The sequence below is a fragment of the Archocentrus centrarchus genome, chromosome 21, assembly GCF_007364275.1.
Source record: "Archocentrus centrarchus isolate MPI-CPG fArcCen1 chromosome 21, fArcCen1, whole genome shotgun sequence".
NCBI classification, from domain to species: Eukaryota; Metazoa; Chordata; class Actinopteri; order Cichliformes; family Cichlidae; genus Archocentrus; species Archocentrus centrarchus.
In genome coordinates this window covers 34872932-34933879 of record NC_044366.1, presented here as the reverse complement: position 1 = coordinate 34933879, position 60948 = coordinate 34872932, and the positions used below count along the sequence as shown (strand labels likewise).

Genomic DNA, 60948 nt, shown 5'->3' with positions numbered 1-60948 from the left:
TTTTTACACACTACAGGCAAACAGTGTCAGACTCTGCACACACCCTACAGTGAGGTTAGCTTCCTGCTGATCTCCGAGTCAATTAGGCAGCATCATAAAAATGTCCTGTTTAAGGTAAACCTTAGGGAGGGAAACCTGAGGGAAACCTTACATACGTTTCACAAATTTACAAACAAATCTGTTTTACTCTGCACAACAACTGAAGTTACACAATCTGTCTCTGCATACTTCAGTTTCCTGCAAATGAAATTGGGAAGATTCTGTGAACAGTTCAGCCAATCTCAAAGGCTCAAGCAACAACAAATTTGCATGGCTGAAGAGAACAACATGTGCACCACAGGCTGGAAACAACACAGGAACACCCCTGGAGATTTAAACTGTAGGTCTGAGCCAGATGAGGCTTTGGCAAGCTGATCCAAAAATAAAGAGTGCAGCTTCACCACATTCGACCCAGAAACCAACTGAATGGAAGTGATGAATGCTGTTTTAGAGTGATAATATATCTGAGTAATGAAAGAATAAAAGCGCACAGATGGCCCATCTAAAAACCTGAACTTCAGTTTAATTCTGCTCCGTAAGTTAGAAAATCAAAATCTGATTTGAAATTTCCATCTCATATGTAGATACCCTCTGACACCATATTCCAGACATTTAGTAAAAGTAAGTAAAATGTGATGTAGAAAGTGTGAGTACCTATATACATACATACCTATACCTATATGCACATGTAATTACATAAACCTTCAAGAATAGGCAAGCAGATAATGACAACAACAAGCAGAGGATAGCAGCAGACAAACAGTTACAGATGTAACAACAAATGGGAGATAAGAGGGCTGCTGGAAAGGCCGAAGAATAACAGTAGGTTTTTGAGACATCTCAAGGTCTTTGCCAGTGAGACCTGGGAGCTGAGTGCAAACAAAGGAGATTGTTAATATACTGTAAGTTGGGGCCTGGCCATTAAGAGCATGAAAAACAGTCAGTAAGATATTAAACTGAATTCTAAAATGGACATGAAGCCAATGCAGTGACGCCAGGACTGCAGTGATGAGCTCATATGTTTTAGTTTGCAGTGTTGCTGCTGAATTTTGTTCCCTCAGCAAAAGCGTTTAACAAGACACAAGGAGACCAAGATATCCAAACATGAAGTAATAAAGGCATGGGTGACTTTTTTTCAGATTATAAAAAGAAAAGATTTGAGTTTCTTGATGGTTCTTAAATAGTAGTTAATTTGTTGCTATTACACTCTACATATGAGATACTGTGCTTTTTTTTTTTAAATCCAGTACTAACTGATCTATAACTTGCTTTTTTACACAATTCATGTCACATTTCACATCATTTTAAACTCCACAAACACACACTTCAACATGCCCAAACTTGACAAGCCTTGGTGAACATAACAGAGTTTATCTAGTGTCCAGTTCCAGCTGAAGCTTATGCCTGATAATAATTATTCAGTTCAATTCAATTCAGTTTTATTTATATAATCACCTCAAGGCGCTTTATGTTCCTTCCTCACGTGGTGTGTGTTCCTTGGATGTTCTTATGCTAACAAAGCCAAACAATAACAGGGCGTGTTCCTCCTGCAAAGTTATTGCATTGTTCAGCACTACAGAGACGTCTCACATAGATCATTTTTCCAACTCTAGCTAGCTAATGAGTCTAATGACTATTCATCATGTGCCACCTAAGTAGCCAATATCGGTAATGATTAGTAGGTGCTCACAGTAAATCACCAGCACAAGTAACAACGTTGGACATCATACAACCCATTAGATGATTGTGATGAATTTCACTGATGGGTGTCTCTTTAACATCTGCATTGGTTTGCAAGACCACCAGTACAAATTCCTGCCTTCAAACCAGATTTAATGGTTATTGTGGTAATCACTGGTGTGGGAAAACACATTATACAGTACACCAAACCATTGTTAAAAAGGTTTACGAGGCCTTGAAGTTCATGAGGTCGTTTGTCTATATATAAACCTAAAGGGTTGGTTGCACTTTCAATGGGCAATAAAAAGCGAGTCAGTAGGAGCCTGTCATTAAAGATAAAGATGAAATCTTCAACAGAGCCATGGTCCAATAACATTTTAAAATCTCTCCTGTCCACTCATCCTTTCTGCATCCATGTGGTTTCCTAAAAGGATAGCCCTGCTGTCCACAAAGATGCATTTCTTTTGTGCGTGCCTGTGCAATAATACAGCCTTCATGTTCTCAGATTCAGGATAGATCAGAGATCATAGAGAAACTGAGGGAGATAGGTTTCCATGGCAATACTGTTTCTTTTTCCTTCTCCCCAACTTGACGTCACATCAGGCTCCCTGGTAAACCTTTAACACAAAGGTGTGTGTGTGTGTGTGTGCACAGATGGGAGCAAAATAGGTTACACAAGGCTGCGGAGATTCATATTCACACCCCTGTGAATGTGGCAGAAGCATGAGTGAATCATCTTTTGATTGACCTGCTTAATAGTACTACATGTCTTACATGGATTTCATCGCTCATGTTTTACATACAGCTGCTACAGTACAACGAAAGAGGTATTCCTCTTATTTTATACCTCATCCTGGTGATGGAATTCATTCAAATTAAAGACCAAAATCTTGCTTTTTTTGTCATCTTTTACAAGATGATCTGCAGGGGATGGAGGACTAAAAGCAGCTGTTTTTTTTTTTTTTAAATGCTGCTGCTGCTGCTGCTGCTGCTTTAATGGTGCACATCAATCACCTTGTACAGGCTCTTTGGTTGTTTAAACTCAGCCTTACGCTAGTGGAACACTCTGTGTGCAATTCTGCCATCTTGTGGTTCCTCGTGGATTGATTAAGCAGAAAAACATCAATCAAGTTATAATAAAGATGTAATCTTGCTGCAGTTTATCTATTTTCATTGAGTTAATGAGTAAACAAAAAGCTATATTCATTATAAGCAGGGTTCTGTCATGACACACCCTTTTATCATCACTCTCATGCTCATTAAGTAAAACCAAATAACTATTCAGTTAGGCCCATAATTTGCTGGAGAAAGTCACAATATTTGTAGCTCTACCACTGTAAAAGAGCAGATTTTCAGCTTTTATTTAATTTAATTTTACCTTTTTTTTTTTTAACAGCAATTTTTATACATAGTCCCCATTTTCATAGGCTCAACCTTAATTAGACAAACTAATATCATTTTAAATATTAGGATACTGGGATGAAAATGCGTTGCAGTCAATGTCAGCCTGACGTCTAGAACCCACGAACATCACCAAATGCTGTGTTTCCTCCCTTAAGGTCGCTTCAGTTGCTGCTTGTTTGTGGGTGTCTCTTCCTTCAGTTTTGCCTTCAGTAACTGAAAAGCATGCTTTGCTGGGTTCAGATCATGTGACTAACTTCAGCGTTAAAGAGCATCCCATTTCTTCACCTTGAGAAACTCTCAGGTTGCTTTTGCAATTTGTTTTGGGTTGTTATCCACTCGCACTGTGACGTGCAGTCTGATCAGTTTTGCAGCATCTGTCTGAATCTGAGCAGACAGTATAGCCCCACACACACCAGTATTCCTCCTGCTTCTCTGGTCAGCAGTCACATCATACAGTAGAGACCCAGTTAAACTGGAAGCCATACATGCCCATATTGCTGCATAGTTTGTTCATTTTTCTTAACGATGTAACACATTGTTGATTTTGTTGCCTCTTACTTTGTTTTTAATGGCCTTTCTCACTTGTTCAAATGGACCTCATATTTAAAATTAGAGTGAAAAGTAAAATATAAGTAAAGTAAATCAACTCCAGATCTTTCATCTTCTCAATTTGTTTTGGAATAACAAGGGAAATTACCTCACGTGGCCATGAAACTTCTGCTGTAAGTCATAAACAGTTAATGAAATAGTTTTGTTAAATGCTTGAATCAAAGCTGTCTGCAATTCACTTACATGAAGACTGTTTGATTTAAAATCCACTGTGGTGGTGTACACAAATTAAAATCCATCCATCCATAAAAATTATTTTTGTTAAGTGTGTTAATTATTTTTATAAATCCCAGAGATGTTGTTTCTATGTTTTGCTTTGTTTTTTTTTAATTTTTTGTCACTATTTCAGTATTCTTGTATGGTCTAGGGTACTATAAATTTTTATTTCACAATGAAATCATTTAAATGGCATCTCTTGCTTCCACCTCCCCCTTGATCTGTTCTTAGAACTGCCTTGCCCTTCGTGCCGTCGGCCCTGTCCCCTCCCTGTGGTTTCTACCTCTCTGGGGATCCTTGGGCAGGTCCTCTGGGCCTGCCCCTGCCACTGCCGATCTGCGGGGGCCTGGGCCTTCCCCTGGTGCAGGGTCTGGTGGTGGGATTTCAAGGGTCGGGTTGGGGGCATTGTTGGCTCTGCCTTTGCTCTCTGTTGCCCCCCACCCCCGGGTCAGATTAGCTTCACTTGTCACTCTTCTTTTAATGCACAGCACTAGTTTAGCACACACACACACATAAGATTTATAATAATTGTACTTATGTAGAGCACTATATATATATATCTCACTACAGGTGTTGTGAGCAGGCTGGATTGGTAGGGGGAAGTCACATAGCAGTTCGGGCCATCTACAGGACCTACCTTCTACCTGCCTTCCATTTTAATGCATCTTACTAGTCACTTTGCACGGGTAGGTGGGGCTTGCAATTAAAAATAAATAAATTCCTGTCAGGCAATTGGAAAATGTAAAAATTATAATAATTTGTGGGCCTGGTGCTCTGCCCCTTTGCCTGGCTCTCTGGGGCGTGGTGGGCACCCTTTGCTCTGTCAGGGGTTGGCGGGTGCGGTGGGTGTGGGGGGCTCAGGTGGGTGTCCTGTTGTGCTGGCTGGTGTCCCTCCTGGGCTTTGGGTCTGTTCACTGCCCCTTGGCTCATGTGGTGCTCTGGGCTCCTTTGCTGGGTGCCTGGGTGGGACCAGATTGTGCTCTTGGACTCTGTTAATTCTGGCGAGGGCCTCAGGCACTGATGTAGACCTTCCTGCATGTTTCTCCCTTGGCACGGGGATTTCTACTGCTTCTTGGCCTTTGATGCAGGTTGCAGATGCTTGGGTTCTTGTTGCCATCCTGTGCTGTGATGTTTGGACTCGCCACGCTGCTTGGTTTGGTTTCTGCTACTCTCTTTGTCCTTGTTCAGGGGTCTGGATACTGGCTTTCACTGAGGTGCTTTTATTCTTAGTTACTTTTTTGTAAAAGAAAAAAAAAATCTTGTGTGACGAGTTGGGCTCACCATGTTGGATTTGGGAGGGATCACATGCATGTCCTCACAGGTGCATGAATACGGGCATATATGCACACACAGACACATACGTACATATGCACACACACACACACACACACACACACACACACACACACACACACACACACACACACACACACACACACACAAACACACTCACTCACTCCAAAAAAAAAGAAAAAAGAGGGGTGAATGATGTATTAAAAGAATACCAGCCATCAGATACCTCAGCCTGTAGCAGATAGCACAAATGGTATTTCAGTTTCTTGCCTGTTCCAGCTGCAGGGCCAGGGTACCTGTCAAGATTTTTATTTCTGAGGCCCTTATTTAAAAAAAAGACAAAAAGAAGAAGAAGAAAGAGTTCACATATTCCAGCAGCAGTAAAAGGTAAACCAACAATGTAATAAAACAATGTGTACATTATATAATATTTAAAAACTGCATCTCCTGCAAAGCACCATTCTTGTTCGAGATGAGGAAATTATACTGAATACGATTTCGGAAGAAGAAACTGGATCAATTTTGGTCAGATTTGGCTGATCCTGCATAGAGCAAAGTCCATATTAAGGTCCCAGCAGGTCTGCATGAGCGCACCCTGGAAAGGTGCTAACGAAGGTGCATGTGTTTGTTTCAGTGGCAGGTGTGTGATGGAAGCTGTGAGGATATTGGCTGGCCGAGGGTGTCGTGGGCCATGAGCCACATCACAGAGACACGACCTCTCAGCAGTGGGCATCTCAGAGGACATGAAGATGACAGGAGACTGAAAGCAAATATATCTTGTTCGTCTACAGCACAACGGGGAGAGATTTTAACATTAACTTTATGTTACCCTGCTGTTTCTTTTGCCGTATGCAGCACATGAGTTTGTTTTCATTTCTTATGCAGCTTTTTCAAAGCATGTATATCAAAGTAGGGAAAGCAGAGGATTATGTAAAATATTAAACACAGCTGCTTTATTTTCAGACTCCTGGTAGTGTTGTCGGTATGTTACTTAGTGTGTCACGTTCACACAAGGACCTGCATGGACTCCTAAAGCTGTGCTTCAGGATTTTAGAATTTTAAAACACAATTAAAACCAAATTCTGCAACTGCAGACCTCATCCTCAGCTGCACTGTGAAGGGCTTGGATAATGTGAAACCTTACAGGCTGAGGCAAATTTATACCATAGATCTCTGTATTTTTAAAACAATGTAATCTATCTATCTATCTATCTATCTATCTATCTATCTATCTATCTATCTATCTATCTATCTATCTATCTATCTATCTATCTATCTATCTATCTATCTATCTATCTATCTATCTATCTATCTGTGATTCCAGTTTTGTCCCTGGTCGCGTACACCCTGGAATCCCCCCTGGATCCATCACCTGTCTATTGCACAGAGACAGACAATCACCTGACCATTTTAAAATAATTCAGCTGATTTGCCCGGTCTTCACGGGGCTTCACGTGCTGCACTAGGAACCAGATTAGCAAAGAGCTGAAGGGAACTTCCGCGGAAAGGTCACAGATATCAGTCCTTGGAACTAAAAGTTCCCAGGTCTCATTTATAACTGTGGTATTCACAGAAAATGAGGCCTGAATGAGGCGTATGCCACTTCCTAAACAGAAGGTGGAATTTATAAAAAACAAACTTGATGGGAGAGTGTGACCCTGCACAGAAACTGTAGAAAATACACATGACCATTTAGAGATGGGGGAAGATAAGATAAGATAAAACTTTAATGATCCCACGACGGGGAAATTTGTGCATTACAGCAGCTCAATACAGAGAAAAAAATGAAAAGGATGAGTAAGAACAAATAACTAAACTAAAAACTAAAATAGAATAGAATAAAATAAAATAGCAAAAAACTATACACATATACATAAGCACTATATACATAAATATATATATCAGTGTCAATACCCACATACATTTGTAGCCGGTAAGGTACACAGCATACACGGTATGCATTATATGGGTGAGTGTAATAAATAAAATAAAATGTATCTGACTGTATGGATAAAGTGATGGCAGAGGAGGTAAAGTGTCCAAGTGACTCAAGACATTATGATGTGTTATACAGTCTAACTGCTGTTGGGATGAATGACCTGCGAAAGCGCTCCTTCCTGCAGCGAGGATGTTTCAGTCTCTGACTGAAGGAGCTGCTCAGTTCACCCACGGTCTCATGCAGAGGGTGATGGGGGTTGTCCATGATGGATGTCAGCTTTGCTAACATCCTCCTCTCACCCACCACCATCACAGACTCTAGAGGACATCCCAACACAGAGCTAGACTTCCGCACCAGTTTGTCGATCCTGCTCCTGTCCCTTTCGGTGCATCCACCTGGGGGATGCACTGCGTAGAAAAGGGCAGATGCTACCACTGAGTCATAAAAGGTCTTTAACAGAGTCCTGCAGACACCAAAGGACCTCAGTCTCCTCAGCAGGTGGAGTCGACTCTGGCCCTTCTTATACAGGACGTCTGTGTTTGTACTCCAGTCCAGCTTGTTATTGAGATGAACACCCAGGTACTTGTAGGAGACCACTGTCTCAATGTCCTTTCCCTGGATGTTCACCAGTGCTGTAGGGGGTGGCTTCCTCCTGAAGTCTATGATCATGATCATGATTCGTCTTGCTGGCGTTGATTTGGAGTGCGTTGTTCTCACACCAGCCGACAAAGTCACTGATGACCCCCCTGTATTCCTGGTCGTTCCCATCTGATACGCATCCGATGATGGCCGTATCATCTGAGAACTTCTGTAGGTGGCAATGGTCTGAATTGTACCTGAAATCTGAGGTGTACAGACTGAACAGGAAGGGTGAGAGGACAGTGCCCTGTGGCGCCCCCGTGCTGCAGACTACTACATCAGACATACAGACATGGCACCTCACATACTGTGGTCTGTTGGTGAGGTAGTTGATGATCCATGCCGTCAGCTGCCTGTCCACTCCGGCTCCCTCTATCTTCCCTCTCAACAGTGCAGGCTGGATGGTGTTGAAAGCACTGGAGAAGTCAAAGAACATGACCCTCACAGTGTTCCCTGCCTGCTCTAGGTGAGAGAGGGATCTGTGCAGCAGGTAGATGACGGCATCGTCCACCCCGATGCCAGGCTGGTAGGCGAACTGCAGGGGGTCCAGCGCTGAGCTCACCAGTGGGCGGAGGTGGTGCAGGATGAGCCTCTCCATGGTCTTCATCAGGTGAGAAGTCAGGGCCACAGGTCTGTAGTGGTTGGACTCCCTGGGATGTGCGATCTTTGGCACTGGAACTATGCAGGAAGTCTTCCACAGTTCAGGAACCCTCTCCAGATTCAGGCTCAGGTTGAAGATGTGCAGGACCACCTGACACAATCCCTGAGCAGTCTGGAGCTGATTCCATCTGGACCCGCTGCCTTCCTGATCTTCGTCTTCCTGAGCTGACTTCTCACCTGATCAGATGTGAGGTGGATGTGAGGCTGGGTTGGGGTGGGTGATGGGGCTGGCTCCGCTGTAGGTGAGGGTGAGGAGAGTGCAGGCAATGATAGCACTACACCAGGAGAGAGGGGGGTCAGCATACGGAGGGGGGCAGATGGGAGCTGAGGGGTGGGGGAGGTGGTCAACGACCCAGAGTCAAATCTATTGAAAAACAGATACAAGTTGTTAGCCCACCCCCGGTCAGCAGACACTGTGGCTCCTCCATTGTCCTCAAAGTGGCCAGAGATTTTTTTCATGTTTCTCCAGACTTCTCGGACTTTGTTATGTTGGAGCTGTTCCTCCATCTTCCTCCTGAAGCTCTCTTTGCCTCTCCGGATCTTGTATTTTACATCCTTTTGCACTCTCCTCAGTTCCTCCTTGTCTCCAGATCTGAAGGCCCTCTTCTTCTCGTTCAGCAGGGCCTTCAGCTCTGGGGTCACCCACGGTTTATTGTTGGAGAAGCACCGTACCTTCTTGGTTGGCACAGTGTTCTCCACACAGAAGTTCATGTAGTCTGTGATGCAGTGGGTGAGGGCGTCGATGTCCTCACCGTGAGGCCTGCAGAGTTCCTGCCAGTCTGTACATTCAAAACAGTCTCTCAGGGCCTCACTGCAGTCCTGAGACCACAGTCTTACTGTCTTCTTGGTGGGGGGTTTCCTCTTCACAATGGGGGTGTAGGTGGGGTGAAGAATGACCAGGTTGTGGTCTGAGTGGCCAAGCGGGGTAGAGGTGATGAGCTGTAAGCCTCCTTTGTGTTGGCAAACAGCAGGTCTATAGTTTTATTGTCCCTTGTGTGGCAGTCAACATATTGGGTGAAGTTAGGGAGAGTGGAAGAAGGTGAGGCATGGTTGAAGTCCCCAGAGAGGATAATCAGGGACTGCGGATGTGCTGTCTGTAACTGAGAGACGGTGGTGTGGATGTCCTCACAGGCTGCTGTAGCGTCAGCCGACGGCGGGATGTAAACAATCTGCTCAATCGGATGGTGAGGTGATGAACTGAAGCCAGACTGTAAAAAATTAACTTCACTTTATCTCACAAGTTACGCATCCATCTCACATTCCCCACCTGCAGAGCACTGATCTGTCTAAACTGATCCGAACACTTGATTGAAAAACTGGCATTTTCCCACTGTGAACTGGTCATCAAGGAAACAGCTCAAGTCTAAGCACAGGCTCAACCTCAGTGTAATTTAGCTCATTTCTCTGACCACATACAGTGTTGTTGCATTATTAACTGCATGGCGTGTGCCCGGGGGTGCTACATGAAGCAGTGATGGTACTTATGAGTTCTGAATCAGCGGCAGCCCGTCTCTTCCAGCAGCTGCTCACCAGCTTTTGAAACAGCAGATTAAGAGTGCTGCTGAGGAACATTTTCAGGAAAACCACTGACATCATAGTCAGTGATACTGCAAGGAAAACTGCTGCTGTTTAGCTTCAGCTGTCACTGTAGCTGTGGTCACTTTTAAAATGAGCTATTTTTAACCCTGTTTAATAGGTTTGACTTTGTTTCTGTCTGCTCCGTCTCTTCTCTCCCTCCTTGTCTTCTTTCATTGTTGCCATACAAGGCAACTCTTGCAATCAGAAAGCACATTCTTTCCCCAAGATTTGCACGATTCGTCTCAGCTCCTGAGACAAATCATATCCAGTTGAGTTATAAATGCAAGAGCTGGAGGAAACAGGAGGCTTAGGGTCCTTCAGCCTGAAGCTCCTGCCAGTGCTTTAATTTACAGAAATTAGAGGAGCATGCACACAACCCAGATGGCAATAACCTGCAGTTTAGAAACCTGCATCAGCTGATTCCTGAAAGGTCACAGAAAATCTCCAGCAGAAACTTTAACGAAGGTCTTGTGAAGGGTTTGGATAATGTGAAATTTTACAGGCTGAGGCAAATTTATACCATAGATCTCTGTATTTTTAAAACAATGTAATCTATCTATCTATCTATCTATCTATCTATCTATCATCGAGAGAGAGAGACAGATTTCTGTTTATCCAGTTATAAATTGTATGTACATATTAAACATTCCTTCATCCATCCATCCATTCGCTTCCGCACATCCTGTTAAGGGTCGCGGGGGGGCTGGAGCCTATCCCAGCTGTCATAGGGCGAGAGGCAGGGTACAGCCTGTTGCAGGGCCAACACAGAGGGACAGACGACCTTTCACACTCACATTCATGCTCTCATTCACACCTATGGGCAATTTAGATTAGCCAATTAACCTAACCCCAGTAAGTGCATGTCTTTGGAATGTGGGAGGAAACCGGAGTACCCGGAGGAAACCCACGCAAGCACGGGGAGAACATGCAAACTCCACACAGAGAGAGGGAGAGGCCTGGGCCAAGGTGGAATCGAACCCAGGCCTTCCAGATGGTATTCTAAGTTTTTATCCATATTTTTACTGTCTGTACTGATTTAATCAATTTTTAATTTATAGATATTTTTTAGCCACATATATTAATCTCTTTATTTTTACTTTCATCATGCTACACTTCTCCATTTATACTGATTTATTTATGTATTTCTGATGTCAGCGTGGGGGTGACATTTTTTTATAACTCACCTGTTAAATTCTAGTCATGCTTACAGTTATGTAATATTAGAGTCAAGGGTGCTTTGATTGACAGGTGTGTTAACACAGGCAGCTGTAGCCAATAGCTTTCGATGAATTGGACCTGTTTTTGCTGTTGGTGTCTTTTGAAGCATTTTAATGCAGTTATATGACAGATGAAGCTTTACTGGGTGGATATTTGTACACACTGTTTAGGAAGTCTGGGCTCAATCTTTTCAGTGGAATAAACTTTTAGTGTTATTCATACATTCGTATAATCCATATATTCTAGCCATACCTTGCTAACTTATATTGCTGGTGTGGCTAATAACTAATTAAATTCTAAAATTTAGGCTTCAAAATGTGACTTCACATAAACGTATATAATCTATATCTATGTCTAATGTTCTCTTTGGAGGCCAGGATGGAATCGTGTTTTTTTGTTAAATTAAGAGATGATTTCTTCACATAATAATGAAAGCTATGCTAATCATGATAATTAGTGCTGAAATCGTTCCCTGCTCCATCACATCTGGGTGGGACTGACTGACACACTGTGACTATCGTCTCTTTATGGAGCTGTACAGAGAGCACTGTGATTGAACTGAAACAGGAATGGTGCCTTCACCAATAATTAAACATAATTACTTCCTGAAAGTTTGCTGTAATGATCCTTACCATGAAACAGACAGAACCAGACTGCTGCTCCACACATCAACCACAAGAGGGCGCACTCTCCTCTCTCTCTCTCTCTCTCTCTCTCTGTCTCTCTCATCCAGTCAGAGCATGAGAGGCTGCAATAAACAAAGAGGCTTTAGGGCTGAATGACCCCAGCTAGGAGAACGTGCTGGCTGGACTCCCTTTGTGTTGCTGGGGTCACAGTGTTGTTCCAGCGAGCTGAGCGTCAGCACTAACAGCAGCTGGCATGCTTCAAGCTCTTACTGGCAAATCCTACTGAGTCATCAGCAGGCTGCTCCTCTTTGTCCACAGGTTTAGGTGAGTCCTGTGACCTCCCTGTTGAGGTCCTGTCTGCTCAGTGCCACACTGCAGCGCCACCTGCATTGACACTGGAAGTGCAGAGTGGGATACAGTCACGCTTTAAAACACCTGTTGTTTCAACTCAATCATGTGATCTATTTCATTTATTTTGTTTATTTATTTCATTTGAGTCAATTAAAGTAGGAAGCTTGATATAATGATTAAACAGGGATGTGCACCTACACAACAGAAGAGGCGTACATGTTCTTACTGCAGACTGTTGTTCCTGCCAAGTTGATAACTTCAAATAGTTTACACCATTAGAATCCAGCTCGAATGATCAAAAATGTCTGTCTTTCCCAGGAATTCTGCCAAACATCCCACGAATATTTTTATTGGAAATGTTAGGGCAATCATTTTGGTTACCATAAACATTTCAATAGGCTCCTTCTACTTTCAGCTGCTCCTTTAAGGGTGGATCATCTGCCTCCATCTCACTCTATTCCGAGCATCCTCTGCATGTCCTCCTTCACTACATCCATGAATTGTCTGTGAAGGCTTCCTCTTTTCCTTCTGCCTGGCAGCTCCATCTTCAACATCCTTTGTCCAGTATATTCATTCTCCCTTTTCTGTACATGCTCAAACCATATCAGCCTTGCCTCTCTAACTTTGTCTCTGAACTGCTCAGCCTGAGCTGCTCACGCCTAACGAAAACCTTGGCATATTCAACTCTGCCACCTCGAGCTCCACCTCCTGTCTTTTTTGTCAGCGCCACCATCTCCAAACTATACATTATAGCAGGTCTCACTGTTGTCTTTTAAACCTTCCCTTCCTTGCTGCTGTCCTTCTGGGCTGAGCCCAGCTTTCTGCCCGTTTCTCCCTCTCATTCATGCACATATCCTGTCTTGCATCTGCTGTCTTCTCTCCAGCACAGGCCAAGAAAAATGATTTAAGCTCAAACTTTCCATCTGTTTTGTTAGTATTTCTGCAGCACTGTAAACCCAAACTTTAGAATAATTAAATAGTTTAAGTAATGTAAACGTATTTTCTTCCAGTTAGATTTTACAAGACTGATCACCCTGTGATTAATTCTAAGAGTTTGATCAGGTAAGTCCAACTGTTGCTCACATTGACCATAGTCTAATGTTGATCCTTTTTTTTTGGTATTATGCCAACTTGTTAGAGTTTACAGTGATTACAGAGTGCTTAGAAAAGGAAGACTTTGTTAAGGTTTAAGAATTAAAACTTAGAGGTTTTTGCATTTTTATTTTTCAGTATATGTCATCGTGCATTTAATACCCCAGCTACAGCCTGTCTGAAGAGTTTTTGTTTGTTTGTTTGTTTGTTTGTTTGTTATGGAATGAGAGGAACAGCGCACGCTTAGCTAAAAGGTTATCTTGATTATAGATATCATGTAAATCATGTTTCATTTGATTTATTGAATTATTTGTGGTTTTCCACAAAATTTGATGTAGGTCTTAAACAGTTTTTACTGTAAATGATGTTTGTAACATGTTAAAATTATTGTTTGATGAAAAGTTTAAATCAGGTTTAAAAAATTTAACTCATTTAGGAGATTTTTGAAATGTAATAACTCATGGTCCACATCATCAGGACAGAGTGGGGTTTGAAAATGGGCATTTTTACTTCCACCCAATCAAAAAGGTGCATTAGAGGATCAACGAAAGCCTTTATCAATAAGTAAATGACATTCATATAATTGAATTTTTCTAGAATATCTCAACTGTAACATGAAGTGTTGAATCAGTTTTAACAACATTCTTCACTGAATTTGCCAGGCGAGGAAATCGTAAAAAGTCGGGACAGGACTTTATGGAGGAATGTTTCTATATCTTTTAACCTCTTAATGTCTACCAGGCCATCAGTAACCCATCTAGGGTTAGGGTTAAATTAACCTCTATTTCTTTCTATAGAATATTCAGCTGCTTTGAAGACCCAAATGTAATCAAACCACATACATTTTCTAGGTACTGAACATATGTCTCTCTTGCATGTGGCTGAAACAAAACCCAGCCCTGATTGGCTAGTGGCCTTGTAGATGTTAGAGGTTGATGATGATGTAGATGTAGATGATTCTGATGAACATAAAACATGAAGGGATGAACATACTGAGCACAATTCATTTTTTTATTAAATGTGCAAAGAACATCAATGTGAAACATGAGATAGACTGTTTAAATGTCATGGATACGGCGGAAAGATCCCACATTGGGGTTCATGGCGGCCCACTCATTGAAGCGTCGGTACTCTCCTCTTTCCAGCAGGTACTGGCGTCCGTGGTAGTTGGGAAGCTCGTAGAAGACCCAGGCACCATCCTGCACTTGGGCAGAGTGAACCTCGCGGTGGTGCCAGCGGTCGGGGAGGTTGTTCTCATCTTCGGTGCAGTCCAACATCTGCCCACTGAAGTCAGGACGCTCATAAACACGAACCCTGAAGACACCAGAGGTCTGTAACACAGACATCCGTTCAGTTTCAGTTACAGAATACTCAACATGCGTCCAGTAGTAATAGCATTTGTGTTTTGCATTGCAGCTGCAGCTGTGAAATGCCTCCAATTTTGCATATCACAAAATGTTCTTTTGGATGGTGCACTCATAATTCTTAGTTTTCAAAGGATCAATGTTAATATTGGGTACATGCAGCAGAAGTGGTCAGGGAGAATGATGGCACAAAGCACAGGACTGAAAGACATGATTCCAAAATGCACAGGACACAACAGCTGCGTGAATGCAGCGTGCATATAAAAAAAAACATTCAATTTGAAAAAAGGCGTTTTGGCAGATATTAGACATTCATGTTTACTTACTTACAAAGCACAACAGTAAACTGAGAAACACATAGGTGCAACTAAAGTAGTGCATGTGAATAAGCAGCTAGACTGACAACTTGCACTCATTTTTCATGAAGAAACTCACATTGCGTATGAGCCGGCATGACCTGATGCTGTCATTATAGCCCATCCAGCTCTGATGATCTGGATACTCCCCCCTGGTCAGGATATATTGGTATCCCATGTAGTTGGGCCTCTCGTAAAGCACCCAGGCCCCATTCTCCACACGAATGGAGTTGCAGTGACTGAAGTGGGTGTTGAGCTCTGGACAGTCGGTGCTGCACTCATAATAGTGGCCTTTGAAGTTTCTGTCTTCATAAAACACAATCTGTGAATGGATACGCATAGTCATACTTTACACTAGAGGTGCTGTTGGAGTTGGGCCTTTAAATCAAATATTGTTGTCCTCCTACCTTTCCCACACGGTCCATGTTTGGGCTTCACACAAATTTTTGAGCAACGTTTGTTTATCCCACCTTTCACATACACATTATTGCCTACAGCCCTGGTCCAGATTTATATATGCAGTGTATGTGGGCACACTGAAATGCACTGCCAGGGGCATCATTGTTATTTTAATTGCCTCAGCATTTATATCTGCACAATGGCTGATGCTGCAACTGTTTTAAAAATGCTCAGCTTTATACAGTGTTTACAGTGGCTGACCTTTTGATCTGTCAAAGCCTGATTCCAGAAACAATTTATTGATCCAATTAAATTGTCTCCCGTGCAGCTGCTACTGCGTCTGATGCCGCGAAGTTGGCTTGTGGCCACATAGCAACGTGGTACTGGCTTTAACTAGGTTTGGGTTGGAGGGGACAGGTGAATGGAGGCTGTCATGCTCCACCCTCTGTCTGCAACCCCACCTCAGTACACAGTCAGCTGACAGCTCTTGGATGAGCTCTGCCAGACATGGTGGATTATTCTAGAGTTATATCAGCTGCTAGATTTGTTTACGGCATCATTTATGACTCCAGGAGTGCAGAAATGCAAGATTGTTTTTCATCAGTAATTCCAAATTATAGCAGATCATTTGAACAGCATTTTTGATATTTTCATTAGACATTTTATATTTCTAGCCTGCTAAATGTGGGGATTTTGCTTTTTTTGTTAGTACAATACAATTGATATCTTTGAATGATGTCATAGCCTCTAACCTTCCATCAGGTCATTTTTGGCTGTTTAGAACAGCCAAATTGAAAATCTTTAAGAAAAAAAATTGTAATGTCAATTTGTATGAAATTAAACGCATTTTAGTTTCTGAAAATTTGCCTATTTAGCACGTGGCTAAAACAAAAGTCGTGTCACCAGGAATCTGTTAAACATTAAGAGATAAAAACTTTAACCCAACCCTGAACTTAGCCTTATGCAAAGATGGGTCACCAATGACCAGGTGGATGTAAAGAGGTAAAATAATAAAAGGTATTTAAAGGTAATACTGTGTGCTGATTTCTTTCACTGTTTTCTGGTATTTGGGGCTCAAATGTGTAATCTGAATGGAGACAACTGCTGGTAATGAACTTGTTAGTTCATTTCCAGCAGCTGTTGTCTTGGAGTTACTTGTGCACTTGGAGTCTTGTGCACAAGTAATAAAGTTGTAACTTTATACTTTGGACATGACTGCAGGAGCAACATTTCTTGCATCTCTGAGCTTGTTACTCAAAATCAGTGAGGAAATTTTGACCCAGAAATGCCATTCAGCATTTGTGTACCTTTGATCACACCGGGCAAACCTAAATGACAGTATTTTTTTCAGTGAGAGTTGGCTGCATATTAGAGACTGTGGCTATAACTACAGCCTCCAAAATTCCAAAATAAGTCATGAAGCCAAACCTCAACAACAAAAAGTAAAGATTATAATACTGATAAAAGTAGGAGCTGTAGGAGACCTATTGCGTGTAGACTTAATTATTATCACATACATGTACATATGTACATACATATGTATGTATATTTTCATTCCATTTAACCTGTGGTGACATAATTATGATCAAATTGTATAATTCACTGCATGTTTTTTTTAACTTCATCTCAGCTTTATGGTATTACAGAAGAAAAGACAGTTTGAATAAAATCAAATTTATTTGATTAACAGGCTGAACTTTACACCTCCATGATTCTTCTGATGGAGCCTACAGTTGCTTTCAGAGCTCCCCACTCCGAACAGTGTCGGTACTCCCCTTTCTCCAGCAGGTACTGGCGGCCGCTGTAGTTGGGGTGTTCAAAGAAGATCCAGGTCCCCTTCAGGACCTTGCAGGACTGGACTTCTTGTCGGAGCCATTTGTCCTGGACTGACTTTATGCTTTCTGTCAGCTCCAGGGATTGGCCGTCAAAGTTAAGCCGTTCATACAGCATCAGCTTGTGGGGCCCTTTGGGCTGAAAGTAAAGAAATGTGGTCAGTTTGATGTGTGATGAATTTTTTTAATTGATCCTTTCTAGGAAGAGACTTACATTTTTTATGATCCTGCAGGATCTGACACAGTCATTGAACCCCATCCAGCAGCTGTAATCATTGTACTTCCCTGGTCCAATGACATATTGGTAGCCTGTGAAGTTGTTGCGCTCGTAGAGAACCCACCAACCAGCTTCTACCTTCACTGAATTACATCGGCGGATGTAACCATGCAGGTCTGCAGAGTCCCCTTTGCAGTCGTAGGACTTTCCTTTGAAGTCCCGATCTTCATAAAATACAATCTGCATAGAATTATACAGAGTACAATATTATATACTTACTGTTTTCAATCTGCATCTGTGTTAAAATTTACAGTAATATCTGCTGCACAGAGTGTTTGCTCCTCTACGAATGCTGTAAATTCTAACCTTCTCCATCTGTTGAGTTTAAAATACTACACCAAGTTACCACCGTAGAACTCTTTATACATGGCAGAGACAATACTACCAAATGCATGGTTAGCAGTGCCTGTAACGGTTATTACAATTCAAATATTCATCTAGAGTCTGCCTATTGTTCTTACTCACTGAATTGCTTTTCCACACACAATGGTTGTTTAGCAGTGCCAAGAATTTAAACCTGCTCAGTCCAAACAGATCTGAAACACAGCTCTAAATGTGTTTTTGTGTGCAATTTTATGTAAAGCTTTTGTTTAAGCTGTAAATGATGAAAAGTCAGGTTCAAATGAAGTCTGTCATCCTCAACCTTTATTGTTTTGCATTATTTTCTGCATGAAATAATGTAAGCAAGTAGTGCGTATGTACCATTGAGAATGATCAAACATATTAACTGAACTGAATTACTCACATTCCATATTTTCAGGAGAAATTTGACAGTCCGTAAATATCAAAACACAAGAAAGCGCCTGTGTAACAAGTTTCTTAAAACCAAGGTGCCTATCAGTAAATTTGCTTCCATTTAGTCATTTATTCCTGGTTATATTCAACTTTTATATTCAAATGTTGCCAAGATTTTCTTTAGAACAAAACTAAAAGGACATAAAAACAATGCTGCACCTTTGTGTAGATTCAGTCATAGTCTCACAAGATTTCTATAACCTGCTAACGTCTACCAGGTCAAACAGCTCAGGGTGCATTTTAGTCACACACAGAAACAGAAATAGTTTCATACCCTAGAAGACGCATTTACATGCACTTTGGCCTTGCAGTTCTTCCCTTTATACAGCAGGTGTAACACCCATTTGTATGTGTGCCAAATACATGAAAATTCCATACAAAGGGGAAGAATGTAACCCTAACCCAAAATAGCTCACTGGCAACCTGTTAGCAGTTGAGAGATTAATTGTGACTTATTTTGTCATTGTTAATGTAACAATCCCTCTAAGTTGAGCTCTACTTGCAGTTTTGGACTGTATCCTGGTATGGTAGCTGTGCAGTGTCAGGGTGATCACTGTGATTTGATTTTATAATTGAAAATCTGAAAGTCTCTTCTTCTGTTATTCCCTTTATCTACTTTGGAGAAATAAAATACTGCAGAATTTCTAAAGACATTTCTAAAGACAAAGCTTATGTTATATTCAGTTTGTTTTCAGTAAGGTATGGTCTTAAAAATTATTTTAGCAAGTGATTCATCATGAAATATGGGCATGGTAATAAATGCAATATATCTATGTAGTGCTTATGCAAGTGTGTGCATAAGGTTCAAAGGACACTGTGTAAAATTATCATACACAAATAAACAATATATCAATATATCATTTTATATCTTACTTTACATTTTTCTACTGAGCCACTGTGTGCAAACTTAATCACTACAACTTTGCAGGAAGGTCTTTATCTCGATAGACTGCATCCATCTAAACAAACACTGCGTTGTGCCGTTTGTATAAAACTTCCTTATTATCCGTCCAGCCACTATTTACCTCAACAACTGGCGCTTGTTTTTTTTTTTTACCTGATAATGTCTAACTTTAATGAGTTTGTAAAAGAAACTTCATCTTCCATTTATTAAATTGGTTGTTTTTTTTATTGTGTAGCACCCAGTTCTGAACATATGTAGCCTGATCTCTGGTTTGAGACAGAGGCCTAAGCAACTTCAGCAAGCTTTAGAGAAGCAAGAAGAAGAGAGTAAAGGCCGCTGACATGACAAGTAAATTCATATGAAACAACACAGGTCACACTGTTAGAATTAAGAAGTGTGTTTATTCATTCGAGTGCAGCACTGGAAAGAAGGACAAGGTATAAGAGGGGAGGTGGGAACTTCTGGCACTTCTTCAAAGGTTCTAGAGCTCATTCAAGACTGCTGGACTTTAGACTCTAACATTTTGAAATGTTGGTTGCCTTATAAGCTTTTAATAACAATGTCCTAGAACTCAGAGTCCTGCAGCTTTAGTCATCTTTCAAATTCTAGAACTTTATTGATTTTGTTAACTCTTCCTTAATGAGCAGAACCCTGTTCAGTTGCTGCTGTTCTAGAGTTCTGTGATCATTCGGAAGGATCCTGCAGCAGGGGAGTTAGCGCCCCAGTCTGTATAGTTGGGGTACTCTCCACGGTCGAGGAAATACTGGTGTCCTTGGTAGTCTGGTTGCTCATACAGGACCCATGCCCCATCCATCACCACACAGGAGCGGAATTCCCTGAATTTGAAGGCCTCGTAAATTGATGGGCAGTCTTCAACACACTCAGCTGCCTGCCCTCCAAAATTCTGCTTGTTGTAGAATCTGATCTTCCAGGATTTTCCATATACCTGGAACAAGTCACATCAGAAAATAAAATCTCATGAAACTGACTTGGTGTTTAGCATTAAATGATTTTACCTATTTATATTTCCTCATTTACTTTGAGCTCAAATTTACAGATGGGTTTCTTGGCTATTTTCCCAGTTTCCTTAAATAATTGATGTGCATTGGCGTGAGCATAAAGCACCCAGCTGCCAAATCATGAGCCTTTTATCTCTCCTTTTTGTCTGTTGGTCTTTGACTGATTACTGCTTGGTTGGTGCACTCTGTGGTATTTTGCTGGAGCTGAGCACTCCTCTACAACTTGTTAGAATGAGCCTGTCCAACCTTAAAGAAACTGGATCACATTAATAATAAAATTCTTACACAAATTAGACAAATCAGTACTAAGTAGTTGATGTTAATATCTACAGGTGATTAGGCCTTACGTTTTTGATTGGACGACATGACTTGATGCTATTGTTGAATCCCATCCAGTGTTGGTGATCAGGGTATTCACCCGGGCTCAGGATGTACTGAGAGCCTGTGTAGTTGGGACGCTCATACAGCACCCAGCAGCCGCTCTCCACCTTAATGGAATTACAACGACTGAAATAAGAGCTCAGGTCAGCACTGTCAGTGCTGCATTCATGACTGCGGCCTTGGAAGTTTTTGTCTTCAAAGAATGCAATCTGGATGGAAGAAAAGACAAAAATTATCCAGCATTGTACGGCATTAGCACATTATTGTTTCTAGATGCAAATAAGACAGAGGATAATTTGCACAGTAGTCACACAAACAGCATTCGATCCTTACCTTCACCATTGTCGCTGATGTTGCTTGCCTCCCATCCAGCTGCAGCTGTGTTCTGGTTTATATCGAAAAGCAGAATGTGCAGACGAGGGAAAGCTATTGTCACCTAAATTAGCCTGATTTGCATATCAGCAAAATGGTTTGGTCAAGTTTGATTTCCCTTTGTCCACATGTGATCAAAGAAGTGCCAAATGTGACATGTAAAAATGATAAAAGCCAGTACCACTACCTGATGATAAATGTGTTTGGTTTCCATCAAGTTCTTGGTCTCTGTCACTCCGCTTTTTGTAGAGCTGGCAATTATTTGTTTATTCTTTTTGTTTTTTGGTTGTTTTTTTTTTTGTTTTTGATTTTTATTGAATGATATAGTAGCTAATGTGTTCCATCATGAGGCCAAGAAGAAGCAAGGCAGCAGTTTACGTTTGGATGGCAGTTAGCTGATTTAAATATTGATATTGGGATCTCTTGTTTCTTGTTTCACTACATTTCATACATCTGTGTCTAGTTCTGGTCAGTAATACATGTATATTGCACAATAATCTAAAGCTGCTTTCACAAGCAGAAAACTGCTTCCTGCCTTTGAATTTCCTGGAGTACAAATCAGCTCTTACAGACTTTGTTCCAAGAGAGCTGCCAGGATAAAGGTTCAATACCCAGTATTTCCATCTTCAACTGGATTGCACTTCATCTTTGATGCTATTGCTACAAAGAGTGATATTAGATATTATTGGACAATGTTTTGCATTTTAAATGAATGCAAAAATATTTTTCATTTCTTTAATTAAACTGAACCTCAGTATCAATGTGATTTTAAGAGAGCAGAAATTGAGAGTTGCCCTGTCAGGGAAATTTATGTGCAGCTAATAACTTTGATAATGGCTTGTTTAAGTGGAGGGCATGATTTATTTTATTAGTCACATTAAATTAAATTGCATTGAAAATTGCCTTTTATGTTCTTTGCGCTGATGCAAGTTGTTCAAAAAAGTTAGAAATTACATCCACTGGTACCTCAGGATGCTCCATGTGTAAATAGTAGGCTGTATTGAGAAATTTTATTAAATTCAGTTAAACTTATTTTGATTCATTTTAGTTACATTCAGTTCACTTGCCTGATGATCTTTTTTTAATGTTGAATTAATTTCGAAACGCTGTAAATGTAAATAGTTTTACTGAAAGTAAATGCAGAAACTGACTGCTTTGATTTGTATGTGTGTTATTTTCCTCAAATCTCTTTAACTCCATGAGGTCAAAATCATCAGCAGTGATTACCCCAACCCCAATCCTGTGCTACCTGTGTGTAATACCGAAATGTTGATTTTTAGGGCCTGAGCACAACCTGTGCGAAGGCCATATTGTATCTGCTTTAGATTATTCAGGCAAATAAATTGCTTTTTTGAAGACCTAAACATGCTCAAAAACTCATGAAATTTTGCACACATGTCAGGTCTGGTGAAAATTTACGTATTTTAATAGTTTCAGACATGGCCCTTTCAAAATGGCTCTACAACGCCACCTTTAGTTCAGTTCCTACTGCTGAATTTCATGCACATGTATGAAATTTGGTACACATGTGTAACATGTCCAGACGAACAAAAAAGACCTGGGTCCAATGCCCTAAACCCAACAAGAAGTCTGCCATTTTGAATTAAATGGGCAATTTTTTCAATTTCCTGCCCTCATACTTTGTCTAACTACTCCTAGGATTTGGATGAGATCAACTTAATATTTGATCAGTGTAATCTACACACCAGGAGGGATCTAAATTTAAAAACTGGTGAGTTTTTGCCTGGAGGCGTGGCCGTGACGCCACACAGAAGTTCAATCATTCGCCAGGAAATTTTTATTGGCTCTCATTCACACCTACATAATCCAATCTGGACCACACTTCTTCAGTAGGATGAGGGTCCCCTGAACACATGCATATGAGAATATTTATTAACAGTCGCAGTGGCACCTAGTAGGTACAGGAAATGTCATATTTTACACTTTGAGGTACAGTCCCAAGGTGGTTGAGCAGAATCATCACAAATTTTGACTGGAAAGCCTTAAGGAGTTGGTCTTACATTTTCAAAACTGAGTTTTTGCCAAAGGGCGGGACCCTGGTGGGATGGCAAATTTTGATGTTTCGCCATGACGACAAAAATAGCAGTAACTCAAAGCCACATTCCCCAATCTGCACCAAACCTCCGTGGTTTGATTAGCCTTCTGTCCTGAACACATTGATATGCATATATTCAGTAAAAGTTAGAATGCCACCTAGTGGGAAGTGGAAATATCATAAAATACCATGTTTTATACATAGCCCCAGAGCTACATTTTATCTACATATCTGAAATTGTGCAGGCTAATGTAACATCCTGAGACGTGCAAAAAAGTCTCTTGGACCCATACCTGAAATCCAACAGGATGTCAGCCATCTTCAATTTAAGGTGTCATTTTTTTTTTTTTGGCCATTTTCAGGCCTTCTATATCAGGGGTCTCAAACTCCAGGCCTCAAGGGCCAGTGTCCTGCAGGTTTTAGATGTGTCTCTGCTTCAACACAACTGAGTCAAATAAAGAAGCCATTAGAAGGACTCTGGAGAACTTGACTGCATACTGAGGAGGTAATTAAGCCATTTGATTCAGGTGTGTTGGATCAGGGACACATCTAATACCTGCAGGACACCGGCCCTCGAGGCCTGGAGTTTGAGACCCCTGTTCTATATGAATCAACCCCTCCTAGGGCAATTGACGCAGTGAGACCAAAATCTCTCCAGATCATCTAGACAAGCAGCCCCTCAAAATTATCCAAGGTTTTATAGAATATCAAATGGTGTTGCCATAGCAACCCTCTGAATTTGGATTTTTTTCATTTTCAAGCCCCAGAAAGTTTCAAAATATAAGCCCCAGGGCTATGCTTGCTCTGTTTATCTGAAATTGTGCAGGCTCATGTAATATCCTGAGAAGTGCAAAAAAATCTCTTGGACTCATACCTGAAACCCAACAGGAAGTCAGCCATCTTCAATTTAACGTGTCTTTTTTTTTTTTTTTTTTTTTTTGCCATTTTCAGGCCTTCTATTTAAATCAACTCCTCCTAGGGTATTTGACCCAGTGAAACCAAAATTGCTCCAGATCATCTAGACAAGTAGCCCATCAAAAATTATCCAAGGTTTTATAGAATATCAAACAGTGTTGCCGTAGCAACAGTTTGCTATCCATCCATCTATTTTCTTCCACTTATCCAATTCACAGTCACAATTTACAGAATGAACTTCAAATTGCATTCAACAAGACTCTCATCACAGAGACCGTGTGTTTAGTGAGATCATGAATTAAGGCAAAAAATAATTTTCCCACAGACCTCCATACAAGTGGATGTCTTGTTGCAACCAAAGAAGTTGTCCCTTGCTGACCATTTTAAGCACTTCAGCGTTGGCTTCACTTTTCAGACCTGGAAGCTATGTCCATCTTTTATATACAGATTATACATAACTTTACAGAAAATTAAATTTGGTTGAAATCATTCATGTCTTATTGAAGAAATGTGGTTATAACTGTACCAACTCAAAAGGTCTGCTGAGAATAAAAAGACTTATCGTAGCAAAATTTACAGGAGTAAATAAATAATGATTAAATTTCCAAGCCATGCATCATTTATGCATCCAAAAACATTGCTTATGTACAGACTAGCATACACAGAGTGGAATTTGTACCTATATAAACAGTGGAGAGAGAACCAATACGTGAGGAGAGGATGGTTAATGTCATAAACTTGTAGGTTACAGAATATTAATAAACAATTCTTTACTACCTCTACATCACAAAAAAATATGTTTTTGGATGCAAAATTTAAATAACAGGATTGACAAAAGCAGCGTTATTATTTCTTTAAAGACTCAGGTTGCATTTTATGGCATTATGAATAAAAATTCTTTTAAATGTAGTAAAATAAACCTGTAGTAATTTCCAAAAGGATGTTAATGGATTCTTAAGAAATTGCTGGTCTGAAGTGACATATCCACACAAAGCACATCAAGCCAAATACACAGATATATATGTGACCAAATGTACATTTGTGTGAAGAAGTGTAAAAACTGTGCCTCAGTTCTTCTCCCTCCTCTCCTGCCTTGTGTCTTCCATCCACTTCCCCTGCCTTTGTTCTGGATCATGATGGCACAAATGAAATTAACAGCGATCGCAGAGCTGCTTATTCATCAGCTTCCAGATAATTTGAATGACAAAACCCTGTTACAGCGCGTATCAAGTATAAAAGCCGCCTGGCAGCCACAGGTTGTTGGACAGATTCCCACAAACACAGAACATCAAACATGGGCAAGGTATGCAGGGAGTAGACCAGAAAACAAGCCCTTTTCAGTTTAGGGCAAACTCTGCAGATGAACAGTGGAAAGAAATAAAAGAGAGGGACTAAGCTCTGATGCCTTTTCCAAATCACTTTGTAAAGTTTTTTCTTTCTTTTCAACAGATCGTCTTCTACGAGGACAGGAACTTCCAGGGGCGCTCCTATGAGTGCATGAGTGACTGCTCTGACATGTCCTCCTACCTAAGCAGGTGTAGTTCCTGCAGGGTGGAGAGTGGCTGCTTCGTAGTCTACGACCGTCCCAACTACATGGGAAACCAATATTTCCTGAGGAGGGGCGAGTACTCGGACTACATGTCTTTTGGCATGAGTGACTCTATCCAGTCCTGCCGTTTAATTCCTCAGGTATTCAAGGATTACAAGAAGATAAAAACTTTAACATTTGTGTGTTTTTCAACATCTGATTTATATAATATCACAATGATTCTTTTTCATAGTTAATCATAGTTTATATAATCTCAGGAATCGCTGATTAACCATGAGTTAGAAAGTAAAAATCTTCAGCAGTCTAACATTTCGTCTGCTGCTTTAACTAACAGCACCAAGGCTCTTACAGGATGAGGATCTATGAGAGGGAAAACTTCCAGGGCCAGAATCATGAGCTGATGAATGACTGCGACAACATCATGGATCGCTACTGCCTGTCTGACTGCCAGTCCTGCAATGTGATGGACGGCCACTGGTTGATGTATGAGCAGCCTCACTACAGAGGAAGGATGGTGTACCTGAGACCCGGAGAGTACAGGAGCATGAGAGATGTCGGATATAGCGGAATGAGGCTCAGCTCCGTCAGGCGTATAATGGAATCCTGTTGAAACAGAGAAAAATAATGTGTTAAAGAATAAAATGAAAGAAAAATTTAACGCACCATGTCATCTCATACTGAACATATTTGTGGTGTGTGTGTGTGTGTGTGTGTGTGTGTGTGTGTGTGTGTGTGTGTGTGTGTGTGTGTGTGTGTGTGTGTGTGTGTGTTGTTGTGTGTGTGTCCAGTAGGGTCAATTACATGATATTCTTTCAATTTATTCTCAAATTTTGGAGCTATATTACAAATTTTATGTACAGACTCCTGCTAAAAAGCAGACTAGTGAGCTATAAATACATACATGGTAGAGGGATTGTTGTATATCACAAGTCTGTGCCAAATCATTTTATTCACCATATATGCACCATTGGCTGCATTATTACCATGTGTGTAAGCAAATGGTAAATTGACTGGTTCTTGTATAGCACTGTTCTACTCTACATGAGCACTCAAAGTGCTTTATACAGTACAACACATCTCATTCGCCCATTCACACAAATACTTTTTACATCTATGTGCTTTCTAACATTCACACACACGCCAATGAATGCATCAGAGAGCAACTCAGGGTTCAGTATCTTGCTCAAGGATACTTTGGCATGCAGACTAGAGCAGCCAGGGATCAAACTACCAACCTTGCAATTGGTAGATGACCTGCTCTACCGCCTCAGCCACAGCCACTTAGTTAAGTGAAGATAGTTTTATTATATCCTATAAAAAACATCATGTTGCAGTTGGTTGTGTGAAATGCAGATGGATACTAGCACACAGTCACATTAGTGTATATGAAAGATGGACATATTTTTCAGGTCTGAAAAGTGAAGCCAGTGGATGAGTACCTTAAACCTGATTTATTTTAATGGCCAGTAGAAGACAAATGTTTCAAAAAGAATTCCTGAAGTCAGCAAAAAAATGATAATTTGTCAGAATTAAACAGTTTGTGATCTCAATCTTTAGTTTCAAGCCATATTTAATACAGCATGATGTTCCTTTTGCAAAAGTATGGTCAACATTAAAGTCAAAATTGTAACAATTTGCAATTTGTATGCTTTTTCCTGATTGTCTCGGCTGGTTTCAGAAAACCAAAGACATGTTGAATACACTCAGCTAGGGGCTTCACTGCATTTTAATATGCTGGACAGTCTATGATGTCACTGCAGAGGAGCTTCTATGAAAACGCATTGTCATCTCGACTGTATTACTCTCAGTTTTGAACTTTCTTAAAATCATCTCTCTCATCTGTTCTTTAACAAATGCATGTGGATACCTATTTATAGAATTGTTTTTGTGTACACACTATGACTTAAAAGCATATACAGAGTTGTAGTTTATAGTTACTTTGGTAGCCTTCCTGCTTGTGTTGCTGAAAAACAATATTCAGTTACTGTCTTAAAGTACAAACAAAATTTAGATTGCATTCTTTTTAATCACAGTAAAGATTACTCGTAGTATCACAGATAAAATTATGCATGCTGTTTCAGAGAGAGAGAGAGAGAAACTCTTGGCTTCAACTTCTGGTACCCCAAGTGCTGACAATCAGGTGTCTGATTATTGCCTCAACATTCAGATTCAGATTCAGATTCAACTTTATTGTCATTGTGCAGAGTAAATAAATACAGAGCCAACGAAATGCAGTAGCATCTGACCAGAAGTGCAAGATAGGGATTATATACATATAATACACAGTTAAAAGTGCAGAAGTGACCAGATAGATGAAATGAGGAAACATATAAAAGTATTAAAACTATTAACCAGATAATGTTGATTGTACAGAATAGACTAACACGTATTTACAGAGAAATAAAAGTGACTAAAGTAGCTACATGAATGGGTAATGGATGAAAATAAATATGGTAAAGTATATAAGTGTGGCAAGTATATACAGTATATACATTATTGTTGTGCTGGTATAAGTAGTGCAGTAGTGCCATGTGCAAATTTGCAAAATACTAATTGTACTGATTGAATATACAGCCAAAATGAAACATTTGTAAAAAGTACAGAGTTAAATGTGGTACAAGGTGCAGTGGTATTTTTACAATAGTGTGCTGGAGTTTAGCAGGGTTACAGCCTCAGGAAAAAAGCTCTTCCTGAGCCTGCTGGTACAAGAGCGAAGGCACCTGTAAACGCCTGCCAGACGGAAGTAGAGTGAAAAGTCTATGGTTAGGATGAGAGACGTCCTTGATAATGTTCCTCACTTTGCTCACGCACTGTTTATTGTAAATGTCCTGTATGGTGGGTAACTGAGTGCCGGTGATGTGTTGGGCGGTTTTAACCACCCGCTGAAGAGCTTTCCGGTCAGCTGCGGAGCAATTGCCGTACTACACAGAGATGCAGTTTGTAAGAATGCTCTCAATGGTACAGCGATAAAAGTCCACGAGTATTCTGGGACACAAGTAGGCTTTTTTGAGTCTCTGAAGAAAGTAAAGGCGCTGTTGTGCCTTCCTGACCAGGATTGATGAGTTGAGGGACCAAGAGAGATCTTCAGAGATGTGGATGCCGAGGAATTTGAAGCTGGGCACCCGCTCTGCTACAGCACCATTGACGCAGATGGTGGAATCTTAGGTTCCGCACTGAGTCCAGATTCTGCCTACCACAGTTAGATTATAAGGTCGGTGTGGAGAACACGCTGAGTGGGTGCTATGCTGACTGCTGCACCAACAGGGCAACTGCTTTTGGTGGAGGGCATATGATGATGTGGGCAGCATCTCCCTCTCTAGAAACACAAGGCTTGTCTAAAGGCAGAGAGATATCAAGATCTCCACAGTCTGGGACTGAACTCTATCCTCCAAGATAACAACGCTCACCCACACAGAGCGGGGTTTGTCAGAGACTACCTCCAGAATTTGGGAGTGGAGAGGATGGAATGGCCTGCCGTCGATCCTGATCTCAACCCTACTGTTCATGCCAGAGTGACCAACACAACCACATTGGCTGACTTGTAACAAATGCTCCTGAAGAATGAGATGCAATCCCACAGCAGTGTGTGACCAAGCTGGTGACCAGCATTAGGAGGAGGTGCCAGGCTGTTTTGGCTGTGTGTGGCCCTTCCACATGCTACTGAGGCCCCTGTTTGTTAAATGTTTGTTAAATGAATGACATGTTAAATGAATAAGATGTTAAATTTCCAAAAAGTCTTGTTTCTTCAGACTTCAACAATCTAATCCAATAAATAACACCAAACAAGACTGAATAGCAGAATAAGCTGTTTGGCATTGGCAGGGAAGATTTGATACGTTTTTCATGGGCACAACCCGCATACAAAACTCTGAGTTACAAATGTGGTTCAATTTAAGGGGAAATCATCCAACAACACAAATTTCATATATATATATATATATATATATATGAAAACCATCACTGAAACCAATTAGTTGATGTGTACCATGGCAACAGTGACCTTGAGATGCTTGGCTATAAGATGAACAACAGCCACAAGGAACAGTACCCTCCATAGAAAAGATGACTAAAGCCTAAAATCAAGGCAGCACAGAGGGAAGTTAGTCAGCTATCAGAGTTGCAGAAAAGTGTGATGAAGAAAGCGTGCCTAAGAAGTACAACAGACTGGCTGCGGATACCAACTACGGAATGGAGCAAAAATCAGCCATCACCTGTACAGTACATGGATGACATCAAGCATGTATTTCAGAAGTGAACGAGACATCGATTCACTGATCCACACCACTAGGATCTACAGTGTGTAGTGTAGTCAGATGGTAACAAAGAAAGGAAAGGTAGTCAGAACTGAGGGGACTGCACTACCAGAAGGGAACATTGCAGACATTGAGGACAGCTACGAGTAAATTGGAATCCCACAGACAAATGGGAACCATGAAGAGGCCACTAGGAAAGCTGCAACCTCCAAGTACCTGCAGAAAGTAAGGCAAGTCCTGAGGAGTCAGCTGAATGGGAAGAACAAGATCTGGGCAGTGAACACCTATGTCCTGCCAGCTGTCAGATACCCTGCTGGGATTATAAGCTGGCCAAAGGAGGAGAAGCCACTGACAACAAGACAAGAAAACTCCTTACCATGCATAGAGGGTTTCACCCCAAATCTAACACCCTGAGACTGTATGCTAAGTGGAAGGAAGGAGACCAAGGACTAGTGAGTGTCAGAACCACTATCCTATATTAAACAACAAAGATCCAATAGGAAGATGGCCACAAAGGATCATGTGCTTAGTGAATACCTCAGGTAGTAGAAACCCAAGGAAGAAAAGGAGAAACAACAGTAACCATCATGGAAGGACAGGACTCTGTACGGCATGTACCACCGACAAATATAAGTGGCTGATACAGAAAAATCCTACCAATGGCTGGACAAAGCTGGGCTGAAAGACATCAGAGAGGCACTAGTCATGGCAGCACAGGCACACACCAGGCAAACCCCAGTAGAAGGCTGAGCACTGATGCCCCTGAGACAATCCAACACAAAACAGCAGGGTGCAAAATGCTAGCAGGCAGTACATACATGTAATGCCATAATCAACTGTCTGGCATAGTATACAGACCTGGAAGTCTCGAGGTCAAAATGGGATATGCCCCCATGGGTGGTTGAGAATGACGGAGCTAAGATCATGTGGGACTTCCAGATACAGATGGACAACCTTGTGATGACTAACCAACCACACACAGCAGTGGTGGATGAACAAAGCAGTAAGGCTGTAGTAATAGATCTAGCTATACCAAGTGATAGCAAGATCAAGAAGACGGAACACGGGAAGCTTAAGAAATACGAAGGGCTGAGAGAAGAGCTAGAGGGGATGTGGAAGATGAAGGCACAGAGTCCCTGTGGTAATCACAACACCCCCAGCAGTGGCCCCCTAACTGGAAGAGTGGCTTGAGGAGATTCCAGGAAAGACATTCAAGATCTCTGTCCAGAAAAGCTGGCAACTGTAAAGGTGTGCAGAAAAAATGGTGGCATAACCCTGAGCAACCTTACTGACTTGCATAAGGTGAGGTCAGTGAAAAAGTCCAGAGTGATCCTGGCAGATTGAGACAACCCACTGTACCATGAGTTTAGGTCGCTGCCTTCCAGATGCAGATATCAGCTACCAAGATGTAGGACAAGCAGATTGAAAGACTCCTTTGTCCCTGCAGCGATTAGATTTTTAAATGATTTGTTGGGATTTTATGTATGTTGTCGTGTTATACTTGTTTGTTTTATGTTTTTTACTACTGGCTGTGGAACAAATTGCCCTTTGGGGATAATAAAGCTCTTTGAATTGAACTGAAAGCGCAGTCCTAGGAACCTGAGCTTGAAAGACAAACAGGGACAGCCTACCGGGCAAGTGGGGAGTTATATATCTATTCATACAAGAAAATGCTAGCAGCAATTTGGCAACCAGAAGTCATGCAATGGACTATATATGTAATTTGGCATCTTAATCTAGAACACAATGGCACAGAAGTCTAAAGTTGTAGCATTTGTACATTTGATCAGTTGTTCAGCTCTCATCAGTAACATCCCATGAGTCCTAATACATTAAATAGTTTTATGCATTCATATAATGGACTGAACATGAGAGTATAACAGAGTGCTTTTCAACACAGAGCTAACACTGACAGTACAAAGAGTCCCAGCTGATACATCTGTTCACTGTCACCCACCTGTTCCCCATAGGACAGCCACAGCAGTTGGCACTGCACCAGATGCATACAGTCTGGAATAGTAGCCATTTACAGAGCGATTTAACAAACATTATAGCCCTGTACGGTACGCTGCTGAGTAAGATATTCAAAACAATGGCTCCATAGATCATTTAGGCATCATGATGGGTATAAAAGCGACAGAGAGCTTCGCTGGTACCAGTGGAATCAGGGATAGAATTGACCAGCAAAATGGGCAGAGTAAGAGAGCAATTCAAAAACTGTTGTTGTAATTTAGACTGATAGATATTTGATTAAATCATGCATTGAACTTTTACTTTCAGATAATCTTCTATGAGGACAGGAATTTCCAGGGTCGTTCCTATGAGACCGGCAGTGACTGCGCTGAGCTGACCTCCTACCTGAGCCGCTGCAACTCCTGCAGGGTAGAGAGCGGCTGCTTCATGGTCTACGAACGTCCCAACTACATGGGCCACCAGATGCTGGCAAGAAGGGGAGAGTACCCTGACAACCAGCGGCTGATGGGAATGAGCATGAGTGACTGCATTCGTTCCTGCCGCATGATCCCCATGGTATGTAAGGTTGACTAACCTATAAAAATATCCTAAAAATGTGGTGGAATTGTTTGGGGTACCCACGTAATTATACACAATTATTCCTGTTCCTCTGCTCAGAAAAACTAAACACTGTTTCAGAATAAAAGTACCATCAGACATTTAGAATGTTTTGTGTGTGTGTGTGTGTGTGTGTGTGTGTGTGTGTGTGTGTGTGTGTGTGTGTGTGTGTGTGTGTGTGTGTGTGTGTGTGTGTGTGTGTGTGTGTGTGTGTGCTGTGCACTGATTTGTAACCACTGTCATTTTGTGCTTTTATTTGTCATTTTTTTTCCTTGTTTATTTCTATTTTCTGCAGTTTTATTTAATTGTGTTCAACAAAATTACTATTTTAGTGATAAAGTAATCTGTCCTTTCACAGCACAGAGGTCAATTCAGGATGAGGATCTATGAGAGGGATAACTTTGGTGGTCAGATGAATGAACTGATGGATGACTGCGAGAACATCCAGGACCGCTACCGCATGTCCGACTGCCAGTCTGCCAACGTGATGGACGGCCACTGGCTGATGTACGAGCAGCCTCACTACAGAGGCAGGATGATGTACCTGAGGCCCGGAGAGTACAGGAGCTTCAGGGAGATGGGAATGGACATGAGGATTGGATCCATCAGACGTATTATGGAATCCTGTTAGGAATAACAGACTCAAGACTTAAAAATGCAAATGCTAAATGTTAATAAACATTACATATCCTCAAAGAATTTATCAGTTTATCACCTGTTTTGATTTTCCTGGGAAACTCGAAGAGTGTATGAATTATGAGCAACCAGCTGCTCCTACTGCTGATATTTTAACCACAGTGTCACTTATTCCTCTTCTACTTACAAAATGTGTTGTGTCATATGAACCACATGACATTCAAAAAATTAATTACTTTAGATGTAAATAAAGCCAAATTACAGCATGACAATTGTCTTTTACTTATTTGCATGGTGACTTTGACAGAGATTGCTGCCGTTATAAAATCAGGATTTTAGCAGCACAGAAAAGCAGCTCGGCTTGTGATGTCTGATTAGCATGTAGTTAGCAGTCTGTTTTTCAGACAATTGTTATTTTAAGAAATTATGTACCGTATTTTTTGCACTATAAGGCACATTTAAAATCCTTAAATTTTCTCAAAAATCGGCAGTGCACCTTATAACCCCGTGCTTCTTATGTATGAATTCTTGTTTTGCATACCTTGAACCAATTTTATGTGGTACACTGTGCTCAAAATTTTGTCAAAATGTTTTAGTGCGACTTTGGTAAGGGACGCTTAACAAATATCGACATTTTCCAGAGCGTACAAAGCGTACGACAGGGGGAGGGGGGTAACACCCAGCATACGCTTTTCAAATAGTTGACCGCCGTCTGACCACGATAACCGAGGCATCTACATCACTGCACCATTGCGTGGTCTGCAGCGATATGGCCTCTGGTCTGGCAGATCAGTTCAAAAGCCTCATTGAATCCTCTAAAATAGGCCATCATCGATTCACTAAATGACTCTACTGACGATATTAGACAGGAACAAGCTGTGAGTGCGGCGCAGCAGGTGTGGAAAGGAGCCAAAGCCGCCGGAGATAAATTCAACAACAAGTGGAAGCATTGTTCCAAAAATAGAAACCATACGCAGTAAACCACAGAAAACTATGATGGATTTGGCCTATTTTCATCAGTTCTGGCCCAGATATTTGTGCGTAATCTGGCGATCGGCGGCCAGCACTGTTGCCAGCTTTTGTGCAACAAAACTCGCTGTGGGCTGTCTCAAAAGTTGCTAGAAGGCGCTAAAGGACGAATCGAGGTCTGGGGTGTGCTGTCCCCCTCGGTGCCAAAGAGAGGTCCAGGCAATGCCGCAGCGTACAAAGGGACGCAGTACGAGTGCTGTATGCACACAAAACACCTTGACAGCGGAGTTTTCAGGTTTCCGGAGTTGAGTCAAAAAGGGATTTCCTTTTTTTTTTTAAATGTTTTTTCTTTGCTTATATCAGTAAATATACTGGTGCACAGGATTTGTGAAGGGCTTATATATAAAATGAAGACATGACTTGTTCTTACCCTCATTAATAAAGAATATATTGTAGCGTCTGTTAAGACGCTGAAGAAGATGGCGAGAGATTGCCAACAAATTTTCCCTTTTATTAACAATTAAATGTTTGCTGTGTGCTGCAACCAAACCAAAACAGTAACAACAACGAGACTGACTCTGATAATGACGAGAGGGAACCCGGCATGCTTGATGCCGAAATCGCCCAAACTGTTCAACTCAGACACTGAAGATGAGGAATTTGATGGATTTGTGGACAATGAATGACTTAAAATGTGAGTGTATTTTTCTGTATTTGTTACAATATTCTCAGTTATTGTGAATGAGTTGAATAAAGTTCAACTTACCTGACGCTTTTGTTTCGCTCTACATATGTTTTATCATGCACCTTATAACCCGGTGCACCTTATATATGAAAATAGACCCGTTCATTGATATTGCTCCTTATAATGCAGTGCGCCTTATGGTACCGTATTGGTCAAGTCTAGGTTCAACAATATTATGTGCTCAAAGAATGAGGTCAGCTGACTACCTGAATATACTGAATGACCAGGTTATTCCATCAATGGATTTTTTCTTCCCTGATGGCACGGGTATATTCCAAGATGACAATGCCAGGATTCATCAAGCTCGACTTGTGAAAGAGTGGTTCTGGGAGCATGAGACATCATCTTCACACATGGATTGGCCACCACAGAGTCCAGACCTCAACCCCATTGAGAATCTTTGGGATGTGTTGGAGAAGGCTTTGCCAGAATCTGCAATCATCACTGAAAGATCTTGGTGAAAAATTAATGCAACACTGGATGGAAATAAATCTTGTGACATTGCAGCTTATTGAAACAATGCCACAGTGAATGCGTGCCGTAATCAAAGCTAAAGGCAATCCAACAAAATATTAGTGTATGACCTTTTTTTGGTGGCGACTTTTTTTTTTTGGCCAGGCAGTGTATATTGAAAGTTACTCGTAATGATAGCTACAGTGGGGGAAATAATTATTTGATTCCCTGCTGAATTCATGTTTGCTTACTTATAAAGAAATTAAATCTCAATATTTTTTTAAAAATGGAGAACATCAACCAAAAATCGAGAAAAAACACATTAAATAAAAGTTAAATAAAAACTGATTTGCATGTCATTGAGCGAAATAAGTATTTAATCCCCAACAATCCAGCCATGTTCTAAAGCTGCAGCTGCAGTGAGGACACTGCAGTCAAAATAAAAGTATTCTTCTGGACCTTGTTTCTTCAGGAATACACAAAGATTCTTGCGTTTGCTTTGGGAGCCATGACAGAACACTTTAATTGTACATAAAGCTATCATGGATATAACAGTTGAAAGTAGCTGTCTGATCAAAATTTAAGAGGGCAAATGCAAGCTGTTCGAGTATAATGGGCTGGCTGAAAATCTGAATGGCTCGATCTGATCTATGGAGGAAGCAATAAAATAAGGGGATGCTCTTTTTGCATATCTCGAGCGACACATTCCTATATTCAAAAACTATGAAAAGGTGATTTTACATGAGATGTTGACTAACATATAAACACATAAAAAATTATATACATTTGTTGGTATGTCAGAATGTATGTTACTGGCACTGGAAACACAGGTAATAAAAATCATCAAGGCAAACACTGTGCATGATACTGCAAGTAAGGTGCTATATTAGCTGTCTATTTAAGCGTTGTGGAGCATGGAATATGTTATTTATGTGTTTACAGTTTGGAGTAGGCAAAGTATTTATGAGCCAGGTTGTTCATTTTGGACTTACCATTGTAGAGGTACAACTGACTGAACATGACAGTGTTTTTGTGGTGGAAATTTAAAAATAAATAGCCCAGCGCTGAAGGGCCTACTATTTACAGCTAGAAAAATCAAACAAACAAAGTGAACCTATCCCTTATTGGAACAGAGCCATTGGGGATGTAAATAATTTAGCCATGTTTTTCCTATTAGAACTGTGGAAATTGTCTACTGTGAATAACATCTATACCAAACTGATTTCATGCTGTCTGTTGTAAACCAAAAAATTAGCTGTTCTGCAGTAAACCAACAGTATTCTGACAGAATAGTTCATCAACAAGTTCATCATTTCAGCTTCATCACATGTTAGTATTGCCATAAATCCTGCTGCTCCCAAGTGGCCAAAAAATGGTACCATTTATTTAAATTTTTAGTTCAGAGTTAATTGATTTTGTGTAACTCTGAGTTATTGATGTTTGCAAAGCTTATCATGTTGCAGCCCTCACTTGTAGCAGAATGAACTTCACAAAATTCTAATAAAGAGAAAAGGAAAAAAATATTTTTTTCCGTTTTTTGGCCACAGTGTCCTCCATCCACAGCGGAGAGAGACAGGGAAAAGACATGTGGGAAGACACGCGGGCAAACCGGCGACAGGCCGGGACCCGAACCCGCGCAGCCCACACAGCAATGCGGCACGCACACGTGGTCGCTGGCTCCACCACCAAGTCACCCGGGTACTCAGGAAAAAAACTTTTTTACATTTGCGTCTTGTACAAGTTCTCCATGCACCACTGACAACCCATTTTATTCTGATTTCTGATCTACATCTAAAGTTATTGTGTAACTGAATGGACAGCAAGTTCAGTTATGTGTCTTTTCATACCACAGATTACTCTTCAGCAAGAAAGGAAATGATCCCTTCAGTATAAGGCAGCAAAATGCATCCTTAAAAAGAGTGTAAAAGATATTATACCCAGTCCAATTTTTGCCTTTCACATCCTCATTAGATTGTGTAATTTTATAACATTATATGAAATTTTGTTATGGTGTGTTGTATTTTTACATAATATTGCATTCAAAATCATGTTTTATCATTCAGTGAAGGAAATATGTCTTTCACTGTGGAAGACAGAAATGGCTCTCATACTCCAGTTGGAAGTTTCCCTTTATTTTCTTTATGTGCAACAACAATACCACATGTATGCACTACATGCATTTCCACCAGCGTGGTATGACGCTACAAAATAACCCTTTAGTGCCCTGACTGCTCAGTGGGCTTCTATACCATGTTGCTGGGTCAGGGCTTTGCACAATAGAAACCACACATACTATGTTCCCACTGAACAGGTATAAAAGTAACGCCTACCACTGACAGGGATACACAGAAGCCACAGCTCAGTCCTGAGGAACCACCAGAAGACTGTGATCATGGGCAGGGTATTAAAGATGGCAATGATTTATTCATGAAAAAAAAATTATATTTCAGTCAGCTCAAGTTTTAGAGCTCATTAACCTACTTGGGGTGCATTGAAAATGGTCCTAATGAGCTTTGTTGTCCTTTCAGATCATCTTCTATGAGGACAGGAACTTCCAGGGGCGCTCCTATGAGTGCATGAGCGACTGCTCTGACATGACCTCCTACCTGAGCAGGTGTCACTCCTGCAGGGTGGAGAGCGGCTGCTTCATGGTCTATGACCGTCCCAACTACATGGGAAACCAGTATTTCATGAGGAGGGGCGAGTACTCTGACTACATGAGCATGATGGGCATGTCAGACTGCATCAGGTCTTGCCGTATGATCCCTATGGTAGGTAACTGTGCTGGGGTTATCATTTTTCTCCAGTTATCCTTCAATGGTTCTCTAATTCTTTGTTGTGAACTATTTCCTGTACAGCACAGAGGCCAGTTCAGGATGAGGATCTATGAGAGGGAGAACTTTGGTGGTCAGATGTACGAGCTGATGGACGACTGCGACAGCATCATGGATCGCTACCGCATGTCCGACTGCATGTCCTGCCACGTGATGGACGGCCACTGGCTGATGTACGAGCAGGCCCACTACAGAGGCAGGATGATGTACCTGAGGCCCGGAGAGTACAGGAGCTTCAGGGAGATGGGAATGAGCGGGATGAGGTTCATGAGCATGAGGCGTATCATGGATTCATGTTACTAAATTCCACTTCACAATGTCACCCACTCTTCAGTTCTAACATTGTATTTCACTGGTTGTTTTAAAGCCTGGTTGAGATGCCAGTAGGGATGGGAGATGGGCTTCAGTGAGTGTGCATGATGAGGTACATGTAATGGTCTTTTATGCATATAAGAACTGCATAATAGTAGAAAATAAAGTATATCATTTATACAACATGTTTCAAGAGTCTTGATATCCATTTAAAAAGAAGTACGTGGCAAACGTTATGCATTCAGTAGTTTATGCAAATGTATGTCTTGAATGGACCAAACTTAACATAATAGAGAAAAAAACAAAATAATGTGAAGAGATTTGTCTAATTCTTGGCTTAGGGGCAACAAAATTATAAGCTTTTATAGGGATTGTTACAGGCATCAGAAAGGGATAAAAAGAAATTATGTCATCATTGTAGTTTCCTCCAGCAAACGGAAAATCACAATGTGAGCAATAATGAGATTATGATTTGCAAAGGAAGAAATTAATCCAAAATCCAATGACAGCACAAAGATGTGAGGCAAAGATGCACAAATAGAAGAACATCAATCTTTTCCTTCAGCTAACTAGGTGTTCTGGTGAATATACTTTGCATATTGAAAGGAGAAGGAAAGAAAAGTAAATATAAATACAGGGTATTTAGTTTTTACATAACAGGAACATAACCTTGTGCTTTTGTTGACAATCTTAGTGGGGTCTGTCTCAGCTGTAAAAGGGTCTGTGGCAGTTTTGCAGAGCACCAGTGCCCTTTTCTTACAGTGGAAATTCTGTCATCGATTGGCATTCTGCAACTATTTGACGTGGCTTTCTTAGTGTGAGGTTTAAGTTCATGAAAACCCAGCTAGCTCATGATTGTGTATAGAAACCCAAGCTTCTGAATCAGACACACTGATTGGTTGTGACAGTGTCCACTAGAGCCAATAAAAATGTGTGATTCAGTAACATGATTAATCATCAACAAAGATGGTGAATGAGAACTGACCAATATTCAAGTCAGGCGCTCAAGAAAAGAGGGTGACAGTTCATGGACGAGCTAGGCCTAGGAAAATTATTCCAGCCAACACATCTAATGGTTGTGGAATGCCAGGTGGAGTTTGATGTTCTCACTGTGCACGTTAGTTTAGTTTATTATTGTCATGTACAGGTAACAATGGCACATCACATTAAATTCTTAGGCCCAAGCCCCTCAATATTTAACATATAAACCAAAAGCAATATTGCACATGAACTAACACTTAAATAAAAAGAATAGAATAGAATAGAATAGAATAGAATAGAATAGAATAGAATAGAATAGAATAGAATAGAAAGTAAACAATATAAAAACTATGTAAAATATAGAAAAAAGGCTGTAAAGACTACAAAGAATATACAGCACCAGTCAAAATCCCGGACACACCCACCAATTCATATGACTGTATGTTAGGTTTATGGTGATTCTAAACTGGTAATGGTGTGGCTGTAAGAATGTGTGGCAAATCCTACATGGAAAGACCCTAGGCATCTAAGGAGTTAAACCCAATGCTTTCTTACTGTGAGTCGATAATGCTAACCACTGAACCCCTGTGCTGCCCCCAAACCCACTTATCCCACAACATTAACTGATTTCAGACCAATTGCACTTAAATCAGTCTTGATGAACATACAGTACTTGAAAACTGGCCAGGTTGGAAAATTTAAGAAAAACAGCATGTGCTTGACCCCATACAGTCTGTCTACAGGTTACATACTGTACAGGAGAGGAGTAGAAGACACCACAGTGACTTTGTTTGGTTTAGTTTTTAAACACTTGGAGGGAAAAGGTTCTTAGCCACAATATTAAAACCACTGAGGTAAGGTGAATAATAATAACTATCCAGTTGCAATGTAATGCTTTTCCAGAAATGTTTAGAGCTTCACATTCCCGTGAATCTTACTTTGACATGTACCACCTGCCTAAACATACTCTGGACTGGCTCAAGATACACAACAGCGAGTCCAAGGCATTGTTTTGACATCCAAACTCCCCACATGCCAATCAAAGACCTGAGTAGCAATAAACTTGTCCTCCACAACTGTCTTTTAGAAATGTACTGCCAGCACTACTTCACATCACATATACAGCACTAATAATTCAACAAAGTGAGCACATCCATGTGAAAAGAGGAAGTAAAGCTTATAGAAATGCAATAAATACAGTTGCCAAAATAAAATGTGTTACTTCCTATAAAAAAAAAAGAAAAACTTTTCATTTTAAGGAGTTTTTTTTTTTTTTTTTTTTTTTTTTTTTTTATGAAAATAGTTTATAATCACTTAAAAATACTCTGGATATGGAGGAATGTGAAATGGAAGTGGCTATATACCTAATGTAAATGTCTCTGCCCAGTCCAGAATATGAGCAGAGCAACGCAAAATGTCTAAACATGAAGAATGAAGAACACATGTATCAGCATAATTTGAGTCATCTTTCCAAATGATTTATTCTCTGAGATAACAAACAAAAAATTCTGTCCACTTCTCCAAATTCTGCTTAGAGCATGATATGATCAGTATTCAGAATATGTGGCATCATAGGTTTTTTTTTTTTTTTTTTTTGGGGGGGGGGGGGGGGGGGGGGGGGGGCTCCTTCAAAACAAATTAAACATATAAATCCCTGTATTAGAAATTACAAATTCAAACTCAATTATAATAAGCCACGGTACATACTATTTATTTTCCTTCTTCTTCACCAACTCAGATTCATGGGGAGTGTAGCATTAATTGATATTACTGGCCTCGAGCGGCTTACTATTACATATCAGATCATAATAAATCCACAAGTAATAATGACTGACTGGCTTGTTAACATAAATCTATTGTTGTACTATACAGCAAATATGTACTATTTAAAAAGCATGTACATTTAAACAAATAACCTTACTAAACCATTTTTACAAAAAAAAAAACCTTTCTGTTCTTGTGAAAGGAAAATTCTATTAAGGGGTTATGACCTTGTTAGTATATGTGTAAGCAAATAAAAATTCTATAGGCTTCTATACTAGCTTGCTGGGTCAGGGCTTTGAACAATAGAGAGGCAAGCTGTCTTTGTCTCTTGCTAGGTATAAATGTAACTTGGTCAGACAGGCAGTATATCAGTTCAAAAACAGTTCTCTGAAGACCTGAATCACTGCAATCAACATGGGCAAGGTAGGAAACAGAGCTGTTAGTCATTAATCAGCCTATATTTAATTTCTAATGGTGAGCATGAATGTAAAATTGGTCATTTGGTTAATCATCATACTTTTTTCAGATCATCTTCTACGAGGACAGGAACTTCCAGGGTCGTTCCTATGAGTGCATGAGTGACTGCGCCGACATGTCCACCTACCTGAGCAGGTGTCACTCCTGCAGGGTGGAGAGTGGCTGCTTCATGGTCTACGACCGCCCCAACTACATGGGAAACCAGTATTTCATGAGGAGGGGCGAGTACGCTGACTATATGAGCATGATGGGCATGAGCGGCGGTATCAGGTCTTGTCGTATGATCCCCATGGTAGGTGTAAAACACCCAAAGTAATCTTACTTCCACGTAATACTTTTGGGGGGGGGAGGGAATTAACATCATTTTTATGTTAATTTTTTTTTTTGGTCTTGTGTCTATAAAACAGTACAGAGGTCAGTTCAGGATGAGGATCTACGAGAGGGAGAACTTCGGAGGCCAGATGTATGAGCTGATGGATGACTGCGATAGCATCATGGATCGCTACCGCATGTCTGAGTGCATGTCCTGCCACGTGATGGACGGCCACTGGCTGATGTACGAGCAGGCCCACTACAGAGGCAGGATGATGTACCTGAGGCCCGGAGAGTACAGGAGCTTCAGGGAGATGGGCATGGGAGGCATGAGGTTCATGAGCATGAGGCGTATCATGGACATGTGCTAATTTTACATTTTGGCATCAATAAATGATATAACTTTCTAAATTCTTGTGTCGTGACATTTATTTTCATTATAGTGTGACCATTTTTAAGCTAATTTATACTGAATGGAAACACATTATGTGTCAGTGGCAACCCCTCAAAGGACTGGATTCTCCAAGAGATTCAATTACCACCTGTTTCTATTCCACTGATCTGATTTGTTGAAGTCAGCCATAGTAGACGGTGATAGATGAATATTCATGCAGTCTGCAGTATTTTTTATAAGTGCCTTTTAAAGTTACAATTTCCAAAAGCCAATTCTGGCTTGGTCCTGTGTAACAAACTGCATGTGGTATTTCTTATAAGTGCTTTTGCTTTACCAACATCAAACACCCCTCTTGCATTTATGTTCCTCATGTTGATTATTTGGTCCAGAGGGTGAGTATCCTGCACTGTAAATATAATTCTGACTTTATTGCTTCACCCCACTGCATGGCAAGTTGATATTGGTGGCATGTCCTCCCACACATCACCAGCTTGTTAATTTCCCCCCGAGGAAGCACTTTAGCCAAATTACAGAACAGTGTTGTGGAGCTGTTCATAGCTTGCAAGTGCTTCTCCACTATATGAAGCAGAGCTCCAGCAGCTGACAGAACCTGATTATTACCCCAACACAGAATACTTTTACGATGTAAGATCTTTCACATTGCCATCTCACTAGGTGAAGGACTGGATACATTCTACTAATGTGCAACTGTGTGTCAATGGGAGAAGGAAATATTGAGAATATTTTTTCCCTTGTACACAACAAAAGGAAAAGGGAAATGAAACATTTAATTCCATTTCCATTTTATTTCTTTAGTGCCACATCACATCAACAGTCACCTCAGTGTGATTTATATTATAAGGTAAAGTATAATTACAGTGAAAATCCAACAATGAAAACACGCCTATGATCAATCGCAGTGGGAGGGGAAAATTACCTTTTAACAGAAAGAAACCTCCAGGAGAACCAGGCTCAGGGAGGGGCAGTCATCTGACACGACCAGTTAGGGGTGAGGGGAGAGAGACAGGACAAAGGGACATACTGTGGAAGAGAGCCAGAGATTAGAAATAACTAATTATTAAATGCAGAATGACATATAAATACATAGAGAGGTGAGTGAAGAAGAAATACTCAGTGCATCATGGGAACCCCCCATCAACCTAGGTCTATTGCAACATAACTAAGGGACTTTTCAGGGTCACCTGATCCAGCCCTAACTATAAGCTTGATCAATAAGGAACATTTTATAGCTAAAAGTAGAGAGCGTCTGTCTCCCAAATCCAAACTGGGAGCTCGTTCCTCAAAAGAGGGGCCTGAAAACTGAAGGCTCTGCCTCCCATTCTACTTTAAAATGCCCTACGAACCACAGGTAAGCCAGCAGTCTGAGAGTGAAGTGGGCTCTTTAAGATAAGATGGGGCCTGATAATTCAAGACCATGTATGTGAGAAGAAGGATTTTAAATTCAATTCTGTATTTAACAGGGAGTCACTGAAGAGAAGCCAATATGAGAGAAATCTGCTCTCTCTTTCTAGTCCCTGTCAGTACTTTAGCTGCAGCATTTTGGATCAAATGAAGTACCTAGAAGTAATAAATGCATGAATTAGGTTTTCACCATTACTCTGAGACCAGATGTTTCTCATTTTAGAAATATTGTGCAAATGCATATTTGTTTAAATGTGCACTGAAGGACATATCCTGGTCAGAAATTACTCTAAGAATCATCACAGTGTTACCGGAGGCCAAGGTAATGCCAAATATCTGGTTAGACACCATGTTTCTAAGGTTTGTAGGGACGTACAATAACTTCAGCTTTATCTGAATTTAGAAGCAGGAAATTTGAGGTCATCTGGGCCTTTATGTCTTTAAGACATTCCTGCAGTTTAATTTACTGGTGTGCGTGATCTGGCTTCATGGATAGATAAAGCTGGGTGTCATCTGCATAGCAATGAAAATGTATGCTATACCTTCTAATAACAATGCCTAAAGGAAGTATGTATAATGTAAATAGCACTTGTCCTAGGACAAAACCCTGTGGAACTCCAAAAATTAACCTTAGTGTCTGAAGAAGACTTGCCATTTACATAAACAAATTGGAGTCTATTAGATAGATATGACTCAAACCACTGCAGAATTTTTGAGATAAAAGAAAGGTTGGATATAAGACTGTAATTAGCTAAAATTGTTATAACTCAACCACATTGTAGGGTTTTCAAGCACAAGGTCATGACAAAGCATCTCAATCTGATCTAAGTCTGGATTCTGAGTAGCTCACTTCAAAACCTTCATTTTGTTTTTTGAGTGATTCAGAGGAGGACTTGCTGGCACCACTGAACTGCACTTGAGCTTCAGAGCATATACATTTTTACAGAGGGGTCAGGTAGGTTTGGGTTATGTTTTCTTTCCCTTAATAAATGAAATCATCATTTAAAATCTCCATTTTGTATTTACTTGGGTTATCTTGGTCAAAAATTAAAATGTTTTTGATGATCTATTGCATTTACAGTTTAGGAACTACAGGCATTTTTATACACAATCAGAGGTTTAATATAATTGACAAAACAACATAATTTGAAATATGTTTAATTTTAATACTTGGATATTGCGATATGTGCCTATACCGTAACACTGCCTCCACCAAGTTAGACAGATAATGTGATATGCTTTGGATCATGAGCTGGTCCTCTCCTTCTCCATACTTTTCTCTTCAAACCATTCTGTTACAGGTTTCATGTGCCCAAAGAATTTTTTTTCAAAACCTGCAGGCTCTTTTAGATGCTGATCTTCCTATTCTTAAGTGTAAACAGTGGTTTGCAGCCTACAATAAACCCTTTGTATTTCAGGAAAGCATCTCTTGATTGTAGACTTTGATAACAGTACACCAATGGTACTCCTCTTGACAGTTTTCTTCACTTAGTGAGATGTGACGGGCACATCTGGTTAAAGGACATTTAACATTTTTACATTAGTGAGAGCATATGTATATATTTGAGTCTGTATGCATATGTTTCAGAATTCATCACAGTACAGAAACAGCATTAGTGAAGGTTACAAATGATCTTCTTAGAGCCTCTGACAGTGGACTCATCTCTGTGCTTGTCCTGTTGGACCTCAGTGCAGCTTTTGATACTGTTGACCATAACATTTTATTACAGAGATTAGAGCTTGCTATAGGTATTAAAGGTACTGCACTGCAGTGGTTTGAATCATATTTATCTCATAGACTCCAATTTGTTCATGTAAATGGGGAGTCTTCTTCACACACTAAGGTTAATTATGGAGTTCCACAGGGTTCTGTGCTAGGACCAATTTTATTTACATTATACATGCTTCCCTTAGGCAGTATTATTAGAAAGCACTGCATCAATTTTCATTGTTATGCAGATGATACTCAGCTTTACCTATCAATGAAGCCAGATGACAAACATCAACTAGTTAAACTGCAGGAATGTCTTAAAGATATTAAGGCCTGGATGACCTCTAATTTCCTGCTTCTAAATTCAGATAAAACTGAAATTCTTGTTCTCGACCCCACAAATCTTAGAAACATGGTGTCTAACCAGATACTTACTCTGGATGGCATTACTTTGGCCTCCAGTAACACTGTGAGAAATCTTGGAGTCATTTTTGACCAGGATATGTCCTTCAATGCACATATTAAACAAATATGTAGGACCGCTTTTTTGCATTTGCGCAATATTTCTAAAATTAGAAACATCCTTTCTCAGAGTGATGCTGAAAAGCTCATTCATGCATTTATTACTTCTAGGCTGGATTATTGTAATTCATTATTATCAGGCTGTCCTAAAAGCTTTCTGAAAAGCCTTCAGCTGATCCAAAATGCTGCAGCTAGAGTACTGACAGGGACTAGAAAGAGAGAGCAGATTTCTCCCATATTGGCTTCTCTTCATTGGCTCCCTGTTAAATCTAGAATAGAATTTAAAATTCTTCTCCTCATCTACAAGGTCTTGAATAATCAGGCACCATCTTATCTCAAAGACCTCATAGTACCATATCACCCCAACAGAGCACTTCGCTCTCAGACTGCTGGCTTACTTGTGGTTCCTAGGATACTTAAGAGTAGAATGGGAGGCAGAGCCTTCAGCTTTCAGGCGCCTCTTCTGTGGAACCAGCTTCCAGTTGGATTCGGGAGACAGACACCCTCTCTATTTTTAAGATTAGGCTTAAAACTTTCCTTTATGATAAAGCTTATAGTTAGGGCTGGATCAGGTGACCCTGAACCATCCCTTAGTTATGCTGCTATAGGCCTAGTCTGCTGGGGGGTTCACATAATGCACTGTTTCTCATTCACCTTATTTACTTTGTTTATACTCCACTCTGCATTTAATCATTAATTGATATTAATGTCTGGCTCTCTTCCACAGCATGTCTTTCTCTCCCCTCAGCCCAACCGGTCGCGGCAGATGACTGCCCCTCCCTGAGCCTGGTTCTGCTGGAGGTTTCTTCCTGTTAAAAGGGAGTTTTTCCTTTCCACTGTCGCCAAATGCTGCTCATAGGGGGTCGTTTTGACTGTTGGGTTTTCTCTGTATTATTGTAGGGTCTTTACCCACAATACAAAGCGCCTTGAGGCGACAGTTTGTTGTGATTTGGCGCTATATAAATAAAATTGAATTGAATTGAATTGAATTGAATTGAATGTTTCACCCTGTGTGGATAAAAAAATAACAAATTCAAAAATTAATTGAAACTTGTGCACCCAAAAGTCATTAAAGATGTATGCTGTACAATCATTCCACCCTTGAAACAGAGCAGTTCAAAGAAATCAATAAAAGCCCAAAATTGCCATGACATTCATGCTCAGGATGAGTGGATGTTACCCTCTGACTTCGACTGTAAACACAGTTACCTTTGGTCTGTCTTTTTAACAGCATTAATTAATGTAAACAGTTAATAGAATATAATATTTACCCCACCCATTGTTTTTGATATGTCCAGTGTGTGTCTGTTTGTTTGTTAATATTACAACAAAACGACCAGTGGCCATTACCACCTAGATCACCTGATTACATTTTTGCCATAATTGGGTCAAGGTCAGAGGTCAACTTTTCTGAAAATCTTGTGAACATGATAACTCAAGAATGATGTCACCTAGGATGTTTAAATTCACACCATAGATGTGTAGATCTTGGAAAAATCTTGGCCCAGTTTGAATCTCAGTGACCTTGACTTGAAGGACAATAGGGCCTGTGTGTTATCTCGGTGATTCAATGTTTGGAGAGTGACACGTTTGTGAAACAGACAACGGTTAAATCATCTAAAATGTCTGCCGGGGAGGGGTTTGTTGCGCCAGGCAATACTTGCTGTAGATGTGTTGCTGGTGGCCTGGTGGATGTTTAGAGGTTAAAGTTTAGGGAAAGAGTCTTACTGTAGCTACACTTTTATCTGTGATTTTCAGTTACTTGGCACTGACAAATGGGAATATTATAAACAAAGGCTAAAATGCATGTAAAAGAGTTGATTTGAAAGGTTACTTCTTCTAGTTCCTGACCACTCGCTTACTGGACTTGCAGCCGAAATCTCTCAAACATCTATGCTGCCACAAGCACAAAAAAACACATTACCATCTCAAATCATAGTACCGTATTTTCCGGAGTATAAGTCGCACTTTTTTTCATAGTTTGGCTGGGGGTGCGACCTATACTCCGGAGCGACGTATATGTGACATTTATAACACATGAACCAAAATACTCCAGCCACTTGACATCTCCGTGAACTGCAGCTTTAAGGCAGTCTTGCGTAACCTGTGGGCGCAGTGGATGATGGACGGAGAGCACAGCTTAACGGCAACTGGGAGAATGCACCACCCAACTTTCCTGGAAGTCATTGGATGGATCAAGAAAACATGGGCTTCAGTGACAACCAAACCATCCTGTTGGGATTCAGAAAGGCTGGAATAATTGGAACTGCAGCTGACGACGAGTCTGACTAACGCGACACAGAAGAGGAAGCGGCGCTTCGTCTACGGAGTGTACGGAATTGTTTAGAAGTGACACCGAGGATGAAGAATTCAATGGATTGATGGTTTGGTTAACTTGTTAGTATGTTCTTTATGCTATGGTTATCTGAATAACTTAATGTTACGTTAACATACCGAACACGTGTTCGTTGTGCGTCATGTAGCTGAATGTGCTACGTTAGCATAACGTAGGCGTAACCGTGTTCGTCCTGTTCTTTAATCCATTATTATTTTAAATTGCCGTTCAAGATGGAATTTCTGCTCTGGGTCTCGGATTCTATCAACCCCCCCCCCCCAAAAAAAAGTGCGACTTATAGTCCAGTGCGACCTATATATGTTTTTTCTTCATTTTCTTCATTTTTTGGCTGGTGCGACCTATACTCCGGAGCGACGTATAGTCCGAAAAATACGGTACTTGCATTCATTTTGCAAAATGCAAGCCTAACCCTAGTTTCATTGGTGACCTGGTTAATCTAAAAAGGTTAAGATTGAATTGTTTTATGTCCTGTAGATATCATTTACATAGAATAATAACTTTCAGCTTGCTTTAAAAAAAAGACCCATTTAATTCCAATAGACAAGACCTCATGATGTCTTAATACTGCCTACTTTCACATTTTTGTTGTTGTTTTTGAGGGTTTTTTTTTACAGTGCCTTACTCAAATAATAAACTCCTTAGAGTTATTTTGCTCTTAAGTGCGTCATATGATTGATGTGTTAATATCAGTTTCAACTAGCGCCTTTAGGCAATTGTTGTGATTTGGTACTCCATAAATAAAATTGAATTGAACTGTATTTATGTTTCAGTAGCAGTTTTTGTTTCACTGGCACTTAAATGTTAATTGTGTAGTGCCAGGTCAAAACAATATAGACAGAAACCCTACAATCAATGATTATGCAATCCCCAATAAGCAGTTTCTTGGTGACAGCTGGGTCTTGCCCCTGTAGCCCAGAAAAAAAGGAGAGTGGGATTATGGATGCGCCCTTGTGATGAAGCAATTTTTTACTGTCACGTGTTGATTTATCTACCTATTTTTTACCAGTTTACATTACATTTTATGTAAGTAGCACAAGCATACATTTTTGTGAAACACTAATAGCCCGAAGTGTGGGCTGAAATAAACAACTTCAATGGGTGCCAATTACCTAAAATGTCCTTATAGCTGTGTGTCACACATTTACGGTGCATTCTGAAACATGCTTGTGTGCAGCTTTAAATGCTAAAGAATTGTTTTTGTTAAGGTAGATAAAATGCTTTTATTAATTACATTAATGAATTTTTTTTTAGTCCAGAAATGTAACATCATGAACCTGATAAAAAGAAAAATGGCTGGCTGATTTATGTTCACACTTGAGAGCAATTCTTTTATGCAATAAATAATACAGATGTGCATTATATATTGCCATGTGAGACTATCATGGTCACACAATAGGATACTCATGTCCATAAATTTCCCACTTACAATTCAGAGGGCCTTACACAGTGTTTTGAATGGTTTTTTTTTTAAAAAAGGACTATTGTCTGTTTCGCTGTATTGTAACTGCAAAAAATGCTCATTGTGTTGAGTTCCCTATGGAAAAATCCATTCTAAAGTTTTCTAGGGGATCTGGTCACATGGATATGTAACAACTGTCCCTCAGCACTCTATAGGCCTCTATACCATGTTGCTGGGTCAGGGCTTTACACAATGGGAGCCACAGATTCTTTGGGTTCAGTCAGGTATAAAAGTAACAGTTAAAACAGGACCATCATCAGTGTAGCACACGCACAGTTTTCCGAAAAAGGAATACATTGACTGTGACCATGGGCAGGGTATGCACACTTACCTCATTAATTACTCTCATTATCAGTTTAATTTCATATTATTTTGAGCCTAATTGCTAACTTATGTCTGTCATGTCTAGCTTCAAATTAATGTACTGCTTTTTTTTCAGATCATCTTCTACGAGGACAGGAACTTCCAGGGGCGCTCCTATGAGTGCATGAGCGACTGCTCTGACATGTCCAACTACCTGAGCAGGTGTCACTCATGCAGGGTGGAGAGCGGCTGTTTCATGGTCTATGACCGTCCCAACTTCATGGGAAACCAGTATTTCATGAGGAGGGGCGAGTACGCTGACTACATGAGCATGATGGGCATGAGGGACTGCATCAGGTCTTGCCGCATGATCCCCATGGTAGGTTACAAACACTACATTGCTGTTATTTGATTAGGATGTAATGGGTTTAAAAACATCCTTTACATTTAATGTCTAATATTTTTTCTAACAGCACAGAGGCCAGTTCAGGATGAGGATCTATGAGAGGGAGAACTTCGGAGGTCAGATGTACGAGCTGATGGATGACTGCGACAACATCATGGATCGCTACCGCATGTCTGACTGCATGTCCTGCAACGTGATGGACGGCCACTGGCTGATGTACGAGCAGCCCCACTACAGAGGCAGGATGATGTACCTGAGGCCTGGAGAGTACAGGAGCTTCAGGGACATGGGAATGGGAGGCATGAGGTTCATGAGCATGAGGCGTATTATGGACATGTAAAAACAAGTGAACAAGTAAATAAAACCTTTGACAAGATGTTTCTGTCTGATGAGTTGATTCTTATCAATTTAGTAGATTTGCCACTCTTGTATCATGTCCAGTGATTTTAGCACACTGCACCTACATATTTGGCATCAATACTGGATGAACAACCAGGTATGGGCTCATCTTACTTTGCTATTTCATAAAAAAAAGTGCAACCCCAATTCTGAAAACCCTGGGATGCTGTGTAAAATCTACATAAAAAAACAGAATGCAATGATCTCAAATCTCATAAACCAATATTTTATTCACAATTGAACAAATGTACTATTTTAAGAGCAATATTAGCTCATTTTGAATTTGACAGCAGCAACACATCTCAAAAAGTTGGGACAGGGGCAACAAAAGGCTGGACAAGTAAGTGATACTAAAAAGAAGCAGCTTGACGAACATTTTGCAGCTTTTTAGGTTCATTTGAAACAGGTCACTAACATGACTGGGTTTAGGTACAGTTTCTCAGACTAAAGATGAGCAAACGTTCACCAATCTGCACCAATCTTATGATCCCATCCCAGATGTTACAATTTCCATTCACCCCTGGTTTCAGGTGATCAAAATAGCTCACATGATGGTGGGGAGGGACAGTGTTTTGTTGATAAGAGATGAAACATCTTTGCAAACCTAAAGAAGTCCAGTTGCTTTCCTTTTCAAGCTCTCAACAGATTTGTCACAAAATGAAAAATATGACAAGGAAGACCCCAAAGCAGCTGGAGTTCTACATCAAAGAACAATGAGACAATGTTGCTCTCCCCAAAGTCCAGCAACTGTTCTTAAGGGGGGGAGGGCAACACAGTGGTAAACAAGCCCCAGTCCCAACTTCCTTGTGATATGTTGCTGCCATCAAATTCAAATATTTTTCTTAAGATAGTACATTGTGCATGACATTTGTCTTAAAATTGTATGTTTTTGCAAGTCATTGCATTGTATTTTTATTTACATTTTACACAGCCCAGCTTTTGGGGGAACTGGGTTTGTACAAAGCAGGACAGATTTCAGGGTGCACAAGTGAAATGGAGTTGCAGAGTGAGTGCAGCATGTTTCCATTTGTTTGTTTGTTTTATTTTTGAGTGCAGTTGTGCTTTAAATATAATTAATGAGCTACTTCTAGTTCCAAAGAGATATAAAAGGCATCTATCAGTTCTGACTTGCATAAGTCCATGTGTTCCAAAATCATCTTAAAATTTAGCCCCAGTGAGGTCAGTCTCACCCATGTTACTGACTTTTCTTTGACACTTCTGTTTGGTTCATCAAATGCACTAAAGATGTTCTGTCAGCTGCAAAGGCCCAAAACAAAACTGGTGTATGATATAATCACAGAGTACACAAAATGACACTTTCAAAGGTCTTTGGCAGGTTAGAATTCATTTGTCTTCAGCATAAGACGTGGTAACTGTGCAGTTACTGGCCAGATAATCATTCCCAAATATTGAATCAGATATCTCCATGACCATTTGATCTTTCTGCTGGTAATGGTCAAAAGGTCAATGCACTCCACCAGCACTGTGTTAACATTGTCAGGAGTATGAATCAAAATGCTTTTGTTAATCCAGATCTTTGTCAACCACTTTAATGGCACCACCGTCAGTCCACACAAAATAATAAGATCTAACTGGTTGACAGTTTGCAACTCCAATCAGTGACCCATCTCCAACTTTGGATTAAAGGTGTGTAGGCCTACTATATGAAAAGAAAGAAAGAAAGAAAGAAAGAAAGAAAGAAAGAAAGAAAGAAACTGTGACCCTTCATTTAGTTGTTGTTAACAACATGGCCTCATTTACAAATATGAGTGCAGAAATGTTCTTAATATGGGAGAAGATTTGCCTACTGTACATCAGTGAATCAGAATCATTCTAAAATTATGGGCACATGTGTGGTATTTCCCATCAGCACACTGCAATGCCCCCACCTCATTAAAAAAAGGATCTTGAGGTATATCATGAAAAAAATGGTAAGGCTGTTGGAAAAGAGAAGCCTAAAGTAAGAAAGCAGAAGAATTCAAAAGAACTCAGAAAGCACAAAGACCAAACCTAACCTGCAACCTGCAGGAGAAGTTGCTGGTGTCTTTTTAACGATGCTTTAGGTGCCATAACACTGCATCTCTACGTGGTATCCCAGCAGCTCAGCCGCAGATTGGAAAGTCTTTCAGAGGACAGTAAACTTCACAAAATCATTAGCTGCACACAGAAAAGCTTCTCCAAAGTTTCTCTTGGTTAAAGTGCATAACCCTGATATCAACTGGTCAAAATCAAAGCTCATTGGATAGAGTACTTAATGTCCTTCTACATTTTTACGATCTACGCTTACTCCAGGAGATGGTGCCATTCAGTCCTGTGTGCCTGAACCCTAAGATTTAGCTTCTATACCAAATCATGATTCTCCTTAGGTAAATCATGATTTGGCTGAGGTATTTCACAAAGATTTAGCCTTATCCTTGCATCTATATCACCCCTTAAATACTGCAGTTGGTACCATTCTCCCTTCAAGGCAACTACAATCTTTCTCATCCAGAACTAGAAGCCATGTATCTCTGATTCTCTGACAGAAGGAATAATCACACCCTCTTCTTCTCCAGTTGCTGGATTCCTCTTTGTAGAGAAGAAGTATAAGATGCATCCATGCATTGAGGGCCAAACAGCAACACAGTAAAGAATAAGTACCCATTATACTACTAATTAGTCCTGCTTTTGAGCCACTGTGTTTTCTAACTGGATTATTGGGTCACGTGAGAGAGGGGGACATTCCTCTGAGACGCTTCCAGTATTTTGTCATGCCTTTTGGTTTAACCAACACCCCTGCTTTTTTCAGCCCTAGTAAATGATGTTCTCTGCAGAGACAAGAGATGAAAGGAGATTTTGGCATGAGGCTCAGTGTGTTTTGTATTGAGTGTCCAAAAGTTTCCTAAAAAAATTCACATATTCCAGATTTTTTTCATATTCCTTTTTTATTCCTGATATATTTATAAATGTTGATATTGTTAAAACTTTAAAGTGTGTACAGAAACATTTTTATAAACAAACAGTAGTAGAAACCATACAGAGTATTATAATTATATCATTGTACAATTATAATACCCTCATAATTTGATTCATTTTCTGTTATAAATATATACAGTTTGTTTATATGCAGTCTTAGTACGGGTAGCTGTCAATGGACTTCTTCAGTTGTCAGTTTCAGATCATTGTTAAAACTTTGTTTCCCTGAGGCTTCTCTTTATTCTTTTCAAGTCTTCATACCTGATAAAATGGAAAAAATGACCTGAATGAATTATTTACATTAGTGAGAGTGGGATCTCTGGTGTGTGTAGGCTTGCACTAATTATAAACGCCAGTGTTTGACAGCTCTGATCAGACAAACAAATGTGGTGGATGGGGTTGGGGTGCTTTTGGTGACATCACCGACCTAGTTGCTCAGTCTCCTTTAATCTCTTGCTCTGGGATTAACTCAACCATTTACTCTTCTTCTATATCAACAACATCCTGATTTTTTCCCACAAACATAAGGAACATCATTAGCATTGGTACCGATTAGAACACAAGTAGTCAAAGCTGAATAGTGTGAATTTCATGTGCCCTCAGTGAGTTTCTTGGAATGTCATCGTGAGTGGGTAGAAAACGACCAACCAGTAGAAAGTTAAAGCAGTCTGAGAAAGGTTCTGTCCTGCTAACTAACATCTGCCACAGATTCATTTGGTAAATGGACTGGTTCTTATATAGCACTTTTCTACTCTTACTGAGCACTCAAAGTGCTCATACAACACATTTGCATTCAACCATTCACACAAGAACTTCCAGGTGTATCTAAGCTAAGTGCTTACTGTCTAACATTCACACACATTCATACTCCAACACTTGCATCGAAGAGCAACTTGGGGTTCAGTATCTTGCCAAGGCTACTTTGGCATGCTTCCAATTAGTAGGTGACCTGGTCTACCTCCTGAGCCACAGCCACCCCATTTGTGACTTTAGCAGGGTTGCATGCGCATTGGGAAGACTCACCTCAGTGAAAATCCCTTCCACTTTGTACACAGCTGCTGGCATTCAGGCATTCACCACCCTTAAAAGGAGATTCACCTGTCCTTGTCCAGCCTGTCCTTGTCCAGCCAGATCCCTTTTATTAGTTGATTGTCAAGGCAGATGCTTCTGTTTCCAGAGTAGGTGCTTGTTTTTTCCTCAGTAATCTGATAACAAGGTGCACCCCTGTGCCTTCTTTTCTTGCAATTTCTCACAGTACAAAATAAGTGTGATATTAAGAATCATGAGTTATTGACTGTGAAGTTGCCCTTGCAGGTCAGAAAACCCTGGCTGGGGGCGCCTGGGTGGCTTAGTGGTGAAGCCGGCGACCACATGCATATGCCGCAATGCGGCGTGGGTTCGCGTCCTGGCCTGTTGCCAATTTGCCCGCATGTCTTCCCCTGTATCTTTCCCCATTTCCTGTCTCTCTCCACTGCTAACAAAAGCTGCTGTGGCCAAAAATGCAAAAAAAAAAAAGAAAACCCTGGCTTGGGGGGAGCTGAACGTTCATTTAGGGCTGAATCAAGTGACTCTGAACCATCCTTTAATTATGCTGCAGTAGGTCTATGCTGAATGCTTGCTCATAGGGGGGTTGGGTTTTCTCTGTAATTATTGTAGGGTCTTTACCTTACAAAATAAAACACCTTGAGGCAACTGTTGTGATTTGGCACTCACTCACTTAGGAAACTGAGGCAGTGGTCCATCATGCCCACTTAGATGAGTCTGACCCTTAAGGTGGACCCTTCAATTGCCTTTTTGTTCCTACTGCAGTCTGCTCTCAAATAATTCACGGGAAACACACTGCCAACCTGTCAACCAGGTATCCAAAGAACAATCAGCTTTCGCAAGAGAATTTTCTTATGGCCCACTCTGGAGAAAGTAATGGACTACCTCTTATATAGCGCTTTTCTACTCAGTCAGAGCACTCAAAGCGCTTACACAACACATTTTACCCATGCACTCCCATTCATACAAGCACTTCCATGTTTCTACTAAGCCAAGTGCTTTTAATTAACTAACATTCACACACATTCATACTCCAACGGGATGGTCAGAGAGCAACTTGGGGTTAAGTATCTTGCCCAAGGATACATTGGCATGTAGCCTGGAGTAGCCAGGAATCGAACCGCTGACTTTCCGATCAGTAGGTGACCTGCTCTACCTACTGAGCTACAGCCACCCCGTCACGTGTCTTTTCCAAGACTGTTACCCACCCACACTTGGCCTTAGTCAAACTTTGCTTTAGATTTTGTATCTGGTCTAACACGCTCCATTGTGAACACAGACATTCTCACCATTATGTTCACTAAGGCAGGCCACTTTGTGGCTCTTCCCAAATTGCCTACAGGCCAGCAAACAATTATAGTTCATTGTTCATTGTGTTTTCAGATGACACACTGCGGGTCAGGAAGTAGAGCAGGTCATCTACTAATCAGAAGGTTGGTGGTTCAATCCCTGGCTGCTCCAGTCTACATGCTAAAGTATCCTTGGGGCAAGATACTGAACCCCAAGTTCCTCCTGATGCATTCACTGGAGTGTAGGAATAGATGAATGTAATGCTGTATAAAGAGCTTTCAGTGCTCATATAGAGTAAGAAAGTGCTATATAAGAACCAGTCTATTTACCATTGGATGTAGTTTCTGATTCCGGCTCCTAGCTCACCTCCCAGGTCTGGCTTTCACTCTCAGACCAATGGCCAAATAGAAAGCATTGAATAAGAGCCTGAGGCTCTCTCCACTGCATCACTGCTGCAAATCCAACGTTTTGGAGTGCTCAGGTATCGTGTATTGAATATGCACATAACACTATGAGCTCCTCTGCTACCAGCTTATATCTGTTTAAGTCCTCTCAAAAAGAAAACACTTTTTTGCAGCCCTTGGAGGGCAGGATCACTGTCCCCTCTGTGCAACATGACCTGAGGTGCTCGAGTAAGATATGGAAATCTACCAGGGCAGCTCTCCTCATAACCTGTGACTGAAAAAAATGTCAGTAGCTGCATCAACCAATAACCTCAATTTTGAGAAATGTTTAACTTGGGACCTCCACAGCTGATTAGTTTTCTCCTAAAAGTTGCTGAAAGTCTTTGATATTGTGTGGTCTCTGATCACCATATCACTTCACGAGAACAGGAATGAATTACTATAAGAAAATCAAAAATGCAAATATCTACAAATATTGAAATGGCATGGAAAACCTGATCAGAAACTCAAACTCCAAACTCCAAACCCTTACCAAACCCAAGGACAATGACATGACGTTACTGCAACACAAAACGTAGACTTCTGAACTGATTGAATTTATGCACAGATTGGCAAATCTATTAAAATGAACTAACAAAAAATAAGATGAAAAATAACTTGCCTGATGAGGCTCTGATCCACATGTTTATTGAGACTGTTTTCAAAAAGGTTTTTATTTTATCTACACTAATTGTCCTAAATGTGCCTCTGAAATTCAACAAAGATTTAAAAGAATAAAAGTAACATTGAAACTAAACTAAAATGTAACATTTTCAAATGACAAAAACTAAACTGAAATGAAAGGAATAAAAACACCTGAAATGAAAACAAAAAATCTAAATAATGATAATAATAATTTGAAAATACAAAGCTGTAATAACTTTGATTAGCATTCCTCTGATGGTGTGCATAATCCTCAGCACAAGCTAATGAAACTGTTCAATCATTATGACTAATAAGTTGTACAGTTCCCACCCAGTCTCTTTGTGTGGGTTCCTGTTTTGTTCTTTCCTTTGGGACTTTTTGTATAGTTTTGCACTTGGCTTGTAATCACAGCTCACCATTTCTTTGTTTTCCTTCCACTCTGGAAAAAGAAGTTCAAAGTCCAAAGTTACCGTGACATTCATGCCCATGATGTGGGTGTGTAAGTTTCTGTGTAGAAAATGGAGAGGTACCAGGTACCAAGGGAAGGGTGGCCAAAGTGTTTGGGGTTAACTTGTCAGAGATGGAGACTGGATCTGTTACATCAACTGCACTGTATGTCACATTCACTTGGTCTTCGAAGCTCCCCTAGCTCTGGCTGGGGCCTCCAGGGCCTGTGGATAGATGCTACCTCAGCACCCTGTCAAAAATAAGCTTGGTATCAAAATGTGCCTTTCAGATCCTACCAGCTTCCACATGCTGATATGACCCTGCAAAGCTTTTTCCAAAAACATTTTTTTCCAAGTTTTCTCAGTTTGATAAAACAAAAAAAGGAACGCCCACTGTTGCGGTACAAAATTTAAATCACAGATTTTAAAGTAGTAGAGTTTTATCGTGTATCGTATATCACATGATATTGATGCTCGAATTTGGCCAAAGAAAAAATCATTCTGACAAAAAATATAGGATCTGTCACATGTGGCTGTTTCCTCTACTTAGATGTTGGGAAGGAACAAAAATGCTGGAAAAAATACTGACCTAAAATTTGTTATTTTAGGTCAGTATTGTGTACTGTGTTATTTAAAGGCCTGTAATGTGTTCAAAAATTGTACATGGCTTCATTAGATGTATTAATGTTATTGTACAAAAGCTTAATCCTCTGAGGTCTGAGCCACCTTAGGTAGTAATCCCTCCCTTACCCTATATTTTGGAAACAGCCCAACCTGCCTTTTTAGGGGGAAATGTGACTAGCTTGTGATGTGTGAGAATCATTATTTTTCTTTGTTCTGTGATTTTAATACAAAGGGAAATTGCATGTTCTGATAGCCTATTGTTAGAGCTAGGATTAGGGTTGGGGTTGTCACCTCAGAGGGTCAAACAATTAAAAGAACTGAACAGCACTTCACAATTAAGGCAAATCTCACAGTTACTGTACATGATGTCATACTTGCATTTAGTTAACTAGTACCACTACACAGTCACATATTTTGTTGGTGTCTTCTTCATCATCTCATTAAACATTTATATCCAACACAGAGTATTAATAATTTCTAATAGAGTATGATGTAAATGTATTAACAGCTCATTAAAAATGTCTTCTTGTTACAATCAATTTATTGTTCACGTTCTTCCACTTTGGAAATGAGCATGTTTGCAGCATATGAAGAACAATTCATAAACCCAGTTTGGAAACTTTATGTATGACACAGGTCATAAACACAGTTCTTAACAATCACGCATAGGTCGACCTATTCACATTTCACAAGCACTGTTGAAAATGCTTTCTGTAAAAAGAGAAAAGGCCTTTCTAAAGACTGCTGGTACCCAGTGCCTGAAAAAATGGACGTAACCTCTGCTTTCGGTGGGCCTCATTAGCAAGTCGCTGAGTAAGGGATTCTCTGGGGTAGGGGAGGGGTTTCTTTACGTTTGGTCAGGTATAAAAGAAAAGGGTTAAACCAGGTAGAGCAGCAGAACAGGAGCAAGAGTGACCACTCACTTACAGGCAACATGAGCAACACTGGCATGAGCATGAGGGGCAAGGTAAGGAAGCTGTTTAAAGTCAACGTTGTTAACTGTTTCCAAATAACTGCTGCTGCTTTTTAAAAAAAAAAAACATTTCATTTGGCTGTTTTTCAGATCATCTTCTATGAGGACAGGAACTTCCAGGGGCGCTCCTATGAGTGCATGAGCGACTGCTCTGACATGACCTCCTACCTGAGCAGGTGTCACTCCTGCAGGGTGGAGAGCGGCTGCTTCATGGTCTATGACCGTCCCAACTACATGGGAAACCAGTATTTCATGAGAAGGGGCGAGTACGCTGACTACATGAGCATGATGGGCATGTCAGACTGCATCAGGTCCTGCCGTATGATCCCCATGGTAGGTAACTGTGCTGGGGTTATCATTTTTCTCCAGTTATCCTTCAATGGTTCTCTAATTCTTTGTTGTGAACTATTTCCTGTACAGCACAGAGGCCAGTTCAGGATGAGGATCTATGAGAGGGAGAACTTTGGTGGTCAGATGTACGAGCTGATGGACGACTGCGACAGCATCATGGATCGCTACCGCATGTCCGACTGCATGTCCTGCCACGTGATGGACGGCCACTGGCTGATGTACGAGCAGGCCCACTACAGAGGCAGGATGATGTACCTGAGGCCCGGAGAGTACAGGAGCTTCAGGGAGATGGGAATGAGCGGGATGAGGTTCATGAGCATGAGGCGTATCATGGATTCCTGTTACTAAATGTTCACTGTTCAATGCCACTAAATAAAATAATTCTGCACTACTTTGATCTTTGTCAAGCTTACTGTCGCCATGACAAATGCAATACAGTGTTGTGATACATATGGTGCCTGAGCCTGTAAAATATTTAAATGTGATATATTTAAATATTTTATTTATATTTTATATATTTTAAACTGAAATTTTTAAATGTATAAGTTCTATCATTTAAAATACAGCAAACACACTAGCAAGCAAATGTTCATCCTACAATGCGTTCCCTCATGACATCATGAAAGGTTGAATGGTATTTAATCAAAAGATTACAGATAAAATGAAAGTAAAGAAATGTAATTTTTAAGCATTTTTATTCTGTTTAAAAGTTGGTTATCTAAATTGATACTTGACACTAACTTGGTGATGAAAACATTTGGTAATTTACTTCATGGTTAACATGGAAATGCATCATCATCATTGGTGACTTTCTGGAAGCTTCTCAACAATTTATGCCAATTCACTTTTATTCTTGCTTTCTTTTTTTTTTTAATCACCAGATGAAATTAGTTCCCAGCTGCAGTTATAAAGCACTTCATAATTTGCTCTAACATGAGAAAACTGCTGAAATGATTCAGAGCTGCAACTAGAGGTGTTAAAACTGTGACAAGTTGTTTTAGTTTCATACTTAACATTTTGTGGCCATCATAGAAATCTATTGGTTAGAGTTTTTTTCATGTTTAAAAAAGTCACGGGTCTCATATCATAGAAACCGAAAATCATTCATTTTATAACCATGAATCTATTAGCATCAGGTACAATACAGAAGTGATTCATTATTCAAGGTGTCTGGATAATGGTTCATTATGGTTTTACTACAAAAGTTTATCGCTAATTTATTCTGATTGCTCCACTATAAGAGTTTATTTGAATATGTTCCATAAAAGATGATTGTCACATCTGTTTCCACTATTATTACAAACGTGCACAAAAAAGTAGAATGTGCATAATTAA

The 60948-nt window shown here is 40.4% G+C and overlaps 8 protein-coding genes and 1 pseudogene across 9 annotated transcripts; 6 read left to right on the top strand and 3 right to left on the bottom strand.

Annotated features, from left to right (window-relative positions):
• Positions 1–14402: 14402 nt before the first annotated feature.
• Positions 14403–15526, bottom strand: LOC115800845 (gamma-crystallin B-like). 2 transcript variants are annotated; one of them, XM_030758410.1, is made up of 3 exons: positions 15472–15526; positions 15144–15386; positions 14403–14675 (listed from the first exon to the last, which is right to left on the bottom strand). In XM_030758410.1, the coding sequence occupies exons 1-3, from the start codon at positions 15487–15489 to the stop codon at positions 14403–14405; spliced, it is 534 nt and encodes a 177-aa protein (XP_030614270.1). In that variant the 5' UTR covers positions 15490–15526. The 2 variants fall into 2 exon arrangements, with proteins under 2 accessions (XP_030614270.1, XP_030614269.1); XM_030758409.1 differs by lacking the exon at positions 15472–15526 and having other exon boundaries at positions 15144–15410.
• Positions 15527–17161: 1635 nt separating this feature from the next.
• On the bottom strand, positions 17162–17887 carry crygs4 (crystallin, gamma S4). Its single transcript, XM_030758863.1, has 3 exons — positions 17879–17887; positions 17510–17752; positions 17162–17434 (listed from the first exon to the last, which is right to left on the bottom strand). Exons 1-3 carry the CDS (start codon positions 17885–17887, stop codon positions 17162–17164), a joined length of 525 nt encoding a protein of 174 aa, XP_030614723.1.
• A 2054-nt stretch (positions 17888–19941) lies between these two features.
• Positions 19942–21013, bottom strand: LOC115800229 (gamma-crystallin M2-like). The gene is made up of 3 exons (XM_030757473.1): positions 21005–21013; positions 20638–20880; positions 19942–20217 (listed from the first exon to the last, which is right to left on the bottom strand). The coding sequence occupies exons 1-3, from the start codon at positions 21011–21013 to the stop codon at positions 19942–19944; spliced, it is 528 nt and encodes a 175-aa protein (XP_030613333.1).
• Positions 21014–25295: 4282 nt separating this feature from the next.
• Positions 25296–26173, top strand: LOC115800880 (gamma-crystallin M3-like). The gene is made up of 3 exons (XM_030758469.1): positions 25296–25317; positions 25464–25703; positions 25898–26173. Exons 1-3 carry the CDS (start codon positions 25309–25311, stop codon positions 26171–26173), a joined length of 525 nt encoding a protein of 174 aa, XP_030614329.1. The 5' UTR covers positions 25296–25308.
• Positions 26174–31937: 5764 nt separating this feature from the next.
• LOC115800878 (gamma-crystallin M3-like) lies at positions 31938–33018 on the top strand (annotated as a pseudogene).
• Positions 33019–37535: 4517 nt separating this feature from the next.
• On the top strand, positions 37536–38519 carry LOC115800879 (gamma-crystallin M3-like). The gene is made up of 3 exons (XM_030758468.1): positions 37536–37591; positions 37719–37961; positions 38049–38519. Exons 1-3 carry the CDS (start codon positions 37583–37585, stop codon positions 38325–38327), a joined length of 531 nt encoding a protein of 176 aa, XP_030614328.1. The 5' UTR covers positions 37536–37582; the 3' UTR covers positions 38328–38519.
• A 2926-nt stretch (positions 38520–41445) lies between these two features.
• On the top strand, positions 41446–42281 carry LOC115800373 (gamma-crystallin M3-like). Its single transcript, XM_030757689.1, has 3 exons — positions 41446–41504; positions 41608–41850; positions 41966–42281. The coding sequence occupies exons 1-3, from the start codon at positions 41496–41498 to the stop codon at positions 42239–42241; spliced, it is 528 nt and encodes a 175-aa protein (XP_030613549.1). The 5' UTR covers positions 41446–41495; the 3' UTR covers positions 42242–42281.
• A 7679-nt stretch (positions 42282–49960) lies between these two features.
• Positions 49961–50819, top strand: LOC115800384 (gamma-crystallin M3-like). Its single transcript, XM_030757706.1, has 3 exons — positions 49961–50051; positions 50174–50416; positions 50511–50819. Exons 1-3 carry the CDS (start codon positions 50043–50045, stop codon positions 50781–50783), a joined length of 525 nt encoding a protein of 174 aa, XP_030613566.1. The 5' UTR covers positions 49961–50042; the 3' UTR covers positions 50784–50819.
• Positions 50820–59181: 8362 nt separating this feature from the next.
• On the top strand, positions 59182–60010 carry LOC115800337 (gamma-crystallin M3-like). Its single transcript, XM_030757626.1, has 3 exons — positions 59182–59256; positions 59353–59595; positions 59683–60010. Exons 1-3 carry the CDS (start codon positions 59224–59226, stop codon positions 59959–59961), a joined length of 555 nt encoding a protein of 184 aa, XP_030613486.1. The 5' UTR covers positions 59182–59223; the 3' UTR covers positions 59962–60010.
• The last annotated feature ends 938 nt before the right edge of the window (positions 60011–60948 follow it).

Bases quoted from the DNA above. Each gene is read 5' to 3' on its own strand.
- LOC115800373 (XM_030757689.1), top strand. The intron at 41,851-41,965 runs GTAGGTGTAAAA...TCTATAAAACAG, and splicing joins CTTGTCGTATGATCCCCATG to TACAGAGGTCAGTTCAGGAT.
- crygs4 (XM_030758863.1), bottom strand. The intron at 17,435-17,509 runs GTAAGTCTCTTC...CTTTACTTTCAG, and splicing joins CCTGCAGGATCATAAAAAAT to CCCAAAGGGCCCCACAAGCT.
- LOC115800880 (XM_030758469.1), top strand. The intron at 25,704-25,897 runs GTATTCAAGGAT...TTTAACTAACAG, and splicing joins CCTGCCGTTTAATTCCTCAG to CACCAAGGCTCTTACAGGAT.
- LOC115800845 (XM_030758409.1), bottom strand. From the start codon at position 15,410: ATGACTATGCGTATCCATTCACAGATTGTGTTTTATGAAGACAGAAAC. The intron at 14,676-15,143 runs GTGAGTTTCTTC...TCTGTGTTACAG, and splicing joins CATGCCGGCTCATACGCAAT to ACCTCTGGTGTCTTCAGGGT.
- LOC115800337 (XM_030757626.1), top strand. From the start codon at position 59,224: ATGAGCAACACTGGCATGAGCATGAGGGGCAAG. The intron at 59,257-59,352 runs GTAAGGAAGCTG...GCTGTTTTTCAG, and splicing joins GCATGAGCATGAGGGGCAAG to ATCATCTTCTATGAGGACAG. The intron at 59,596-59,682 runs GTAGGTAACTGT...TTTCCTGTACAG, and splicing joins CCTGCCGTATGATCCCCATG to CACAGAGGCCAGTTCAGGAT.
- LOC115800879 (XM_030758468.1), top strand. The intron at 37,962-38,048 runs GTAGGTAACTGT...TTTCCTGTACAG, and splicing joins CTTGCCGTATGATCCCTATG to CACAGAGGCCAGTTCAGGAT.
- LOC115800384 (XM_030757706.1), top strand. The intron at 50,417-50,510 runs GTAGGTTACAAA...TTTTTCTAACAG, and splicing joins CTTGCCGCATGATCCCCATG to CACAGAGGCCAGTTCAGGAT.
- LOC115800229 (XM_030757473.1), bottom strand. The intron at 20,218-20,637 runs GTAAGGCCTAAT...GACTTGTTCCAG, and splicing joins CATGTCGTCCAATCAAAAAC to GTATATGGAAAATCCTGGAA.